A 72089-nucleotide genomic window follows, 5' to 3' on the forward strand; every position below is an offset into this window, starting at 1 on the left:
CCAAGACTAATCCTCAGCCATTTCCTCTTGGCATGGATAGCCTCTCCTCTCTGCTCTATAGTCAGGATAACCTGTTGTCTGGATAACACACTAACCATTACACTGGGACGGGGACTGCAATGGACACTTTGAGGGCCACATTTAAGCATTTTTGCACCAGGCACTAAAACGCACTGTTACTTTCCAATACTTTATTTATAGATTTCCAGTTTAAGGCAAACAGATAACAGTAAATTCAACTTTTTAATTTAATTTTTTACAACCACTGCCCTGCCATCCCAATCGTAAATCAGTGCACTATAAATGTGTTTACTCTATTCTAGAAACAGAAGGTGAACACGTTGCACATGTGCTAAGGAATAGCAGATATCTCCCAGATACGTACGGTCACTTTAATTCAACTCCAACTTATTATTTCAAGCTGATGGCCTTGTCATACCACATTCGGGGCATTTTTACGGACAACCTGAAGGTTATCATTACCTTTACAGACAGGAACAGATTCACGAGGTTACGTGGTTCTATATTTAACTAACAAATGTCAGAATGCTATTGTGTGGATGAATCATTTGAGACACGACATCTTTCCGTTCGAAAGACCAATCATCAGATCATAAAACTAGTGTCACTCCGTTGATATACAGAGGGGTTATTTTTAACAATAATAAAGCACAGTTCATCAGCAGGTGTTAGGTGCTCTTCCAGACAATGAAGTTGGCTGAGCTTATTGAGCGCCTGCATGCTTGTACTCACACACACACAGTAAATCAATAAATAACATGCCAGTCAAGGCCAGCTTATTTTGGACAACAGGGATTGGCCAGCCATCTAGAGCTTTACATACAGCACCCATCAACTCCACAGTTTTTAGCAACATGCATTACATTCCCAAGATGATCCCATTATGGAACTATCTATCAGAGGAGATGGGAGTCAATCTTAACATTGACCATATTTGCCATGAAGGTAAAACTGAAGCAACCCTAGAGACCTGGATTAGAAAACCATTACCCCTCACCTCACCCATCCCTCCCTCCTTCCCTAACCCCTTTTCGGTCCCTTCCTGTGCCCACCCTCTGACCTTTACATGCCAGTTCATGTGAAGTGTATTTGGGACACACTCCTATGCATAACATACATTTGGACTGAAGTAGCTAGCCTACAGTGTATTTCTTTAACAGACTTTCAATTCAGTTGAGGACCCAGTGTCCCAGTCCGACCCCCAAATGGATACAACAGAGAACTCTAGCTAAGAGAGATGTGAAGTAGAATATAGACCATCTGTTTAAAGAGCTGTCTCAAAACGTATTTACTGAAATCCACCGAGAATTCACAGGCGATGAGACTTGTTTCCCTGTGGAATTAAATGTGTTTTGCTTTAATGTGTGTGGTCAGTATTGGATCCTGGCTCGATCGCTGGAATAACATGGTCTGACAGTGGCAGGAATGTTGCGGGTGCCGCTTTCAGCATTAAGTCAAAGCCCAAAGCATGCTAACACCCAGTCCCCCCTACAGAGGACTAGCTTAGCGCCCACTGACTGTCTGTCTCTGTCCAGTCTGGGCCATGAGAAGCAAATCAAACAAATGGAACGAAACAGAATCCATAAACTTTTCTCTCTGGCAGTGCCTGAAATGTATTAGTTCAGCATTTGTGAATGCAAAAAAATATGATATGGTCCCTCTTGCCCAGAGAACACTTATTCCACATCCCCAGTGCCCGGATTTACAAGGGTTATGAAGCAGAGGTCCAGCCTCAGAGCAGGCATTCATGCATGCATGCATCCCCGTAAAGTGTTACCGTCACAGCCAATAGTCTTACCTCCAAACCCCACGGGAAAGAGAGATGGTAAAGTAGTGCTGGGCCGGTCTTATTCTTTGAGATCCAGTAACAAGACAAGTTCAATGAGACTCTTAAGGCTCACATAATACAGCCCTGCCACCACCTCTTATCTCTGATTGGCTAGGGCAGTGAAGTCTATTGTTGGAGCTAGAGGAAGCCTAGTATATATCTCAACCATTAAAGCAGGAACAATGACTTAACCGCGGCTGATCTAATAGAGCTATAGTCATGTAATGTCATACTCACACAGACCGTTAACATTAATTTGGTTCCGAGTTCCAAGATAGGTAGAGGTTAAACTGTCTAAGCAGCCAATGATATAGTGAGTTCAGTGTTAGAAAGAGAAAATAAACTAGACAAATTGGAACAATTTATATCTCTTTATTGCGGTTGTCGAGTCAGCGGTACAAATATTTCAGAACATTTATTCTGTAAGAAACTACCCACTACCATCACAAAGTTTGATCTGAAACTGTAGATAGTGTGCATTGCATAGTTAACTCTACACAATAAATGAGGGTGTTTGAAATAAAAGCAAAAATTACCAAAAATATGAAATAACGGCAATGTAAAATAATGTTATATATTTTGGTCAGACTCCATTGCTTGTAGTTCTAAGGAGTCATGGAATGTGATTGTCAAGGTTTACACAGAACAATCTTTCAATGCCCCTGCTAACCTTTATTTAATACCTATATTAACAAATGTCATGCAAAATGAATTAATGAAAAGTGAAACATATAACCTCAATAATGAAACGGTAAAAAAAAAAAAAAGAAACAGCTGAAGTCATAATGAGTTGGCAAAGTGTAAGGTACAGTTTATTCGGTGCCTGCATTAACAAGGCCTTGAGACCATTGGATGTAAAGGATTTGTGCTGGAAACACGATCTTACATACCACAATGCAACTTTAAGAAAACTCAAAACAAGCGTCAAGCGCAATTGTTGTCCGGAGTCAAAATCCGTCTTCTGTTGACCGACTCAATCCTCTATCATTGTCAACATCTAAAATGTGCACTTTCCCTTCTTTCAGAGTCCTATAGTTAGTACGTGAGATTTGGGCTTAAATGGCAAGGCGGCATACGGCTTAAAACCGATGCCGTCTCAGGGTACAGACACAGTGTATAAATGTGTATCTGGCCTGCTATATTCAGACAACCTCACTGACAAAGCTGAGATCCTTAACCTCCTAAATAGAAGCCATTGGAGCACGTACGTGAATAAGCCCGGCGGCGTGCTTAGTGGCGTGGAATGTTGCGGGTCAGAGAGTCTCTAGGATGAGGATGTAACTCTTAAGTACACCTGCTGCATTATGGGTTGTTTGAAAGTTTAACAAAGTGAATTAGAGATTCAAACAGCAGGTACAAAAGCCACAAAAAACAGCCAATGACAAAACACGTAAAAAAAAACATAAATAAATTGAAACTAGCATAATAAACGTTATAATAGCCGTCTTAATATACAACTTTCCTTTAGTTGCTTTGCACTGCCTTTCATTGCCTCTTGTCAGTTGGTAGTCATGTAATTTTAGAGTACAAAAGCCAAACAAATCTTGAGTATAAAGCTGTAATGGAAGATACAGTATAATATTCATAACGACATGTACTTCTGTGCTAACATATTAACTCAGACCATTGTTGCACTATTGGTAAGTCAAAAAAAGTGAAATAAGCCAAATCTACGGAGTGCTTATAATCTCTCTCCTGAACTGGTGAACATGAATAAAATAGCTATATGTGAAGCTTTGCTTTAAATATAAATACGAAAGAAGTGAGATGGACGACATGGACAGAGCATTGGTGGTAGATGTCTCTCTTTGGAACACGGATATGATTGTGGAACTGGAAACCTCATATAAAAACATTTCTCTACTATATCAAAAGTACACATGTACTGAAGAGCGCATGGGGAAATACAATCTAATCTCAATTATTATTTTTTTCTCCTGCAAGTTTTTGCTTATAACATATAAAACAAATCACCATATCATAAAACATCCAAATTTCACAGCATATTCTTTTGTTTGTTGCGAAAGTAAGTCATAGTAAATCGTTGTGCAAAGGCACTACACTGTCATGGTACGAGATGGTGTCTATTCGTTTAAGTACAGTGCTTATTAAATAGAATCTCCTGTTTCTCTCCATTCCTTGGGGTCCCGCAGGGTGGTGGTCATATTCTTTTGGTATAATACACATAGAAAAGGAAGAGTCTTGGATTGTCTTGGTCCCCACCAGCCTTCAGAAGAAGCTCTTCGTATCATTCGTGTCCCATACCTGCTGAGGGACAGAGACAAGTCTATCAGAGCTACAGTGAAAATCTAAAAGTGAATACTCTAACCTATTTCAGATGGGTTAGACCCACACATCCATCCACCTACCCACACATACTTTTTGTATAAAAAAAAGTATTTATTATTTAACCTTTATTTAACTACTGTATCTATTAGAAAGAGGTGTAGGATGTCTAGTCTAAGGACAAAACCATTATGCCTTTACCCACAGTCAGTCAAATGTAGCTAGCTAAAGAGACCTCTGTCTTGGTAGTAATCTTGATCTGGTGTTAAGTCTGCAGTGTGACTAGAGCCCTCAGGAAAAACAGTCAAGCAGGCCTTTCTGCATGAGACTGGGGTTGTTGCATGCTGTTCGATGTGGTGTCAGATGCCTCTGAGGTCCCTGCCTGCCTACCTGTCTTCACTCCCATTTATATAACTGACGCCTGCCATGTTGTCATTTGCCCTTCTCTCAGCGACAACAAAGAGGGGGAGTGAATACAAGGTGTGTGTCGAGAAACGTCGGATGTGTGCAGTCATTTCAAGCGTCTCGCTCTACTTTAACACATTCAGCATTAAAGTAGAGAGAGACACAGATTATCTGGGGCCGAGATTTTCAGAATGCACTAAATATGGAGCCACACCTCGCCTGAACTGTGAAGTGAGCTTGTTACATTAAGTTTGCCTCTCCGCTGCTAGCCCCTGACAAAATGAGGTGTATGGCGTGATAATCTTCCACCACACGAGCTAGTAGTGTGTCAACCCAACAGCTGTTAATTTGTTCACAGCCTGGAAGGCCCGACCCCAACAATAGAATCCAGGTCGGGTTAAGGAGGGGTGATGCAGGGGGTTGAGGATGGGGGGTGGGGTTGGACAAACGACACATTTCACAGACACGTCCGACATCCCTGGAGGCCAGTTCTCTCTACTGGGACAAAAGAGTCGTGGTGGGCAGGCCACTTTGGAAATAGAACACAATGCGAAAGTGGCATCTGAAAACACCATTGCCAGAGAGCCAAACAGCAAACAGAGATGATTTACAGCTGGCACCAGGTCCCAGGGGCGATGGTGTTATAGGGAAGGAGTTATGGGAGCTGGGGAAGGAAGGGAGGAAGTGCTGCTGGGCCACATGGTCGTCCGTAAATTACAACAGGCTCCTTTCCCTGTCCTTTTTCAGATGGAGCAGTCCCCTTTAACCTCACTGACTCTGGGTGTGTGTTGTCAGTAGAGCAGACTTATGACTATTGTAGATACAAAGACATGCATAGGCCCAAACAAGATGGGCACAGATACACTGTCAGTCAACTTTGACCTCCGCCTAAGGCTTAAAACTATGTTGGTTATGGTAACAGAATGGACTCACCATTGGCAACAGATTTATTCTCCCCTCTACCAGTCACCTGAGAGAAGATAGATGGAGAAAAAAGTCAGAGAGAAAGTCATCCGAGGTAGCAGTCACTTCAACAGTCCATTTAGTCAATGCTGCCATATCCTGAGATGCTGTGTGCACTGGAATCTTTCAATCTCAGGCTGTGGTTCGACCAAATTGATCTCTTCTACATTAATAAGGAAGGGTTGATGTTAATTTGAGTATGATTTCCATTCTTTTTAGGGACTTCAGTTAAGAGGTTTGAGAGAGTGCATATTTAATTTTTATTTTATTTATTTAACTAGGCAAGTCAGCTAAGAACAAATTCTTATTTACAATGACAGCCTAGGAACAGTGGGTTAACTGCCTTGTTCAGGGGCAGAACGACAGATTTTTACCTTGTCAGCTCGGTGATTCGATCTTGCAACCTTTCAGTTACTAGTCCAATGCCCTAACCACTAGGCTACCTGCCTGAACCAAGAAGATTATTCCAGCCAATCAGGGGATTTGGGAAACAACATGAACAGGGTTCACATCCTGCATCTACAAAAAACACACAACCACACTAAGCCTATCCAGTAAAGCCTGGTCGTGGCGGTTAGTGGATGACATCTCCCACAGTTCCCTGCGGTAACACTGTCCTGTCTGTGTCGCAAATGGCATCCTATTCCCTACATTGTGCACTACTTTTGACCAGAGCCATTCCGGATGCAAACACTAATACCCCGCCCGCTTCCATGAACTCATCTCAAGCCCATCAGGCCCCTACGTCCCCTATCCCCTCATACAGCTCTCCTGACATCACCACAATGTGTGGTTAGTTAATAACACAGCTCATAACCGCCAGCGCCCTACCTTCCCCAGCTCCACGCCTGGTTTACGTCAGCTATAACCAGCAGTCTAGTGCCCCTCCAGCTCTATGTGGCTCGCCACAGGATTGGACTGCACTGCTGGCAGGTTGCTATACTCTGTCTGTGTGTTCTTCTATCGGGAGACTGCAGAGCAAGGCCTATTTCACAAGCCTCTCCGCTCCAGGGGCCAAATTTAGAGCCATTCCATAAATAAATATCATTATTGTGTCTTTTATCGGTGAAATATCATCCTCGTAAATAACAGAGGCCACATGGTGGGGTTGTGGCCAACACTGTGGTCATTGGAGCGCCATGGGGTCCTGTATTATGAGGGTCACAGTAGAGGTTGGAGATAGCTGTCCTTACAATTGCCTGTTCAGAATGTGGTTAAAAGGACCCACACATACAGTAGCAAGGATTGGTTCTGCTAGCAAGGCCAAGTGTATGTATTATGTGTAAAATGAAGTGTACTTCTACAACAACATGAATTTGAAATATAGAGCAAAGTAGAAAGGACTATACAGGAAGCATGGGTGCTGCTGTGTCAAGAGGGGCATAGAAATGAGAGTCAGGAAAAAAATATAGAACAGCCATTTTGTGAAAGGCACTTGAGGCTCTAATTACCCATAGAATAGCAATAGCACAATACATGGCCCTTAACAGTGACTTCTATTTACAGTGCAGCTGGTTCCAGATCTGTTTGTGCTGCCTTGCCAACTCCTATGGTCATTGCTACAAACAGATCTGGGACCAGGCCATTTTTACCAATAAAAGAGAAGAAGACCTGACATCGTAGTAGACAGGTCAGTCCAGTGATAATATCAGTGCAGTGAAGTTGACATCTTTAAAACATCTTTACCTCTCCAGGGTTTCCAGACTAGTTAACGGTGAAGTCAACTAGCTAAGAGAGCTCTTCTTCAGAGCTCTTCAAACAAAAACAAGACAAAGCAACAAGCCGTTGTTATCCCCCTAGCTGGCAAATGTACATCATATGATATTATTAACTAACAGATGAATACTACAGGGCCTCAAAACATTCCCCAGGTAAACTTGTACGTGTACTGTTGTTGTGTGACATCATGTGAATGTACTGTAGAGTATACCGTATTGTGTCCCAATTGGCACCTTACACCCTATGTAGTGCACTACTTTAGACCAAGGCCCATAGGGCTGTAGTAAAATAAAAAAATATGCTCTGTGTAGGGAGTAGGGTGCCATTTGGGACACAGTTGTGTGAGAAAGTATGATGGTACAAATTCCAGTAATGTTTGGGATCTTTGCTAAGTTTTTGCATATCTGTAACGATACTGAACAAAAATATAAACGCAACAAGCAAGAATTTCAAAGATTTTACTGAGTTACACTTCATATGAGGAAATCAGTCAATTTAAATAAATACTTTTAAATAATACTTTAAAAGGGCCTCAGGATCTCGTCACGGTATTTCCGTGCATTCAAATTGCCATCGATAAAATGCAATTGTGTTAGTCGTCCGTAGCTTAAGCCTGCCCTCACCATAACCCCACCGCCCCCATGGGGCACTCTGTTCACAACGTTGACATCAGCAAACCGCTCACCCACACAATGCCATACACGTGGTCTGCGGTTGTGAGGCCAGTTGGACATACTGCCAAATTCTCTAAAATGACATTGGAGGCGGCTTCTCTGGTAACAGCTCTGGTGGGCATTCCAAATGTATGCTCCCTCAAAACTTGAGACATCTGTGGCAATGTGTTGTGTGACAAAACATTTTAGAGTGGCCTTTTATTGTCCCCAGCACAAGGGTCACCTGTGTAAATGATAATGCTGTTTAATCAGCTTCTTGATATGCCACATCTGTCAGGTGGATGGATTATCTTGGCAAAGGAGAAACGCTCGCTAGCAGCGATGTAAACAAATTTGGGAGATAACATTTGAGAGAAATACGCTTTTTGTTGCTATGAAACATTTCTGGGATGTTTTATTTCAGCTCATGAAACATGGGACCAACACTTTACATGTTGCGTTAATATTTTTGTCCAGTGTACATTCTTCATGGCATTAGCCATGGTCTAAACTCAGGTATGTGTGTTTATGTATGTGTGTTTATGTATGCATGTGTGTGTGTTTGTGTGTGAGTGTACAAAAGGGTTCTTCGGCTGTCCCCATAGACAAACCCTTTCCAAAACCCCAAAAATTTCTATCTGGAACCAAATAGGTCCTACCTGGAATTAAAAAGGGTTCTTCAAAGGGTTCTCCTATGGGAACAGCTGAAGAACCCTTTTAGGTTCTAGATAGCACCTTTTTTTCTAAGAGTGTTTGTGTGTGTGTACTATGAAGAGTTCAGGTGGGCCAGGTTACCTTGGCTGGGGAGGATCCCTTGTTTTCCCACAGACTTCTCTTGTTAGTCACATCTCCTGGCTTCAGATCCTGCGGAGAGACGGGAGGGGTGGAAAAAGGGAGGGGAGGTACATCAGTGTCTGTAGTCCTCTTCAACTCATATTCAAGACACACAATTTCAACAATGGCTGCAGTATTTGAGTTGAGGAAACAGAAATACGTCAACAGTTGGGTTGTATTACTTTACAATACCTGAGGTGCTGAGAAAAGGGATGAGAGGAGGCAGAAAGAGAAGTCCAGCAGGAAGAAGAAGGGAAGACAGAGAGAAGGACTACCAGCAGGCAGAGAGGTGCTGAGCTTGGAGAGGAAATGAGAAACAGTCAGATTGAAGAATGGAAGAAGCTTCTAAAAGGAAAGAAGACAGAAGAAAAGAAGGACAGTCACAGTAAATATGATTTCAAAAATGCAATTCTGTTATGCTCCGTTTAACCACAAGAGGGAGACAAGTAGATGTTGCAGTCATTTCAAGACATCATTTGTCAGCAGGCAGAGGCACAGACCAGAGCAAACATTCCCAGAGAGCAAGTCAGTCACCCATATCAGAATTTATATCGGAGAGCGATCATGATTCATCAATCAAGTCTTTTACGTAAATTATTTAAGTGACAGTCACTTTTAATGTCCGTGCAAAACTACAGGGGTTCATAGTGGTTTAAAAAGCTACACATCAAAGGTCGGCAGCAGGTATCACGTTACCGACCGTATAACCAGCCACACCACACCACTCACAACGCCCTGACCTTCTGCACTACTTCTTCTCAACGCCACGTCACCACGGCAACGGCCCTCTAGCGGCCACATGGTGTATCACTACGCCGCCATGACCTATGACTCCTACAGTGGTTATGGCAGTGGCTACTGTATGTACATTTGCATTCATATCTAGTGCTGCCCTCGCACTGTGCACCTATTCGAAAACAGGTCTGGGTGCAGCCTGAGCGTCTTAAAATAAGCACTGTCTGAAGTTGAAATGTAGTCCAGGAGTGGACTACAGCGATTAAGGGACTGGAGTGCATTCAAAATGGCACCCTTATTCCATGCACTATTTTTGATCAGAGCCTTATGGAGTACTCTATACGAGCTTTTCCATTGAGACTTATACCCCCACACCAGCGGGACACTAGTGATTTATGTTAATGTCAGCTCTGGCGTTATCATCAGTGTGACACTACATTTAAGTCCTTTAGCAGACACTCTTATCCAGAGCGACTTACAGAAGCAATTAGGGTTAAGTTCCTTGTTCAAGGGAACATCAACAGATTTTTCACCTAGTCAGCTCAGGGATTCAGACCAGTGGCATTTTGGTTACTGGCCCGACACTCTTGACCACTAGGCTACCTGCCGCCTAAAGACTTGGCGAGCAGAATCAACGACCTTTGCATCATTCAAGACTGTTGCTTTGTGAGAAGGTGTTAAAGTTCACGGTTAAGAATTGGTATGTAACTGTCAGCTGAAAAGTACCCAGGGTATTGGCTCCTAATTAAAGCAGGTCCACCATATCCATGACTCAGTGAGACATGGGTACCGGGCCCGCGTAGATGGAAACAGAAAAGCCTGAGCCTTTAGGGTAAAATAATGGGATAAATGCGGAATATGGGCCCTGGTCAAAAGTAGTGCACTACGTAGGGAATAGGGTGCCATTTGAGATTAATCACTGGTATGTTGGAATGCCTCCATGCAGCCCAGCATGGGAAGCAGCCTGTCTGACTAAATCCCTAAGTCCTTCTGATAACCTGCATGTGATCCATGGTAGGAACCATGCCACAGTTCATATTAAAACTAATACATACTCCGACAATATGTGATATGTGCTTTTACAACACAAATAAATGACTGCTATTAAGTGCTATGTGTTTTTCCCTTCATGACTTCATGGTTATAACTCAACAGCTCATCCACTTTGCTATGATTTATATTTCAAATTCCCTAGGTGACGCTAGACTATTTTCTCCCAACACGGCACATCATCCTACTACCGCTTACTACCATTATTTGCAGGCAATTATTAATACATGTACAAAAAACACATGGTAGCTAACAGCGCTTGTCAAAACTATTAGTAAATACTGTATACACTGAGTGTACAAAACATTAAGGACACCTTCCTAATATTGAGTTGCACCGCCCCTTTTTTGCCCTCAGAACAGCCTCAATTCATCGGGGCATGGACTCTACAAGGTGTCGAAAGCGTTCCACATGGATGCTGGCCCATGTCGACTCCAACGCTTCCCACAGTTGTGTCAAATGAGCTTAAGTCTCTGGTCTGATGAATACTCACTTATACTACAGCTCAAGTGCAGGAGCAACACCGAGATGGGGCCGCACATATAGTATGTTCCCTAATGAGTGTCTGTTCGCTGTCTCCCTTGACAAAGACGTCGTTCATCTCAATAAAGGATTAGATAAAGAAGTGCAAAGAGGACAAAAGCACTGTACAGTAAGTGGTTGTCGTGGAGACGACCTACCGCGGGCCTTCCCCCCGGCGTTTTGCTCTCGGGGGTTTTATTCAGCCAGTCGTTGATGCGGCCCGCCACACCTATCTTCATCCCAGCTGCTTCCTGTGTGGAGAGGGGAAACAGAAAAAAAAGACACGGACAAAGTTCAACTCCAGCAGAACGCCCTGGGCAGCTCGTCATCGAGGATGAACAGGAAGTGGCAGTGAAACGAGCCCCTTCCTCTCTCTCAGCCCCCGGTCCTGACTTCCTCCCAAACCGCTCCCAAATGGAGTTCCAGATTCCCTGTTGTTTCCCAGTCCCCACCTTGTACGTGCCCCCGCCACCCCCGGGTGAGTTGAACACGTTGCCTTTCTCCCACATGGTCTTAATGTTACGTATCCCATCTGTCACCATTGGCAGGTCCACGGCACCGGAGCGTGGGGACCGCATATCCTTGTTCTGTATAGGGAGAGAGAGGGAGGGAGAGAGAGAGAGAAGGGAATGGGAGACTATGTTAGTGTTGGATTCAGAGTGGGGAATGATCCATGTCGGCAAAAGAGAGAAGAGAAATGTCTTATTTTGTGTTTTTATATCTGGTACTCTATTTGTGACTTGTTTAAAATGGCTTTGAGAAAGGAGCCATACAGAGTAGGCTTATAAATAAAACATATTGTAGTATAGTATCATTACCATTATCTAATGCATGTACTGTAGCTTTTAGATCCAGAGCAGTATTGAAATAGACTCTATGTGCTAGATATGGTAATCAGCGATGGTAACAGTTATACAGTCCCAGTCAACACAAGATGTCTTTCCAACATTTTTCTCATATTGTTCTCATAGGGCTCATTGGTAACAGTAGGTCTAGTCAGGTGATTTGTGTTGATGTGTAACCGCTGACCTGCGCAACAGAGGTGTACTGCTCCAGTCTGTTGTCAATCTTAGAGACGACAGGAGAGTGAGACGTCTTCACCGCACTGCTCAGAACATACAACAGAATTAGCCAAAGGGTCATTGTATTACTGAACCGTATGACTTCACACTGAAAGCACCGGTTGTGAATCAAACAATTAATGGAAATGACTGTTCACCTTTTCTGTGCCGACTTGTTCAGAAACTCTGCCCTTTCACCAATCTGTAGACAGATCAGTGAATTATGCATCCACCATTTATTAGGCAGTAGCCACACACAAACACACACAAACACACACACACACACCACACAACTCCCAAATACACACAGTACTCCCACATCCCACACACCATCCAAACCCAACAGCACCCTCTCCTCCTTTCTCCTGTTCTACCTTTCCCTTTTTTAGCAGACCCATTACATCCCTGTTTAGACTGGGTTTTTCCTAGCCCAGCGAGACACAATGTGACTGACTGTTCTGTTCTCCACAGCACTAGCTACAGCTACTGTCACCCAGCCAGGAAAAGCAGAGAGCAGAGCAGCACAGGCCTTTTTCAGGCCCTGCGCTGTGGGAACCTCGCTCAGACTGCTGTTTATGATATACGACAACAGGGCTAAGAGGGGGGGGGGGAAAGCGTTCCTGAAAAAAAAAAAAAAAGCCATCCATCCCTGCTCCCTCTAAAAAAAAAATATAAAAAAGGACCCTGCTTGGTCTCTAGCTCGGCTCTGCTACCGAAATGTGGGTGTTCCTAAAATACTCCTCTCGACAGGAAATACACCATTCTCAGGCTGCAGCAGCACATTTTAAAAGAGCTTTCCTTTCCATCCTCCGAGTCTGACGTTCTTGAAGGGAGCAGCTCTCTTTATCTATAGCGAACTGTGTCGACTCCCATCTGCAGCTTCTGGAACGTTAATGTCACTACTCTGGAATAGTGCAAGAGGACCGGAGAGTGTCCTGCTGTGTCTTCGTTACACTGGAACTACAGGAAATGTCGCCACAGCTACGGTATCGTGACTTGAACTACAGGGACAACACACTGGAGGAATCAACTCAAATAAATCAAACTACTATTAAAATGACTAGTGTGTAAGTCAATCAAACAAAAAAAAGGTGCACAACTCACTCCACTGCAGAAAAAAATTATGTTAACACACACACTGGAATGAGTATAACCTCACAACAATGCATCACACACGCATTAGCTATGAGTAGAACAACGTTGCCCATAGACACCGATCTAGGGTCTGGGTTTACGTTCCTCCCTCCTAATGGTTCAGGTTTAGATATGGGGAAGGGTAATCTGATCCTAGATCTGTAACCTATGGGCAACTTCTACCATCAGCTGTACCTACAGTGAACATGATGACAAAGTAAAGCTGCGGAGAGGAATGGAAGGATGTTAACATTTACCAACAGACCAGACAACAAACGACAACAAATGGAAATAGATTATTACCTCAAAAACGATTAAAAAACCACTAAAACACAAAGTAAGACTACTTCAGGGCAGGTTTCAGTGAGTCCAGCCTGTGAGATGGATATTTGCTAAACTTTGGAGTAATTAGATTTTCTCCATTGGCAGAATAGTGAAAACCCCCATGGACATTCACTGCATGGGAGTTTATTTCCGCAACACTGGAGCGTTTATTCACATAAGTTGATTAAACACACTACTCCATGACAAATATTATCTTTATGGTGATAAATTGTGGCGTTTCCAGTTTCCATGCCTTGTACGCAGTAGCAAGACAACAGACAAACCCACACAGACAGAAGACAACAGAACAGAGACACTTTATTGTCAACAACAATGACGCCATAACGTTCCCAGTAAAACTGTCCTGTTACCTAGAATGAGGTGAATTAAGATAAGGTAGAGATTATGCCACGAAAGAGACTAAGAAGTACAAGCTATTATATGGGAGCCAACTGTTACATCTTGAGTAGATTTAAGGATCCCTGCAGTGTACTTGCTAGATTGATGACATGGTTAAAGCTATGTGACAGTATTCGAACATGGTCATAGACAGACAACACAGAGGGAGGTGACTGAGAGGTCAAAGGTCAGAAGTTGTTGACTGACCTTGAGGGAGGATCCTCTGGGGCTGAAGCATTTGAAGGGTTTGGCCTCTCCGTCGACGGTCTCCGCCCCCATCTGCTGTCTCTTCTCGGCCGCCTCCGCCCTCCTCCTCTCTATCTCCTCCTTCATCCTCCTCTTCTCCTCCTGAGAGATGCGGAACACAGCAGAACGCTCAGTTATTAAACGGTCACACACGCACAACCAGGAATGTACGCACGCAAACGATAACTAAGAGCGGGTATCTTCCTCTAAAGTGAACTTTGGCCTAGTCTATAGATCAAAGCACCACTCCTCTAGTGAAAATACTTCTTTACAGTTTGTTACTGTATTACCGTCTGCTCTTATTGCTACTGTACAGTAGGGAAACACTATTTATATTTGATGTCCAGGCCTCTATTTGATGTCCACCTATATCCAGGCCTCTATTTGGATGTCCACCTATATCCAGGCCTCTATTTGGATGTCCACCTATATCCAGGCCTCTATTTGGATGTCCACCTATATCCAGGCCTCTATTTGGATGTCCACCTATATCCAGGCCTCTATTTGGATGTCCACCTATATCCAGGCTTCTATTTGATGTCCACCTATATCCAGGCTTCTCCCACCCTGACACAAAACAGTCTCTTACACACCACAACATGAGACGACCCCATGTTCAAAGCCAAGCACAGCACAGAGACCTGTCTGGAAATGACAGAAGCTGTGTCTGAAACGGCATTCCTATTCCCTATATAGTGCACTGCTTTTGACCAGAGCCGTATCCGCAGAGCCCTGATCGAAATGGGTCCACTTGATAGGGATACGGTGCCATTTGAGATGGAGCCAGAGAAACCTGTCTGGATAAGACAGTACAGTACAGTAGACTAGGTAATTGGACCGTGAATGGTGCAGTGTCAAGTGCAAGTATGAACAGGCAAATTATGGACTGACTATCATAGCTTAGATATGTTAGGGTGAAGTCATATAGCAGGGGAAGAAGAATGATGGCCTATAAATGAATTATTATTGGGGATTCAAATAGGAGTGCACTGATAAGGATGCAGTATAGTGAGATCATGTCATGGTGAAGCAGGCAGGAATATGACGTATAGCTGTTATCTTCAACAGGTGTTATGACTAAATCAACTGAACAGTCTTGAGATGAGGAGAGGGAGAGACAGAGACAGAGACAGACAGACAGAGACAGACAGAGAGAGAGAGAGAGAGAGCAGAACAGTGAAGGAGAGCGGCACAGAGAGAGAGAGAGAGAGAAAGAGTGACATCGCTGCTAAAGAGACACTCCCCTTGTCCACTTCAAACCCTACCTCCTCTCTGTCCTTCTTCTCGGCCTCCTCCTGTTTCTTCTGTCTCTCCTCCTCTTCTATGATCTTCCTCCTCTCCTCCCTCTTCTTCTTCAGCTCCTCCAGCTCCTGCTCAGCCCCCTGCTGCTTCTGTCTCATCCTCTCAAACTCCTCGCTCTCCGCGTCGTCACGGCGGCGCTTCAGCTCCTCCAGCTTACGCTCCGCCTCCAGGCGCGCCGCGTCGTCCTGCTCCTCCGCCCCCGCCGCCGGGGAGTGCCCGCTGCCGCGGCTACGGGTCGCGCACAGGACGACAGGTTAGTGTCGTCACACAGGTAGGAAGACAGCCACTCGCACAAGCATACAAATGCACACGTACACACACACACACACACAAAGACTCAGCCTAGCGCTGTCTAAGGTAACAGTGTGTCTAAGGTTTCACTCTAGTGCTTCCCTCTGGGGAGCTAGGATTACATGACCCGTGTCAAACACAGCAGTTCTGCTCTAGAAACAAACCATGCTAAACAACAGTATGTTTGTGTGCGCTGGGATAAATATGCCTTTCAATTACCTTACAGACACCTTGGGCAATACTCTCCCACCGCTCCCCCCCCCATATTTTGAATCATGACCAATGTAAAGCGAAGACCACAGAGTGCGTGTGTGTTTGTATGTGTGTGTACGCATAACGTTGCGTGTAGCATTAAACCATTAGAGCACGTATGTCTCTGGCTCCTACCTCAGGGTCCTTTCTGTTTTTTTGTGTTTTGGAGGAGCCTCCTCGTGCAGACCTCCATTCTGCTTTTCATTCACCTGCAGGCACAGAACACACCCTGAGCACACTGAACTCTGGGAATGAAGGAGTGCTTGTGTCTGTGCGTGGGTGCTTCTATGTGACATCACACCATTCCAACCAGGACCAGTGACTCCACTCTGTGACCCTGGCTTTGTCCAAAATGACACCCTGTCCCCCACTGGACTACTTCTGGCCCAAGTCTTCAAAGTAGTGCACTATGTAGGGAATAGGGTGTCATTTGGGACACACTTCTGAGAGAAAAACAGAGGGTTGCGGAAAGTGAGTAGACATGACAAACAGATGCAAAACACGGGTTTCACACACAACCTCTTCCCCACTGTGGCAAACATGCAGCTGAACACACAGTGACCATATTGTGACCACTCAGTGGATGGCATGGCATTAAACCATATTAAGAGATAATCACACGACTGTGACCACAACCACACCTTATAAGGTGCAGCTCTGTTACCGTGGATGCAAAACCACACTGTGACCACACTTAGCGTCTAGAGAACTTCAATGTCTGGGAAATATTCATTTAGGCTACGCCGCTACTCTGCTTCATTGACAAAGACACGAGGAGCTGTCTTTAGAGTTATTATACAGTATGATTTCTGATCATTATTTCGGAGACATTTGAGTTATCCAGAGATGTTCATGCTTCCATTTCACACCTCTATGTTAAAGTCTCACCACATCCAAGCCGTTCTGGATGGTTGACATCCCACAGTCTTCCTCAGTCTCATTGTTCAGTGTCACTGTCGTTCCCTCTACCTCTAACTGATCTGGTTCCTCTACCTTATCACTTAATTCAGCATCTTCTTCAACCTCTGCCTCTGAGTTGACTGATTCCTTAACCTCATTTAAAACCACCGCTTGTTCTCCTGCATCTTCCTATGAGAAGGAATGGGAGTGTCACGTTTTGAGCAAACTCAGATAAACGATCAGCAAACTCCAGCCACCAAGCCAATCAATATATCCATGGTCATACCTCGTTTCTAGCTTTTTCGTCAATGGATTCCTATGGATAAATGAGGTACATTTTATGAATGAAAACATGCTGACGGAAAATGAAATGAAAACGGACAGAAAAGTATAAAATAAGAATAGACTGACCTGTTCTCTCATATAGGATCGTCTCGGTTTCTCCTCCACCACCTCTTCCTCCTCTTCTTCCTCTCCCTGCTCAGCCTCTTCCTCCTCTGGAGCAGCCTCCCCCTCCTCCTCCTTCTTCTCATTCTTTCGGCAGTTCCGCTCTTCCACCTCTTCTTCGTTGTCTTGGTAACGGCCACTGCGGCCGACGGACCTCTCATCCACACTATTCTCCCCGCTGCCGTGGTTACCGGCATTGCCGGGGTTCTGATCATTCTCTCGCTCCAGAGCTTCCATCATTCTTTTCTGCCTGCGCTCCTCTCGTTTGGCCATGCGCTCCAGCAGGGCCTGCTCATCATCGTCTCCTCCACCCGAGGAGGTCACAGAGGAGGAGGACACCGACACAGTCTCGGTCACACTGAGAGAGCGAGAAAGAGAGAGAGAGACATGCCACAGTCAGTTACACAGTCAATAAATATCACACTGAGGGACAAAAACAGTAAACCACTGAATTCACTATGTGGTCACTGCTTCTGAAGTTAAACTACCCCTCTCTGCTGAACATTCCCCAAGATCAGGGCACCACGACACAGTCAATATGGATTTCTACTCGGCTCATATGGACATCAACAACAGGGGCAATAGCATTTCAGCTCCATTTCCAGTTGACACGTCTAATCAATTTACCTCACTGAGTCTTCTGGCTTCCTAGCTTGAGGTTGTTCTTTTATCCACATGTTAGGTCCAACAGCGTAACTTAGGCCTACACGAAAGTCCATGGCTGCTTTTCTCTCCCAGAAACGTATCCAGTCCACATTGCACTAGAGACTAGCTACCTCCTTTGCCCAGCCCCATAGCATGCTGACAGGGCATCCATACGACACAGTACGTGGGTCTGCATCCAACCCTCCAACCACCTCACACATACCGACAGAGTTGAATACAGGCTGACAACACCGTTTGGCAGATGTTAGCACAGAACCCAACACAATCAACAACGGGCCGGGTTACGTCTGATCACAGGTCGAGACAATCCCTGACTTGTTCAATACCCACAGGATATGGCTGTGACCTCACAGAGAGAAACCATTCTCCACTACAACAGTGCTTCTGTACTGGTGGATGTCAGAGCAGCCCACTACTTCCAGTGTCTACTGCTGTACTGACCTCAAATGGACATGGTATGGGGGCGGACAGTAGGGTGAGCTATTTATGACTGATTGGTAGACAAAATAAGAGGGCCTCTGTCTAAATGATGTAAGTCTATGATGTCTGGGTTTCTCTACTGTAAGACTTCTTCAACGCTTTAGAAAGGCTACTAGCCCACAGTGTGACAGCAACCCACCGTGCATCTATTCTATTGAGAGAGTATACTGTAAAAAAAACAGAAGAGGATAGGAAAGGACAGCTGACAGGAAACCTGGACTGGAAACTTCCTCCAGGGATGGCCTGAGCTGCATTCCAACAGTGCATGAGATCAGGGTTATACACCAAGGTTGTTATAGTTTTGTTATTTTCTATTTGTTTTTATTTCTACTAGATTTAAGATGTTTATTTAGTTCAAGTTTGATAAAAACATTTTTACGTAATTTATTTTCAGTTTTAGGGACAGAAAGAAGCCTATTTGTGGGAGGCTAGGAGTCATTTACGTGTTTAGTGTGTGTGTTTGGGGACGTCACTTATGCATAAGGTGAAGGGTCAGGTCATAGGTTAGGTTTAAAGGTAGACTCGGCGAGATGACGTACAGTTGAAGTTGGAAGTTTACATACTTAGGTTGGAGTCATTAAAACTAGTTTTTCAACCACTCCACAAATTTCTTGTTAACAAACTATAGATTTGGCAAGTCGGTGAGGACATCTACTTTGTGCATGACACAAGTCATTTTTCAACCATGGCTTACAGACATATTATTTCACTTATTAATTCACTGTATCACAATTCCAGTGGGTCAGAAGTTTACATGCACTAAGTTGACTGTGCCTTTAAACAGCTTGGAAAATTCCAGAAAATTATGTCATGGCTTTAGAAGCTAGACTAATTGACATATTTTGAGTCAATTGGAGGATGTATTTCAAGGCCTACCTTCAAACTCAGTGCCTCTTTGCTTGACATCATGGGAAAATCTAAAGAAATCAGCCAGACCTCAGAAAAAAAATTGTAGACCTCCACAAGTCTGGTTCATCATTTGGAGCAATTTCCAAACGCCTGAAGGTACCACGTTCATCTGTACAAACAATAGTACACAAGTATAAACACCATGGGACCATGCAGCCGTCATACCGCTCAGGAAGGAGACGCATTCTGTCTCCTAGAGATGAACGTACTTTGCTGCGAAAAGTGCAAATCAATCCCAGAACAACATCAAAGGACCCTGTGAAGATGCTGAAGGAAACAGGTACAAAAGTATCTACATCCACAGTAAAACGAGTCCTATATCGACATAACCTGAAAGGCCGCTCAGCAAGGAAGAAGCCACTGCTCCAAAACCATAAAAAAGCCAGACTACAGTTTGCAACTGCACAATGGGGACAAATATCGTAATTTTGGGAGAAATGACCTCTGGTCTGATGAAACAAAAATATAACTTTTTGGCCATAATGACCATCGTTATGTTTGGAGGAAAAAGGGAACGCTTGCAAGCCGAAGAACACCATCCCAACCGTGAAGCACGGGGGTGGCAGCATCATGTTGTGGGGATGCTTTGCTGCAGGAGGGACTGGTGCACTTCACAAAATAGATGGCATCATCAGGAGGAAAATTATGTGGATATATTGAAGCAACATCTCAAGACATCAGTCAGGAAGTTAAAGCTTGGTCGCAAATGGGTCTTCCAAAAATGGACAATGACCCCAAGCATACTTCCAAAGTTGTGGCAAAATGGCTTAAGGACAACAAAGTTAAGGTAGTGGCCATCACAAAGCCCTGACTTCAATCTGATAGAAAATGTGTGGGCAGAACTGAAAAAGCATCTACACAGCTGACTCAGTTACACCAGCTCTATCAGGAAGAATGGGACAAAATTCACCCAACTTATTAAAATAAAGTGGTGAACCTAACTGACCTAAGACAGGGAATTTTTACTAGGATTAAATGTCAGGAAACTGAGGTTAAATGTATTTGACTAAGGTGTTTGTAAACTTCCGACTTCAACTGTAGATGCACAAAGTAAACAGTAGCAGTGGGTCAATTTCCACAACATCCAGGAACCAGTTGTGGTCCTGTAGCTACCACGTTGTAGCAGCGTGAAGCGTACCCGTGCACATTCGCAGATACTCTGTGTGACAGCAAAGTATTGCATCATGCTCGTCTCATCTCTCAAAGTTTGAGCAGACCACTTTTGTCAAATCTTTCAAAGTGTGTTGCATTCTGGGGATAAAAATGGTCCAACTTAGGGCCTCCCAATTGGTGCAACGGTGTAAGGCACTGCATCGCATGCAGTACTAGAGACGTTACTACAGACCCGGGTTCATTTCCCAGGCTGTGCCACAATTGGCCCAGCATCGTGAGGGTTTTGCCCGTGGGACTTCACTTAGCTCATCGCGCTCTAGTGACTCATTGTGGCCGCCTGGGTGCCTAAACGGCGTTTCCTCCGACACATTGGTGCGGCTGGCTTCTGGGTTAAGCTGGTGGGTGTTAAGGAGCGCGGTTAGGCGGGTCATGTTTCGGGGGACGCATGACTCCACCTTCGCCTCTCCCGAGCCCGTTGGGGAGTTGCAGCGATGCGACACGATCAAAAACTGGGGGATAAAATACCAAAAAATATTAAAATACATCAATAAAATGGTCCAACAGTCATGATGTTTCTGTAGTTGCTCCTCACCGACTTCATCCTGCAGCATTGTGGGAGGCTGTATTGTCAACCAATCATTAGGGTGTTTCAGTTTGACCCACGCGAACATGACTGAAACAGGAACCAATTTTCCGTGATTTATGTGTACAGTGGATACATACAAATAAATGTGATATTTTAGGTTCTCTCTCCATTATTGACTGTACAACGTGTAACATAATATTACATTGGGATATTTTGTGTGTGATATGGGGGTTAGATACATGTTGATTTCGACATTCTAAAGAAAACCTTTTAGCCTTGCTGTTGGAAAACCACATTGGTGTCCGACTTTCGGCTGTCGCAGATGCATTTCCCCCGACTACACGCCTCGTCTTTCGTATACAGTAAGGTTGATTTAGCCTTACCACTCAAACCTTACAAATATCTGCTGTGCTGCTCTTGGCAAAGCCATCTTGCCAAAAAACAAAAACGGAACATAATTCGTGATGGTTATTATTCTATTTTATTCGTTTTGGAGTCGAAGATGATAGTTTCAGTTATAGTTATAGTTTTTTGATAATTAGTTTTCGTTTCACTTTCAGTTTACTATAAGAAACATATTACACACAAAATAAAGGGGAAACTGGGTTCAAACCACAATCTCCTGCCCACCACAATACTGTTAGCCCCTGAGCTAAAGCCTAGGCATTATGTTTGGGAGCTAACACACGTCTTCAGGTCTTACCTGTGGCTGTTAGTCATCACCACGCTGTCACTGGGCTCCTCGCCTCCCATCCCTCTCATCCTCTCCTGACGTGCCCTGCGTCTACGCTCCCTTGCAGCCTCCTCCTCATCCTCATTACTACCCTGGAAGGCCATCCTGAGGGAGAGAGAAAGAGAGGAGAGAGAGTCAAGTAAGTCATTTTTTCCCCCTGAAAAACAAAGAAGAAAAACATAACCATAAGTTCCAGTGATGCTGAGAGTAAGTCCTCCTTTCCTTAGACAGAGATCAGGGTAGTTGCAGTACAAGATAAAGACTCATGGTGTCTTGTATCTACTTGACTCACTGTACTCTCACCCTGTTCCGCTTTACTCTACTGAGCGCAGGCCACTGCTGCTGAGGTTTCACTTTTGACAGCCTGATGAAAACAGTGTCTGGAGATGTGGCTTGGCCAGCGATGAGAGGAGAGGACCCCGACCGTAACATGGCTGCTGGCCCAAGCCTGCCTCAGTCCAGGCTCGGCCCAGTGGAGGGTTGAAGTGGTCGGGAGCTGTAGTGTGTGAAGGGCCGTAGTGTATATATATATATATATATATATATATATATATATATATATATATATATATGTGTGTGTGTGTGTGTGTGTGTGTGTGTGTGTGTGTGTTTTGCCTGTACTTTACAAAGGCCAGATCACTGATCTCAATGCCCTGCAGTTTGACAGTCTGACAGGAAAGTCTCCAGCCCACAGATGTGCTTTAAAAAAAGGTACCAGTCCATTCTATTCAGATTAATCTTATATTTCATGAATCATTCATGAAACATTGGGAAAGCCTCTCCCCTAAAGGTCTGAACCAACTTCTTCTCTTCCCCGCCTCTGTTTTGTTTGTGAGAAGAGCTCCATTCGGTCTGCCTCTGTGTGATCTTCAACATCAGTGTCAGGCATCGGCTACGCTAACATCATATGGTCGTTTGGCAGTGCGTACTGCGTGTTATTGAAGCATGTGCAGTTAACATGTTAAGCAGAGTGGTTTTATGGGAGACTTTACAGCAGGCTCTCCTGCTGGGTAAACTGACTGAGGAATGTTGTTATAATTGAACACAAGACTCTGCTCACGCCCAAACTAAACCTGGAGGGACGGTGACACACCTCTTTCTCGTCATCTTACATCAACAATCCTGGGAATATTTCCGTTGAAGCTTGCATTGACGCCTGCTTCGAAACGTGTACGAACAAAGTACGCGTCTGAGAACCGCCCTCTGTGCTCATACTCCCGACTGTTCCGCGCTCCAATTTGCATATTCGGAACACAGTCGTATGCACATTGTGAAACAGCCACGCTCTCTTTCTCTCCCTCTCACTTACAGCGCATGGGAGTGTACGTACGTTTGAGTGCCAGGGCGAGAGTGTGTATGCTAAAGGTCTACACCTCTCTACAATTTGATACACATTTACAATTCCATCAGACTAGAAGCTCTAGTCTAACAGTCTATATTGCTCTTCATGCTTAACATTTGCACATAGATGACTGGCTATATCCCCAAGTGCAGTTTGTAAAAAAAAAAAAAAAAGTAGCAAGGACCGACTCAACCTCTGGAGAATAGTATTGTCCCAGAAACAGCCTAAATCTCATGGGAAACTGAGACAACAGCCAGTCCTTAGTGGCACAGTGGAGTTAGTATGACAGTATCTCAGGGTTGACGATGCTTTATGACAGTCCAACCAACTCTTAACAGCTTAGTTAGCATTCTTGTCAAGCAAAGGCTTGGCGCTCTTGACTCCAGACTGATGCACCAACGAAGGCCCCAATGCAATATCCTCATTCCTTATAGACCACATACCACTTCAGAACGGCCTCTCCTCCCATCAGAGAGAGAGAGAAAATAGGGAGAGATCTTATCCCATATTCAAGATAATAAATCTTCCTATACAGTAGGAGCCTGACTTTGGCTAGCCAGCTTCCCTTGCAATGACATGCATAACTTATGTTGGCCATCACACGAAGATGTTTTCCTTGTGGAGTAAACTCTGTCGCTGGAGGATGAAGGTAATCATTTTATTGCAAAGTGTGTGACATTTTCAACAGTAAACACTTCTGCATTTGTTTTATATCGTAACAGAACTTGTTGCTGTTGTCCGTTTTTACAATGTGTACAATAAAGTTGATTTACGCCTAATGTTGTGTTCAGTTCCTGACTACTTGAGTAAGTAGAAATGTCCAGTCACACTAGGTCCAGTCACCAAACACATTAGGGGAAAAGATTTCCATATATTTTCTTTACGAACAAAATATCTCAGCAATGTCTGTGAAAACAACTTCAGAAAGCCCATGGGAAAATACTTCTTCACCTCTACTGGACTAAAATGGAGAGAGAGAGAGAGAGATAGATAGATAGAGATTGAAAGAGAGAGAGTGCACAGGGAGGGGTTTACTGCCAAAACGTCTGGCCCATTCCCACGCTCGCCCCTGTCCTTCACTTTCTCCTCCAGGCCCAGAGAGAGCAGCGTCATTTCCCCTATCATGAAGTCTACTGACATTCTGTCGACCCTTATCGTGTTATCAGTGCTCCATAGGCCTACATACCTTTTAACCTGCTCATCACACACCTCTATAGCTCCTGCGCTTATTTCTGAGCAACTGAGCAAGGGCCAGTACAGTCCTTCCCATGGTGAGATTCCCACTGTGGTACGAGTTCCTTTTGAGTTATAGCTTGACAATATGGGTCTTGTCTAGACACATTAGTTTGCATTATATACATTGTGGGGCAAAATTAACTTCCCCGAAATTGAGTGGGTGGGTCACAGGAGCACCAAAACGTGAGGCAACCAGACCACTGCTCCTACTATAGTCCACCCCAAACGTTCAGAGCTGGGCTGAGGCCCTAACAGACACAAGCAGGCCCAGTGAGAGTTTATGGTGCAGGCTGCCGGTTTGGGAGGGCATGTTTGGAACGGTCCATTTACTGAGAATGGGTGTTATTTGGGTCTGTTTGGAACGGTCCATTCACTGAGGATGGGTGTTGTTTGGGTCTGTTTGGAACGGTCCATTCACTGAGGATGGGTGTTGTTTGGGTCTGTTTGGAACGGTCCATTCACTGAGGATGGGTGTTGTTTGGGTCTGTTTGGAACAGTCCATTCACTGAGGATGGGTGTTATTTCCTGGCCTCTTCCTGGCCTCTCTGGAGACCTGACCTGCACACAGATGTGGAGGAGATGGGGGAAAAAATGGTAGCTTCGCTTCTCAAAGGGCAGGAGACTGACAAACACTGGCCTGCACAGAACTGTTTTGCATGTTGCCTCAGCTATGAAATGTGACATAAATCGAGTCAACTGCATTGGGCTCCGTCACCAGACAAAAAGGGGTGTGACATGACAGAACACAGGACAGGGTTACATGGTTTGGGAACATTCCAACAGAATATCATTTTTTAAAGGGGACAAATAAAAACCACAGTCAAAACATTCCTGTGTGTGTGTGTGTGTGTGTGTGTGTGTGTGTGTGTGTGTGTGTGTGTGTGTTACATTGTCATAGCAAAGCCCTGGTCAGTCACAGAGGGCAGAGGAGAGTATGTGCAGGACACCAACCAGACAGCCTGAGATCCCAGCTGTATCGTTGTATGTCATTTGTCACAGAGTGCAGTACAAAAAGCCCAGTCAGCTAACCCCTGGGTCCACAGTGACCAGAAACACAAACACTGCTTTCTAAACCACATTCCTTAGGGGATGCCTTTACATTCATTAGACTGTGCTTGATTCATTCAATCAAACTTGAATTCCAGCATGTGCAGAGTATTAAACCCAGCAGAAATACACAGTAGACGGTGAAGCGGAGTCCACCTTGGCCTGGTAGTCTCTGGCCTGCTGGTGATTAGGACTGGAGCTTCACCTCTCTGTCAACAAGACAGATTGTTCTGTTCTAGACGGGGTCTGACACAATGCAGAGCCACGAGTGCTGGGGAACTCCTAGGCCTCTCTCTCTCTCTACGCACACACACACACAGAGCAGACAAGAATCTTGGCTCACTGGGCTAAAGGAGGCGAATGGAGCTTGTCAAGCCTTCACCACCTGATGACGGTTCAATCTGGCTGAAACCCTCCAGGACTTTCAGACCTCCATATTGCATGTACACGGGCAATACAGTAAACCAAGCATGCATGCATACCAGTGGAGGCTGCTGAGGGGAGGACGGCTCATAATAATGGCTGAAATGGAATGGCATCAAACACCTGGAGACCATGTGTTGGATACCATTCTACTCCAGTCATTACCACGAGCCTGTCCTCACCAATTAAGGTGCCACCAACCTCCTGTGATGCCTACACACACACACACACACACCCCTCCTCCAGGGCCTAGTGACTAGGAAACAGCTCCTTGTGATCTCTACTAGTAAACACTTATAATGTAAAAGTGTTTGGCAGCCCTGACTGCAGATCTTATTGTATAGACTGGAGTGCTCTCTCTCTCTCTGTCTTTGTGTCTCTCTCTGTGTGTCTCTCTCTCGCTGTGTCTCTCTCTCTCGCTGTGTCTCTCTCTCTCGCTGTGTCTCTCTCTCTCGCTGTGTCTCTCTCTCTCGCTGTGTCTGTGTGTCTCTCTCTCTCTCTCTCTCTCTCTCGCTGTGTCTCTCTCTCTCTCGCTGTGTCTCTCTCTCTCTCGCTGTGTCTCTCTCTCTCTCGCTGTGTCTCTCTCTCTCTCGCTGTGTCTCTCTCTCTCTCGCTGTGTCTCTCTCTCTCTCGCTGTGTCTCTCTCTCTCTCGCTGTGTCTCTCTCTCTCTCGCTGTGTCTCTCTCTCTCTCGCTGTGTCTCTCTCTCTCTCGCTGTGTCTCTCTCTCTCGCTGTGTCTCTCTCTCTCGCTGTCTTTCTCTCTCTCGCTGTCTTTCTCTCTCTCGCTGTCTTTCTCTCTCTCTGTGTCTCCTCTCTGTGTCTCCTCTCTGTGTCTCCTCTCTGTGTCTCCTCTCTGTGTCTCCTCTCTGTGTCTCCTCTCTGTGTCTCCTCTCTGTGTCTCCTCTCTGTGTCTCCTCTCTGTGTCTCCTCTCTGTGTCTCCTCTCTGTGTGTGTGTGTGTGTGTTTTCTTTTTACATCGTATTTGGTGATGGTTGACTCGATTGGTCCAACAAGACATGTGTTTTTTTAAGAACAAATTCTTATTTACAATGACGGCCTACTCTCATTTACAATGAGAGACATTGAAATATTGATTGTTACAGCATATTTGCAAAATATAGCGATGTAATCTTTTATCAATAACATGAGTCGGTTGAAAATCGCACATGGTCCCGCCAACTGAAATGACTCCTTTAACTAAATAAACAGAACAAACTCCCATCAAGCCTATAGCTTACTACTCTTACTCTCTCTCTCGCTCTCTCTCATACAGTCTGTATTTTCTACCAAATTCCATATAATATAAACACTGTGGGATAATATAAATAATATAAAACACGGGTTTTATGATCTGTTGTGAAATATAACGACTGCATTAAGTTATCTTTCAATCAACTGGTTTGAGCTGGAGCAATGAGGCATAGGCACACGCCCAAAGGTACAACAATAGACGCCAACATTGCTGCAGTAGTTAACACTTGTTGTACAACATAATCACACGTCACAATTAAAATGTACAAGATTATTATATTCACTGATTAAGTTGACTGGGAAGTATTTTCTGTTTCCAGCCACATTACAGTATTTACAAATCAGGAGGACAATGTCATAGATATCAAGTTTAATTTTTTATTTTTTTAAAACACACAACAAAATGCTGGGTTAAATATTGGACAGAACACATGTTGGGTTATGTTTTACCCAACCAGTTGGGTTTATGAGCTATGATCCATCAGGTCAGATCAGAAGACTGGAGGTGTGGCTTAGTAGGGGCGTGGCTTTTTGATAGTTCTATTTGGCCACCCGTGAGTGTAAACGTCATTCCGGTTAATCTGTTCTGTTGTATTGTCAACACATGTTAAGAGTGAGCACGGACACTTTTGTAGCTTGCCAATCAAAACAGCAACATAGTGTCATCCAAGGCTTTACAGACAAGTTCAGGCTTGTTCAGTAGCTCCTGTTTGCAGAGAGCACTTATCATATCTTCAGTTAATGTCACTGCCATATCGCTCAGTAAAGGATTGGACCGCCAGAGATACACATTTGCATATCCTATTGCCCGTGATGCATATTCATGTTTTATGATGCGTGTTGCCAGGTTAAATGACTGTTGTTCGTAAGTATAATCGGGATAAGGGATGAAGCTACCCAGACAGGCTGAGCAAGCTAAGCTCCTGGTGTTAAGTAGTCTACTGTGTCCTTGCTCCGTAAAAGGAGACATGGTTGAGGTGATCCATTTTAGATGAGCTCAACTGAAATGTCTGGGCTTGTCATGTATTACAGTAACTCATTTGACTTGAGGACGCACAGAGGCTTTCTATATGAGGTCAACAGTACATTCTACCAGTGACACGATGAGAGACAAAGCAGAACGTATTGAGTCAGGGGAGAGAGAGAGAGAGAGAGAGAGAGAGAGAGAGAGAGAGAGAGAGAGAGAGAGAGAGAGAGAGAGAGAGAGAGAGAGAGAGAGAGAGAGAGAGAGAGAGAGAGAGAGAGAGAGAGAGAGAGAGAGAGAGAGAGAGAGAGAGAGAGAGAGAGAGAGAGAGAGAGAGAGAGAGAGAGAGAGAGAGAGAGAGAGAGAGAGAGAGAGAGAGAGAGAGAGAGAGAGAGAGAGAGAGAGAGAGAGAGAGAGAGAGAGAGAGAGAGAGAGAGAGAGAGAGAGAGAGAGAGAGAGAGAGAGAGAGAGAGAGAGAGAGAGAGAGAGAGAGAGAGAGAGAGAGAGAGAGAGAGAGAGAGCGAGAACACAACACATGTCATCAGATCAGTGGTAGATTATTGCCTGCATGAGGAGAGGAAGCCAATATTTGCTGAGTGATGTTTTTAAAGCCCTGAGGAGAGTCCAAACTATTTAAGGGTCGGCTCTCTGGTTCCAACTTGGCATGGAGATCACAGGGACCTGTAACAACCTGAGCCCAGCTCAAAGTCCTTTAACTGACTTCAACTGGGCTCTGAAGAACACTGAGGTCATATGGTCACAGCACTCGCTGTGCCATCAACACCCCCTCTGGACAACACGTGTACCTGCAACTTCCTCTGGCTGCACATTTACCGTTATGACGTCATGTTCAGAGTGGCTAAGCAATAAGGCCCGAGGAGGTGTTGTATATGGCTAATATACCACAGCTAAGGGCTGTTCTTACGCACGACGCATCGCAGAGTGCCTGGACACAGCCCTTAGCCGTGGTATATTGGCCACATATCACAAACCCCTGAGGTGCCTTATTGCTATTATAAACTGGTTACCTACGTAATTAGAGCAGTAAAAATAAATGTTTTGTCATACACATAGTATACGGTCTGATATACCATGGCTGTCAGCCAATCAGCATTAAGGGCTCGAACCACCCAGTTTATAATGATAAACTCCAATGAGACAAGACAATAATATTGCAGATATGTAAGTGTGTGTGTAGTTGTTGATGGATATGGAAGAGGTTTGAGGTTCAGAGGAGGATGAGTAGGAAGAGGAGGAGGAAGAAGGGATGTAGGAGGAGAGGGAAGAAGAGCGGGAGTAGAGGTTGGAGAAGAGATGGAGGAGCAGGATGAAGATGAAGAGGAGGAAGAGCAATAAGCGGAGACAGGAAGAAGAGGCGGAAGAGGAGGCCAGCCTTACCGTTCAGCCTCCAGGCGCATCTCCTCCCTCTTCTGCCTCCTGAGCTCTCTGCGCCGCTCAAAGTCGTCGTCCATGGTTACGCCCTGCAGGATGACATCATCATTAATGACGTTTTAGTTTATATACTGGAAGGACTTACGAGTTTATCACCATCCGGTACCTCTGTATCCTGCTGGGTCATATTCATTAGGACATGCAACGGAAAACATTTGAAAAGGTTCTACAACAGAAAAACTAAAATAGGCGTTTCTTAAATGGTAGGTAGTTCCTCCCTCTTTCCTTCAGTTTTCTTCTGCTTGATGCGTAGTGAAAAACGACCCTGAGGTCTCTCTGCTCTAGACCTCGATACAGGGATGCATGTTCGTGTGCCTACTACGACATTCCCCCCCAATACTTGCAGTACAGTTACGGTACATTGATCTCTCTCCAAGCCAGACACACAGTCACATTTCCCTATAAAACAAAAAACAAAGGGAGAAAGTGAAGGAATGACAGAGGAGAAAGGAGGAGAAATCGTGTGGGGAGGAAGAGATGTTAGCACAGGATGTTAACGCTCTTCACTAAAAATACCCTGGGTACGTGACCGAGGAGAGGAGCGGGACCACCCAGAAGATCCTTAGCCTGTCATCATCAACCTACGCTCTTCTCTTACGATAACACAACTGTACACAACCCCAATCTAGCCTACTACTACAGCTAATAGTAAAGTACATTGAGTGAAAGGCTACAGTACTATACCTTAGCAGTTGATTAGACCTTGAAATATACTGTATATTCTTCCCTCTTACACCATTCCAGCCTCTCTCCCACTGCTTTATCCCGGCACGGCCACAACACAAAGAGTTCCTGCTGCTGTACAATCTTTCACCGGCTTCAGCAGTCAACAGAAAAGGCAAACACCTCTTCCTTTCGCCCTTCTACTCCTCCCCTCCCTCCCACTCTCCCTCCCTTCCTTTCCTTTCTTGTAACTCTCTCTCTCTCTCCCCTTGCTCTCTCCTTCCCAAACCTCTATTACTTTTCCTGTTTTGTTTACAGAGCTGTCAGTGGTTGGCTAGGATCAGATCTGGGATCAGTTTTAGAGAGGCAGGGTGGCTTCCTGAGTTGTGCTGTAGCCTCCTGCTCTGTGCCCCTCTGTAGCCTCACACAGAGAGAGGACCAGAAAGGGTCTCCAACACGCACACGAGGACAGGGGAGGTATGCTTTAAACAAAACCCATCACTCCCAGGGCTAGTCTCTCTCTCTCTCTCTCTCTCTCTTCTCACAAACCCCACCTCCTTCTCATTTTAACTAGAGGGCTATCATAGTCAAACTACGATGCCCGTGTGATTTGGGCTAGATTATTTCCAACACCGCAATAATTTGCTCTCTATGTTTAGATACACTTACGCCATTTGCAGGAGGAAGAAAATTGGCACTTGGATTTCAGCAATTCGTACAACTGTAATTAGACAAAATGAGAGCAATAATGAAAACCCTAAAGCCTACAACAGCGTTAGTTTAATCACATACTTCCTAGAAGCAGCACTGGGACTGAGAACGCGCTATTAGTATGAGTATGATTTGGGGAATATTTAAGAATAATGATTTATGCATAGATCATAATTTGATATTAGACTCAACAGGATTTTGAGTTTGCCTGTGAGAGTGGAGAGCAGTAGGTCTACATTCGTGATTTTTTTTTGCATTCCAGAGTATAGCCCTCAATAAAATGGAGATATGTCCGTGTTGCACTGGTTGCTTGAGAGGACCACCCATATTCTGTCAAAGCTAACATACATGGAGCAGAAGAATGGAGAGAGAGAGAGCTTCCTGGAATTACATCTTTCTGACTTTCCCTCTGAGGGATTCATAATAGAACTGCCTCTCCCTGTTCACTGTAAACTGTCGTCTCTCTCTCTCCACCTCTCTCCTCTCCCTCTCTGCCCACTGTAAATTAAGGTCTCTTTCTCTCTCTCTCTCTCTCTCTCTCTTCCCTCTGAACTAAGCTCTCTTTCTTCCACTCTCACTCTACTCTCTTGCCACTGTAAACTCTCTCTCTCTCTCTCTACTGTAAACCGATGACTTTTTCCTCTCCCCACTCTCTCTGCCAGCTCCTGAGAGCTACAACGGCAATAATGAAACATTTACTAGTCAAATGAATGCTCTGCCGCAACTCTGTCTGGCACTACCCAGCGCTTAAGGAACATTATATTAAAAGCCATGTCGATGTTATCCAGACAACGCTAGCTTCATTCTCCCCTATCATTTCAGGAGAGGTCTGTGTTAACAACATCCAAAACGATGTGTCCTCTACTCACAAGGAGAGAGCTGGAAGAGAATGTGGTACCATTTCATTCTTAGAGGCATTGCAATGTTGATATGCAGTGAAATGTCCGACGTGCTGTTTTGCTCTGTGAGTAAAACAGCATAGGAAGCCTCTTTTTCCACGAGTCATCACTGACACACAACCCGAATAACTTTGTCGTCTTCACCACGTTAGCACAAACACATTCATCTCAAGACTATGCCTCGGAAACTATTTGAGGAATGCAGCATTTTAACCTCCGAATGTCAGCACAGCATCTTGAAAGAAGCTCCAAGTTACTAATTCACATGCCATTTTAAAAACAACTCCAGAAGATTCTTCCAGAGGACGAAGCACTTTAAAGTTGTTGGGGGGAAAAAAGCTGTCAAATGTAACGTTAACATTGGCAGGCCTGTCAGCAGATAACTTACACCCCCTGACACTTCTTCACCGGATAAACAGAAAAAAATAGAGCGGGAGGGGAGAGGGAGTTCTACTGGGATACAACAGCAGCTTTTAGTCCATCTTATCCAAAGATTGCCCGAGTCCAAAACGGATTAAAAATGACACAATATTTGGACTGCCACCCACCAACTTCTTGACTGCAGCCGTTCTGGACGACTTGAGCGTGGGACTAAAATTAACTCCCGAGAAAGAGAGAGGGAGAATGGAAGAAAGACAGACAGAAAGAAAAGAGAAAACATTGAGGCCAACACAAACTTGGCCTACTTAGAATATATTCCAATATATCCTTAGATAGCACCAACATGCACAGTTTACTGTAGTGGGGACATGAAAGCAAACATGGTTATGCTATGGGACTCTGCCTAAGGTGTCTACTTTTGGCATCACAAGGAATGCTCTGTTCTTTTCCCTTTAAGAGAAGAAAAGAAAAGGGGATTGTGGGCCGGCTCCCACCCTCCCAGCTCCCTGGCTCTGCCTGTACCTGCAGGTAAGCGCAAGCTGTGTGCACATTGCCATGGTGACACAGGTGTGAGGGTTGGCCAGGTGTGGTTGGAGGGAGGGAGCTGGGAGATATAGAGGTATCCCAGGTATCTGCCATGTCAGTGGTGGGCTGGCACAAGACCCAGGGATTGTGTGGCAGGAGCAGAGAGGGAAAGGGAGAGTGAGGCCAAGGCATCCTTCACCTCCTCTCCCTCGCTGGGGCTTACTCATTAGGAGATGCTGGTGGAATGTGAGCTATGTGCTCTTTGCTCTGGCCCCTGTCTGGGCCTCTCAGGTGGGGTGGAGAGGTAGGCTGCTGTCACTCTTACTCACTGTTAGTCTATCCATAGGCTACTGTGAGAGCCTGGTATGGCCATGTACAATAAACGTCTTCATCAGGATCGTTACCACTATAATCATCCTCATCATCTTTTTTATTTAAAAAAAAAACTTATTTAACCTTTATTTAACATTTACAACCGCGACCTGGCGAAGATAAAGCAAAGCAGTGCGACACAAACAACACAGAGTTACACATGGAATAAACAAACGTACAGTCAATAACACAATAGAAAAAATATATATACAGTGTGTGCAAATGAGGTAAGATTAGGGAGATAAGGCAATAAATAGGCCGTAGTGGCGAAGTAATTACAATTTAGCAATTAAACACTGGAGTGATAGACGTGCAGCAGATTAATGTGCAAGTAGAGATACTGGGGTGCAAAGGAGCAAGAATAACAATATGGGGATGAGGTAGTTTGGGTGGGCTATTTACAGATGGGCTATGTACAGGTGCAATGATCTGTGAGCTGCTCTGACAGCTGATGCTTAAAGTTAGTGAGGGAGATATCTCCCAGCTTCAGTGATTTTTGCAATTCGTTCCAGTCATTGGCAGCAGAGAACTGGAAGGAAAGGCGGCCAAAGGAGGAGTTGGCTTTGGGGGTGACCAGTGAAATATACCTGCTGGAGCACGTGCTACGGGTGGGTGCTGCTATGGTGACCAGTGAGCTGAGATAAGGCGGGGCTTTACCTAGCAAAGACTTATAGATGACCTGGAACCAGTGGGTTTGGCGACGAATACGAAGCGAGGGTCAGCCAACGAGAGCATACAGGTCGCAGTGGTGGGTGGTATATGGGGCTTTGGTGACAAAACGGATGGCACTGTGATAGACTGCATCCAATTTGCTGAGTAGAGTGTTGGGGCTATTTTTAAAATGACATCGCCGAAGTCAAGGATCGGTAGGATAGTCAGTTTTACGAGGGTATGTTTGGCAGCATGAGTGAAGGATGCTTTGTTGCAAAATAGGAAGCTGATTCTAGATTTAATTTTGGATTGGAGATGATTAATGTGAGTCTGGAAGGAGAGTTTACAGCCTAACCAGACACCTAGGTATTTGTAGTTGTCCACATATTCTAAGTCAGAACCGTCCAGAGTAGTGATGCTGGACGGGCGGGCAGATGCGGGCAGCAATCGGTTGAAGAGCATGCATTTAGTTTTACTTGCATTTAAGAGCAGTTGGAGGCCACGGAAGGAGTGTTGTATCTTGATCATCACAATCTTGAGTTCACCATCCTCCTCCTCTTCATCATCCACCTGATCATCATATTGTAATATAATCTAACCATTCCATTCAATTCCTGACAATGGCATGATTATCCGAGCAACAGATTCCGGCCGCAACAACAGTATCCCCAATTCCCCGTCCTCCGGTTGGAGACATGAATCATGTCTGGCTCTGACACTGACAGACAGGGATGGGGAGGGAGGGAGGGAGGAAGGGGGGAAAGGGTGAGGGAGAAGCTGCCCAAGGGAGGAAACGGGAGGCATACTCTCACCTGGAGAGAGAATCTGAGCACCAGTCAGTCAGTCACTCCAGCCTCAGCCTGTTCCACGTTGAGGAGGAGGGGGGTCTCAAATCTGTGTGGAAAAGGAGAAAACTACTAAAATGCCATTCTCCATGCCATTCCCCCCCCCAGGCTGCTATTCACTTAAAGTGTTCCAATGAAACCTAGTGATCAAAAGGCTCTTTCTATTTCGAGACCCAGTTCCGTCAATGAGTGTGGTGCGAGAGCCAAGACAGTGAAATCTGTCTCGACTATGACATTCACCTGGGCCAGGTCATCCCAACTGAGCTCCTCAACTCTGTCTGACTGGCTGACTCTGAGTCAGGGCTCTGTCTGTCTGTTAACGCTGTAGGTGTGTCACCTCCTGATCCCGGTGCGGTGTCATTTAGGTGGTGAGCCAAAATCCTATTACACTGATCTCAGACCTGCTGGAGTAAAACCTATTGGTGTGATGTTTTATGGTGGACTCAGGTCTTAGGTCAGGTCTGTGTGTACTGTATCTGTGTTGACGGTGTCTGTATTACGGTGCAGTAGACCAGCTAATGGCCTGTACAGTAATGAGACTGAGCAGCGTCCCCTCTGGAGCTAAACTAAGCCCTGCACAGTGCAAGTCACTCCTTGTCAGTCAGGTGACAGGCCAGGATTCCCCACCCAGCAGTGTTTATACAGGAGCCATCAGGACTGTCTCACAGTCACACAGCCTGCGCTCTGTCTACTCATACACAGAGGAGAGGAACAGAGCAGAGGTTTAGCTGTAGTAGATACCATGGTCTTCTATAGGCAGACTGACTGACTGCAGACTGACTGACTGACTAATGCTATGCAGGTGCTCAGGGGGCAGTTTGAGTTGGGCAAACGCCAAGAGGATACCTGTATGGGTATGTATCCAAATGTGGATAGCAATACAGAGGGCAGAGGAATGTTCCATCTCTGAGAACATCTGGGAGTATATGTGTCTGTCTTGGTCTGTGTGTCTCTGTGCGCCCAGCCAACGTGCATGTGTCCTGTCCATCGCCACCTGTAATGATGTGTTTGGAAGAGGTTCTCCTCCCTTGGTCCCGTTCAGCGTGATCTGCCTCTCCTCTCACAAGTCGGCCCCGTGCCCCGCCTCCATTAACACATTTACTGCCTCTGGCCCAGCCCAGGCAGTGAAACACGCCGGGATGTGGCCACATCAATTCACTGGAGTTTTAGGCATGGGGGAGGCCATGATTTCTGACTCTCTTTCGCTTTGCCTGTCTCCCCTTCACCCGTCTCTTAGTGTGTCACGGTACAGACACTGCTGTTGGACCGCAAAGGCATGATCCGACCAGCTGCTGACTACGTGCTCATTGTCAACACTGGGATAATGTGAGGAGGAGGTGTGTATGGATGTGCGTGTGTGTGTGACTGCACATACTTTCTCCCCTACATACTGACGCCAAGGGGATGTCAGACAACTCAGTTGACCTGAGGACAGATCCTGTGGTGTCGGAGTAGAAGACTTTAGCGGGGACACATCTTTCCTTGGGCAGGATATGAGGTGGCCAAAAGCATCTGAGCTCAGCTCTGTTCAGCTCGATCTCAATACCATCTGCTTCATATGTTAGGGCTCTATCCGCTCCAAAACAAATTCATTCCGCGAGAAGTTTCGGTTAGCTCTAATACGGAAGAATTCGGCAAATTAAAGCACTATTCATAGAATATTGGAGAGCTGAGAGCCCATTGGAAATGACAATATAAGGACTGACTAAACTGGGTGAGGGACTCTGGATAGGAATCTGCCTGTCATGCGTCCTTGAATTCTTAAGACGCACCATCATTAGTGACTTAGTCTGATGATCACACACAATCCCTCCCAAATCACCACAGATTGCTATTGTGTTGACTTTGGCTGTAAGATTGAGGAGTGAGGGGAAAATATTGGGGCTGAAAAAAAAAGGGGAAAAAAAGAGGTCCAAGCCTCGGAGTTTCCACTTGGGGATGAAAAAGGAGACTCCTGCATGCATTCCCAGACAATGGTTCACAATCCCTGACACATCTCCTTTCCCAGATTAATATTCAGACTGACTGCTAGCTATAGCCTAAGGTTACCTGTAACAGCTCACAGCTGAGAATCCATCACCAACACACACTGTAATCATCACAGGCACAAACTGATCCAACGTATTACTGAATGTTGCTGTCCAATCAGTGTTGTGCTAGACAAGGTTCTTTCACTGATATGCTTGACATCTCAGTTACTAAACTTAGTGTGTGATGTAACATGTTGATCAAATTACTCACATAACCCTTTTGGGAAAGGAAAAAAGTCCCCCAGAATGCCTTACATTTCATCATTCTGATAAGAGATTACAAATTTAGCCCCATGCTGGAACATTGATACATTTCCCAATGCCAGTGTGATTAACTTGGGTTTTTATGGCGTGGCATGTTCAATTGGTGTTTTAAATAGAACATTAGTCATTGGAATAATCTATTTTTACTCTTCTGGTTTGGTCCCAAACACGGTTCTGTTCTGTTCCTCCTCTCCTCTCCTCTCCTCTCCTCTCCTCTCCTCTCCCCCAGTAATGCTTATTAAACCTGTTAAACGTGTTATGACCTCCTCTCTCCCCCCAGAGGGACCTTCCTATTCGGCCTGACACACACAGCCACTCGCACCTGTACGTCGGCTTTCCTCAGTTGATCAGCTTCAACCTTTGCTACATGTCTGTCTTTGAAGCACCATGTCGGAGACTCGTCGTGCTCGTCAGCAAAGACAATACTCCCACCACGCCGTAGTTAATTCACATCCTCATGGGTTAAACCATCAACCCTAGTTCAATAGTCCAAATGAGATAGCTGTTGGCAGTTGAGAAGAGTGGACAAAGGAGGATGTCAGTAAAACATTATCTCTATATAAAACTCTGCTTTTAAGAGAGTCATTTGCATTAGGATTAGTTTATACAGTGAACCCTTAATGACATTGTAAAGATGCAGCTAGTTTCAGAACGACGAGCAACTGCAGTACATGAGATGAGGCATTTTCCCCTGTCCTCGTTGTGTTTTAAAAGGCTTGTGCTGTGCCTTAATGGTGCCCTTTCAACGTCAGATCCACAATCAGCCCGTATCAGAGCAGCACGGCCCAAGGAGAACAAATCCCACACAAAATAGGGATGTTTTTTTTGTACACCATCAAAAGGCTACTGCTCACTGGCTGTACTCCATATGACCAAATATGGAAGAAAAAAAAGCTCCCTTTCCCGTAACCTAACTGGGAGAGAGAAAAAAAGTTTCTAGCTAACATGCTGTGCAGTGAGATACAGGCAGCTCTCCCACTCATAACATATTGACCGCAAAAGAGGGGGGTTAAAAGGGCCAGGGTTCAAATAGTATTGGGAATTGTTGAAGTTCTTGGAGTGTTTGCTTGGAGTCTGCCTGGCGTGCCAGATGGGGTGGGCTTTACACTTTTGGGCCTAGTCCAGTGGTTCCACTAACCCTGGTAAGCTCAATCAAGCACAGTTAAACTATTTGAAAGATTTCAATTACTATTTGAAACCAGGTTTGGTTAGGGCTGGCTGTATCCCTAGGCAACATGCCTGATGATGGTGGCATCCCTGGGACAGTGCAAAGTAAACCCAGAATATTATTAGACTGGCTTTCCCTAGACAAGAAGGACCACATTGCAACTCTATATCTTAGTCTGGCTGGATCGCTACGGTACAAGGGTGTGTGGACCTGTGGTAAAGGCTGACTCCATTTTAAGCCAGTAGGGAGTTGAAAAGAACTAACCTTTCTTTGTTCATTTTTAGAAAAAATATACATATTTCTCTTCCACGAAAGGGTCTACATTCTGCACTCTAAAGCCTGAAGGACTGTACTGTAGGTTACATTTCTCTTGGCTGAACGCAGTCTCAATCCGAGGGGTCTCAGCCCTGCGCTGCAGTTAGAAACCGTTTGTTTATCTGCCCCCAGACTATTTGGTCCCTGACAAATGCCTGCCACTATTGTCAATCAAAGAAGGAAACCAAACGACTGGCCAAGAGGAAAAACACTCAACCCAGCAGTAGAACAAAGCAATAAATAAGCTTTCTTGGCTTTTTCTCTTGTATTTAGTCAAGATGGAATGGTTTTAGCTGTCAGCATGTAACCTTTGAAATAATACATCAAGACTATAGTCCAAATATCCAGAACACCAACTAATCTCAATAAATATCTGCCTCCGCTCTTGACGCAGGTTAGCGTTTTTCTCTCGTTAATCTTTTTGGAGGCAGCTCTGTAGACTGGTCACTAGCTAGCACAGCGTCAAAGTCATAACATCTGATTTGAAACCTAACCATAACCTTAACCACACTGCTAACCTTGAATTAAGACCAAAAATATAAAATAATATAGCCAATTTTGACTTTGCAGCTGGCCTATCTAGCGGAAATCGCACGGTTCTGTCTCCGGGGCAAGATTAATGACAATAAACGTCAGCCTTGACACGGGATATCAACAGCCTTTGTCTTGTGTAATTCCACTAGGACATACAGTACACTAAATGTTGCCATCTTCTTTCTATACTGACGTGGCTATGAAGCCGCTCTACAGCAGTTTGACAGCAGGGGGTGGGGAGGGGGGGGTACTGAATGAATCCTGACTGAATCCTATTTAGCGGACAGGAAGCTCACTCAGTGGAAACACTCACTCACTCACGACCGGGGACTTTGACGAATGACTCGCTCACCCCACCTGTTCAGGAGAAAGGCTTCCTCTTCCTCCACCCTGTCTGCGTCCCAAATGGAACCCTATTCCCGATACAGCACACTTCTTCAAAAGTAGGGTACCACGTAGGGGAAAAGGGTGCCATTTGGGACACGTGCCGTCAGCGTCAACCCACCATCTTGGCACCTGCCGTCTTTTAGTATAAATGACCCCCCCCCCCCCCGAATGGGCCCTGAACCACTCCTCAACAGATCATTAATCTGACGTTCACTGACCAGAGAGAGTAGCAGGGTGTAGCAAGGCTGGGGTGTTGACACCTACATGATGTGTTTTACTCAAAGCAAAGCACTACTGATGCCAGCACAACCAAAAGGTCTGGATCTGCTACTCTGGTTTTGCTCTCTGTCTCCAGTTTGGGGGCACTCGGGACGGGAGCACATCCTGTACCAAAAAAAGACCTGTGTGTCACTAGAGGCCCCAATTCATGTATGGAGCATGGTAACATAGTGAAGCAGTAACCTTGTCCTCACCAAACCGTCGATCGCAATCGATCTCCAAGACATTCCTAGTCGATCGTCAAACATTTCTTTAAAAAAACTACGATAGAAACATTTAGGAATGAATGGCTTTGTCTCGCGCTGTTGGCAGTAGGTGAACTTGTTTCATCTGCCCTGCGTTCCGGGTAGGCGAAGTGTTCCCATTTTGAACCATTTCATGTGTCTGAAGATACAAACTCCACCTACTCAGCGTGCCCGGAGAGCAAATCAAGTGCACCTATAGGCCTACCGCTAGCCAATCGTTTTGCCTGTCTGCAGCTTCCTCGAGCGTACAACAAAGTTGATACTGTGATTTCAAAACATCTAAAACCATGACTAGAGAGAGACTGTCAACGAATACAGCAAAGAGCTTTTGTTTTTATGAGTGAGTTCATGTTTAAGTTCATACTCAGCACTGTCAACGCTTTTTACTCAACACTTATATGCCATAAAATGCACTTCTCCACTCACGATACAACCAGCACTGCAGCTTCAATGAACGAGTAGCAAAGTGTTCCGATAAGCTTGCATTGTTATTATTATTAGCGTCCTGTCTTTTTTAAATTTTTTATCGAGGAATATTTCACTTTCTCTGGTCATAGGAGTAACAACATGGATTTGTGCGTGATGCAGAAATAATGCAGCGTGAGTTTCGCTCATCAGCTCGGAACACGGTCGCTCCTTTTTGGTCAGTCTTAGCCGAGGGACGGTCCGACTGTGAGGAACGGACCCTCTGATGCTCTCCCTCCGCTGAGACTGACCATCAACTCCAGACACAATCAGTCCAGTAAAATAAAGAATGCACATTGTTTATGCTCACTGAGCAAGATCATATACCTCGAGTTTTGAAATATAATTTGAAAATGTTCTGAGTTGAACAACATTGGCAGTGAAAATGAAGCATAGCCAACATGCACTGATAATGTATTGGGCATATAGCCTACTAAAAAGCTCATTGCTACAGAACTATTTTTAATGTTGCACAGGCATACGTTTTTTAAGTCATGTTTTTAAAAGAATTTTGAGCGGTAGATCTCTGTCTTCATTATGACTCAAAAAAGTGTTATTGACTCAGAAAAGTTTGGGGAACACAGGCCTATACAGTACACATACAGCATGACAACGTATACAAGAGTTGTCTGCAGAATACAGTATTGGACCATAAAGGCTACCATGTCCCCTGGTAAGAAGCCTATTATAGTTTGGGCCCCTATTCATATTCAGTCTCCCATATGGTAAATACATAGTGAATCATATAGCTAGACAGGACAGGCACGCAGCCACCAGGCATACAGACCAGTGTTCCTGCTGTAATCCCCTCTTGATTTGACAAGAACAAGGCATTTAAAACACAGCCTCTTTAAGGGTCCCGGGGGATCTGGGCTGAGCTGCCCATTTTTTTTCTCCACATAATTATTATGACACAGAGCAGTGGTGGATGGACTCAGACAGACACTGTATCTATCACGGCAACTGGAACACGTGTTCTGGAACATACAAATGTATTTCTCATAAAGGAAAAAACAAGTATCGTAAACATTCCTGACAAGTTTCCCCTAAAAAAAAATCTTTACGTTTTGCAGAGATTGAGAGACCCTTCAATCGCCAGAGAAAAAAAATGAGGCTATACTTTCGAGAAAAAAGATGAATGAAAACAGAGTGATTTATGTGCCTGGTCCGTATCACAGTGGGAGAAATTACTTCCTGTCATGCCTTACATGGAAACGTGCAAGCAGCACGAGCTGCAACGAAGCCATGACGTAACCGCTTACACACCAGGAGAAGCTTGTGAGGCCTGCTCAGATCATGATGGGCTGAATCAGACACTGATAGATGTTTGTGTATCGACTTTTGTTCTGTCTGTGTATACCCAGGGGGCCGTGTTGCCTCACAGTAAATTGGTACCATGACCACTGCCTCAAAATTACACGTTTTACCTCAGAGCATACATTTTCATCAATCCGATCGTTTAGCCATGCGCAAATCTGTAAATCAGGCTGCGGAATGTGCTTTCTGAAGCGTCGCGCAAGGATATTCAAGGGTATTACGTGACAAGAGATCTTTCAAAATAAGGGGCCTGTTGCATTCCTGGGGAGAGATAGGAGAAAGATAGAGGAGAGAGTACCAACGAGAGAGAGAGAGAGGATTAAGATTCTAGCTCTAGCACAATGACCTCACCGAGGGCTATTACTCTGAGTGGACGGGAAAGGTGGAGAGGTCCAGCATTTAGGCTGCTCCGAGACTCCCTTGTAAAAACATTTTGGTTTGTTTAGTGAACAAATACATTTAAAAAAAAAAAATCACTGTCAGTATAACTGATTATAATGGAGCTCGCTGTGATTGGCTGCCGGCGCTGTTTTTGTTTCGGACGAAATACGAGGAAGAGATAGAGGACGAGGTCTGTTGCTCTTTGCATCCAAGCATCACTCAGCAGGCCTGAGCACATCTGTATGGGGAGGGGGGGGTCACTGCATTGGGGCTAAAGGCCAAGTGTGACACAAAGAGATGTGTTCAGTAGCAGTACAGATTGATGAACGGGAGTGGAAACCGTGACCAGAGACGAGGGCTAATTTATCAGTCAAGCTCCGCTCTTCCATAAACTCCTCTCTGTTGAGGTTCTCATTGCACTGCTAAAACCATGGTCTTAACTGTGATGCGATGGATGTAACTAAGCTGTACCCTGGTCGAGTCTACTTCCCACCACCAAATCCCTCTGTGGGATATCCGTGAGTGAACTGGGTCATTCTAAACCATCCCTTTGATTTTGAAGAGCCATATCAACAACACCACCGTCTTAGACAGAAACCAGGAGTCTCCTATTCCAACCCTCTCGGTGTTCTAGAGATGCCTTGCTTACGACGCAATGTCTAGGTCTGTCCGTGTGTAATAAATATGAATGTCTGTATGCGTGTTTGCCTCTAGTGTAAACATAGCTCACCTTCAGACTCTGAGCCTGCAGCTAGCTCAGTGTAAAGACCGTGTGACATAATAGGAATCGATAGTTGTGAGGTTGAGCTCCTCAAGACCATACATTCCTGTCTGAGTGGAGAGAGGAGACAACCCTTCTCGTGCCTCAGTGTTCTCCTATCCAGGAGGCTAGGCTACGCTATAGGAGATCTCGTTTCTGTGCATATTTCTGCTGGCTGTTATTATTAGTGTCGTTGGGGGACAGAGGTCCGTCCGGGACGGGTTGCAACTCTGTGTGCCCCCTCCCCCCAGGCTGATAGTGGGGGCCAGAAGCCATTGATCTCCATAAAGCATAGGTATATCTCGCTTCTCCTAGTCCCGTATGTCAATGGGCCCCATCCAGACGCAACATCCACACGCAGTAGCATAGCCATTTTTGTCAGTGAAACATCTTGACCGTTGACGGTTTGTTAAATTATGTCAACTCAGCAGTGCTTGTCTGTCAGGACAGAAGGCCATTCCTTCTCTTCTTCTCTCCTCCTCCCTGTGGCTCTGACTTCGGACTCTGCTGCCAGGCATTCCAGGAAACACTAGAGCTCTAGGAGACATAACAAAGCACTCACTCTGTCTCTTTCTCTTCCTCTCTCTCTCTCTCTCTTTCGCTTACTATCCCAGTCGCTCTCCCTTCCATCTTTCTTTTCCCATCTGCCCGTTCTCTCGCTCACCGTCTCCTCTCGCTCTCTCTCCCACCACTCTTTTTTCTCTCCCTCTTGTCTCACTCACTCTGTCTTGTCCTGTCTTGGAAGCCTCGTGGTTAGTTTTCTCGTGAGTGTCTTTTAAGTATTTTTGTATAATGGCGCATTGCCTCAGTTATACTATAAAGTATTTTTACGTGACTACTAATGCTACATCACTGACACAACTCTAGGTAAGAACACTACTCCTCTCTTCAACATGAGGCGACTTTTACTGCCAAACGGAGGATAAAATTCAGCTTTATAGGTTAATGTACGCTATTTAAACCGTCTAATTCCTAAATCTATTAGAATAACACATCTCGGACAACCGTGGAATTGTAAATAATTAAGTCGTCGGTTTAGGAGAGTGCTCAGGTTCCCTTTATAGGGGTTCATTCAGTTTTAGCTAATGGCAAAACTGGAAATGAGATTACTCTGTAAACTTAAGTACAATGGGAACAAATCCAAAACCCCCCCAGGTTTCTTTTCTGCTAGTAATCTGCTCAGAAGGAAAACCATCTCCTTTTCACATGATACCCATCCACCTGTGCCACCTCTGAACAAGCACACACAAGCACACACGCACGCACACACTATTCACTTCCAGCCTGTTCCCTCTGTTTATGTATTGAGCCTGAGTGACTGGTATTTCATTTCAGACCGGCTCAAACTCCGGGCCAGGCAGGGCTGGTGTACCATTACTGGTCATTAACTTTAACCTGAGCTAATGGCTGCTCATTATCCAAGGTGGTCCCCCAGATGTCTGTCATAGTAAACGGGTGGCACAGAGCTTTAGGGACAAGAGCATTCAGACATCCTCTCCTCAGGGAACATGCCAACCTGGGGCAGACATAGACACAGGCCTCTCCCTAACAAGCCTTCATTGTTCTACTTTTTCCCTCAGCTGCTGGGTTCATTAAAGCAGGGCTTAATGAGGCCAGCCAGCTTGTCACCCCCTACCCTTTCTTCTACCCTCACCCCTAGTACCCAACCCATCTCAAAATCTCCAACCCCATCAACCACACCCCTTCTACCCTCATCATCCCCCTCACCCCTATTCATCCAAACCCTCTACCCTACTCAACTACCTCACACCCACCCACCTAACCAACCCTTGAATCTACTCCCATCTCACCCAACGTCATACGCCCACACGCCTTCCCTCTCCCATCCCATCCACTCCTCTCCCCAAACCTCCACCCCACCCAATCGCACGTGTTCAATCTATTCAACCCAACTCACTCAGAGTTAGCCTTGTCTTAGCTAGCTAGCAGAACGCTCCCCCTCATGAAGACGTGTCTGCATTCATCTGATGAGAGGAGAGCCATAAGCGCTAACGGGCCTGTAATTAAGAAGCGCTCACGCTCCATTAATAAACTTTGTTTAGTCTAACCGTGCATTGCGTAAATAAGCAGCAAGAGGCCAAGCAGATTTTCTCCATTGTCTTTGGGTAGCCTAGCATCACACTTGTTAGCGAGTTTCTTGTTTAGAGTTGTTGTTTTGTTGACATAGTGTCCTCATATTGGCATGTGTGGAATTGGCTGGCTGCCACCTCTTTTTGCATTTCAATTTGTTAGTTTTCTCGGTCTGTCAGACTGTTGATGCTACAGATCGGGTCTTGTTCCATTAAATAATTAGGCCTACTCATCAATTTATCTTTAACTCAAGATGGCTGCCTGTTAGGTAGAAGGGGTTATTTTCAAATAGTAATACTTGTCAAACTACTTCACGAAGAAAATACTTGTACCAAGCAATAAATCAGCTAGCTTCCTACAAGTGTACGCAGGAGAGTTGAAACCCAGCATGAATCCGAATCTGTCCCTTCTTAGCAGAGTTTTGGCTAGCACCTCAACAGCCATTAGCACCAGACCCATTGCCCTAGACCTGGGCTGTTTAACAATAACATGACTGATGGTTTCTCCCAATCACCTTGAGCAGGTCTCTTATGAGGTAAGACACTCAGCCTCTCTCCCTGCAGAGGGGCTCCGATTAAAACCCCTGTCAAAAGGCAGTGGCTACGTCCCAACTGGCACCCTATTTCCTATATGGTGCACTACTTTTGATCAGAGCCCTAAGGGCTCTGGTCAAAAGTAGTGCACTATTAAGGGAATAGGGTACCATTTAGGACGGAGGCAGTCCACCTGCCAGCTCCATGTTACCCAACAGTGAAATTAATTTATGAATTACCCGATGGTATTGAAATGATTCCAACCTAACAAATTCAAGCTGAGCTCGGGTCTCGCACAGTACTGTATATGGATGGGGGGGATACTTACATTCCCCTTTCTCTGAAGTGGGGGAGAAGTCTTTGGCATTATTAGAATGCCAGGAGAAAGAGAGAGAAACACAACACACAGTAATGAGCGGGCGCGCACACACACACACAAAATAACTGCTATATTGGGGATGGATCCTCCATGTCAGCCATTTTAGATGCTTTGATATTCAGCTTTAATCAGATTCCATTGCCTTCCTCTGTATGGAGCAATGACATGTGAAGAGGAAAAGAAATGGAAGGGGAGATCTGCTCGCTGCTCGGCTCCTCTCGTTGCTTGTAATACATTCCTGAGCAACCCTGAGAGGCTTGTATGTCAATGCCTGAATATGCTTCTGATTACGAGGGAGAGAGAGTACACTCAATAAACTCTTAGACCATTACTACTGCTCCTAATACCAGCCAGAACGCAGACCTCCAGACTGGGCTGGCTAATTCAGGTGGGTAACATTACTGGAGACAACTTAAAAAAGGTCTGCACCTTTAAAAACACAACACTTGGCTCCAACAGGAGAAATGGCAGCTGTCCTCGCTTCGGATTGCTGCTGTGCTGTGCAAGGGAACGTTGTCCGAAGCTGTAGCCCTGATCCAGACAGGTCAGAATGATCCAACTCAGTCTAAATGTACTGATACCGTAGTTCCAAAAGTCACATCTTTTGAACTGAAGCAGCACAATCAACATAATGAACCCGACAAAGTTTGTTACATCATTTAAAAACGTTTTTTTTTTAAAAAAGGGGGTAACTACATACTGACTCCCACTAAAGTGTTAATCAAAGTAGAGTAGTGTTGCAACTAGCGCAGCACATCAGCATCCTGTGTCATACCAGTCAGAGCCTAGACTTGTGTGACACACAGATGAGTAATATCCTCATCTCTCGTGTGCTCCCACAGTACGGAGAGTCAGCAATGAAGTGCAGAATCCTGTCTCCAGAACCCTAAGCCTGCATAACTCGAGGTCTCACAGACACACAAATCATCCATTGATGTCAATCGGAGAACTCAATGACGCAAATCCTCCAGTTTCTCGAATTAAAAAGATACCACTCTGCGTGTCTGAGCATGAGGTAAATCCAATGGCTGTATATGAATGGTAAATCCCCTTGTTACCTAAGAGCCCGATTCCTCCAGCTGCTCTGTCCCATGAGAGCCAGCATTCATCATGAAATCCCCACACTCCCCATCGCTCTCACCACCTCCACCATCCATACAGTACCACACACACAAAATATTATAAAGTAACTGGTTCCAACACGAGAAAACATAGGCAAAAGTTCAGTAAACTTAAAATGATGCGTTTGCTACATTAACCTCATATGTTCATTCAACTAGCATATATTATTTTTGGCTGTGGAACTAGTTACACACACACAGTGATTTTGACATACAACATTTTCATACATGATTACATTTATACAGTAATTAGCATTCAACATGTCCTCGCCTGGGATTTGAACTCGCAACTACTCAGTTCACAGCGGTCTAATCTTCCAGCTACGTCACCATGTCTGTGTCAATAACTGATTTCACCTGTATTCCTACACATTGGACTTAAAAGTAAACCTCAGATCTGTTAAAAAGTACACTTTATCATAGTGATTAAGGAATAACATTAAAAACAAAGTCATATGCCCCACCAACAACTAGACAGAAAAAGCTAAAATTGCTTTTTGATTTAAGTCAATCAAATCAATAGAGAATAGTCAGATTAATTGATACGAACATGGTGGAGTAGCAGGAAGCGTGTAATGCCATGAACCAAGAGATTGTGAGTTCAAATCCCAGGTGAGGACATGTTGAATAACAATTACCGCGTAAATGAACATGCACAATGTAATCATGTGTGTCAAATATGTAAGTTGAAAACATTGGAAGTTAAGATGCCAAAAATAATAATTTCCAGCTGAATGAGCATATGAGACAAATTGAGCAAAGACATAATTTGTTAAAAATGTTAAGTTCAGGTAACACTTTGACCGAAAAGTTGAGTAAACCCCCCAAAAATATGTGGAACCAGTTATTTCATAATAATTAGTTGAAGCAACTAGATTTGTGGGTGTTTTATTTTTTTTACGTGCACACACACACACACACACACACACACACACACACACACACACACACACACACACACACACACACACACACACACACACACACACGTCTATTCCCTCATACCCGTGTCCCTACTCATAGACTCTCTCTCCATCTCCAAAAAACATAACCTCACTGGTCCTCCACTCAATAGCATCTTTCACACACACTGTTGGGATTTACCTCCCTATATTACCTATAGGACCTTTAATTCCCCCAGTAACCTAAAATATGGGACTTTTAAAAAGGTGATTTTAAGGCCTTGATCAGCTATGTTTGTTTAGTTTTGCGGGCTGAGGAGAGGCGGAGAGAGAGAGGAGGGAGGAGAGGGAGAGAAGGAGGAATGTTAGCTGTCTGTAAAAGGGGGGGGGGGGGGGGGTGAAGAGACTTAGTGCCGGGGGACTGGTTGAAGCACTAGGCATGTCTGTGGTCCCTATGGGTAGACGCCAAAGGAAAACACAGAGCAAATCAGCTCGCAGAGACATTTCCTGTGCTTGTTTTATCAGATGAGGAAAGAAGCCCAGGGGCAAAAGTCCTGCTCAACAATGTTACACACTTTCAGCCCCACTGTCGTTTTGGGAACTGAACATAAAACATCTTTGGAGGATGACATAAGTAGTAGTGTATGAGTCTCGGGATAGTGAACTGAACTCACGCGCCCACGATCACCCCCACCCTTGAAATCTATACCTTGGGGCAAAAACATTTACTTTTACCTTATAAGACTTGGGTTGAGTAAGCCAAGGGTTCCTGTACCATCTCCCATCCACTAAAAATAGAGTTGGTTGTGTTGTGAGTGAGTTGGATGGGAAAATATCCTTATACAGCTGGTGGACTTCTGGAGGCCTCGCTGCCTGCCAACTGGCATTCGATGGGTAAATGTGCCAATTATCAACACAGTCTGCCATGCTACCAATTAGGGGATCTGTCCTTGAACGATAGCACTTCAAAGTCTGAGAAATGTGGGAGAGGTTTGATCTAACAGGCCTTCTAATCTGAGCCACAGCAAAAAGTCAGCGTTCTTCTTCGTCATCCAAACTCTTCGTTCCCCAGAAGAGTTCTACTACTTCCAGAGTCTCTCCATATCAAGGACTGAGGAGACATACGAGCCTGGTTTGGCACGGGTTCTAAAGCAATGCAGAACCTTTCCATTGCAACCTGGCTAGGTAACGAAGAACTACAAACAGAATATAAAGTTGAATTACAGAGATGATTTCATGCCATAAGAGGAAAGATTATATATTACTAACAAAACATCTGTAAGCCAGTTATTGCATATTTGCTGGGTCCTAAATAAACAAAAACTAGTTTCAGTTTCAGCTGGCCGCTCTTACTTCACAAATTAGGAATGCCCCATTTGCCCCCATTTTGTGATCGTCACCAGTTAAGAGTTAAGCAGATTCCTGTTTTTTCTCTCTCAAATTTTCCAAATGTGCTCCAACTTTACCATATTATACAACTTACTGTGTGGTTCTGGGTACAGTGCATTCAAATTACATGCTATCATATTCAGAGCAGAAAATAAATAACAGTGAGTATGCTGTGGCCAGAGTCCAGGGCAGAATCACTTGAGGTTTAGTTCCATGTCAATCATCCTCCACTTCAAATTAACTGAAAGCTCCACGAGAACAGTTGTCGAGAGGACACAAATTTGAGGTTTGGGCTCCAATTAGACTTCTCCCTTGGAGACATTGATGATGTTACCTCTTTTGATCGAAGATGAAGAAGAGACATCTTTGTTGTGTAATTGATTGCATATAAAGATGGCTCCTCGATCCCACAAATATATCTTGAGGCGGCAAATCTGCATAAAATCAACCCAAGTGGCAATAAACTGAACTAGGCAAAACATGCTTGACAGACAAGTTGTCCATTATAAGACAAACCAGAAAATAGGCTCTGGCGAACTCCGAGAACACTGTGTATGTTTGGATTTAGATGTCAACATGTAATAATTTAGAACTCATTGCAGAACATTTGACAAACATAAATTGAATATATTATCGGTAAACTATGGTAATAACAAAAACGAACAGTTTGTGTTACACAATTTCCGATCCAAGTTCTCTTTTTTCGTACTTAAGTTTAGTTGGCAGCCTCTCTCAGTGGTGGTAATAGTAACTGTAGGCTTGCAGGCTGCAGCAGAGATATTAAGAACTTCTGGAACTGAATACTGCAGTGGATTAAAGCTCTGCCTCGCATCACAGAGGCACTGCAGAACTCTAGGTCTGCATTTACACAGGCAGCCCAATTCTGATCTTTTTTCACTAATTGGTCTTTTGACCAATCAGATCAGCTCTGAAAAAATATCTGGCATGAAAAGATCTGATTGGTCAAAATTGGGCTGCCTTTGTAAGCGCAGCCAGAGAGACTCAAAGTGACACACAGAAAAATAAAACGAGATATTTCTCATGAATCCTAAGAGGACGCCACCTTTAAAAAGACGTTATGCTTCAACTAGCCTTCTCTCAAATACTAACTGTGTCTAACAAATAGCCTTTTCTCATAACCACAGTGTCTCCAGGCACTCCTTTAAAGAGAGGGCCTGGATTAACATTGTCCTTAATATCTGTATCAGCTTCTCAACCCTGAAGACTGATGGTACTGATTCCAGAGTAGAATGTGTGTTTTCACACCTGCAGGGACCTTGAACACAAGTAGCTCAGGTCAGTCAGAGAACAATGAAAAGTTATCTAGTACAGTTAAGGGGATCTACTATATTGTTTGTGAATCCAAAGGCTGCATCAAAGCCCTGCCCTTGGCCACAATCTATCGCATGCTCCAGGGTCAAGCCTCAAGTCTTTGTCCAAGTCTCATCCCAATGTTCCAACCTCCGGCCAACTAGGCCTAAACTCCCTTCTCTAGTCCTTGAGGGCGTATTCTCCTCCCTTCACTGGTCTGAAGCCATCTTTACGTCGTTTTGAGTCATGATTAAGGTTATGGAAGAACTGATCCTGAAACATTCTGTAAATGAAGGGCAGAGAGAGCAGAGGAACTACAGCCTGTACTGCACAGGGCAAACCAGACTCCGGAAACCCAGGGCAGTGTTCCCTACATCCTGCCCGGGCCCTAGCCCATGCCAAACCCTTGTTATCACTGTGCAGAATTACCTCCAGATCCCCCCCCCTCTCTCGCTCTCTCTCTCCATACAGCACATTACCTAGGCTCTTTATACGCTAAAGAAAAGTAGCCGAAAGAGGCAAAAAAGAGGCAGAAAGAGACTAAAAAATAAGCCTGGCTGTTATGCATTCCAAAGGCTATATCAATCATCTGTCAGCAGGTTCAATCGGTTCCTTATAAGGCATTCCCCTCATATTTTCCAAACACCGCAGTGTTATCAGATACAGCTTCATGGACAATTACTGTGCTGTCTAGCTCGGAGCATTCTGCAGGTCCATAGCCCCCGAACCCCATGTTCTACCGTTCACTCACTTCATACTAACTGCTTTGTAATCAACCCGAGATCAAACGGAAGGCTGAGATAAACTACGTTGAAAGAAAAAAAAGGTGGTTGGCTGGTTGGCCCAAACTATTTGGGTGGATTCATTTGGAGTTATTGCACATCGCACTGCAATGCTTTACTGTACCACAATGCGGTGAGATGAGAGAGAGAGAGGCAAAGTTCTTGGAATACCACACACTGTTTGGACAGTGTTGAATCAGTGAGTGGCCTCCTAAAGCCAGTTATAACATCAGCGTTTCACTGTTGCTTTGATAAATTTCGATATCAAGTTGATTACTCAGATTAATCATGGTTTAACTGGGCTCAGCTGGTGCTGTGTAGCATCAGCTAGACCTACATAGGGATAAAGATTCTAGCCAACCCAGTACAGATGGTTAAGCCTATCCCTGATGAGGGCCAAGGCTGTAATTTGGACCCCCAGTGGAGAGGATCTGACCTGATGGATCCTTTGCTTTCATGAGATCCCTTGGCGCAGGCAATTGAAGACAGCTAGTATTCGTCTACAAGAGCCAGTAAAATCCCACGCCACAGCACAAGGCCACAGTTTACTGTTGGAGAATGTCCAATTATATTCATCCCAAATATTTAGGGATGACAGCAAATCAAAGGAAAGTGCTTTTAAGGGGGAAATTATTCATTTTGTGTAAAGGAGGATGTTGTTCTGTTTGTTCTTCATAACTTAAGGTATTATCCAGTTTAAACTAATGCATTTGTAATGTAATTATTTATATACAGTTGAAGTCGGAAGTTTACATACACTTAGGTTGGAGTCATTAAAATGGGTTTTTCAACCACTCCACAAAATGTCTTGTTAACAAACTATAGTTTTGGCAAGTCGGTTAGGACATCTACTTTGTGCATGACGCAAGTAATTTTCCATCAATTGTTTACAGACAGATTATTTCACTTATAATTCACTGTATCCCAATTCCAGTGGGTCAGAAGTTTACATATACTAAGTTGACTGTGCCTTTAAGCAGCTTGGAAAATTCCAGAAAATGATGTCATGGCTTTAGAAGCTTCTGATAGGCTAATTGACATAATTTGAGTCAATTGGAGGTGTACCTGTGGATGTATTTCAAGGCCTACCTTCAAACTCAGTGCCTCATTGCTTGACATCATGGGAAAATCAAAAGAAATCAGCCAAGACCTCAGAAAAAAATTGTAGACCTCCGCAAGTCTGGTTCATCCTTGGGAGCAATTTCCAAATGCCTGAAGGTACCACGTTCATCTGTACAAACAATAGTACGCAAGTATAAACACCATGGGACCATGCAGCCGTCATACCACTTAGGTATCTCCTAGGTATCTCCTAGAGGAGAATGTAATTTGGTGCGAAATGTGCAAATCAATCCCAGAACAACAGCAAAGTACCGTGTAAAGATGCTGGAGGAAACAGGTACTAAAGTATGTATATCCACAGTAAAACAAGTCCTATATCGACATAACCTGAAAGGCCGCTCAGCAAGGAAGAAGCCACTGCTCCAAAACCGCCATTAAAAAGCCAGACTACGGTTTGCAACTGCACATGGGGACAAAGATCGCACTTTTTGGAGAAATGTCCTCTGGTCTGATAGAACTATTTGGCCATAATGACCATCGTTATGTTTGGAGGAAAAGGGGGGAGGCTTGCAAACTGAAGAACACCATCCCAACCGTGAAGAACGGGGGTGGCAGCATCATGTTGTGGGGGTGCTTTGCTGCAGGAGGGTCTGGTGCACTTCACAAAATAGATGGCATCACGAGAAAGGAAAATGATGTGGATGTATTGAAGCAACATCAAGACATCAGTTAAAGCTTGGTCGAAAATGGGTCTTCCAAATGGAAAATTACCCTAAGCATACTTTCAAAGTTGTGGCAAAATGGCTTAAGGACAACAAAGTCAAGGTATTGTAGTGGCCATCACAAAGCCCTGACCTCAATCCTATAGAATATTTGTGGGCAGAACTGAAAAGTGTGTGTGAGCAAGGAGGCCTACAAACCTCACTCAGTTACACCAGTTCTGTCAGGAGGAATGGGCCAAAATTCACCCATCTTATTGTGGGAAGCTTGTGGAAGGCTACCAGAAACGTTTGACCCAAGTTTAAATGGTTTAAGGCAATGTTACCAAATACTAATTGAGTATGTAAACTTCTGACCCACTGAGAATGTGATGAAAGAAATAAAAGCTGAAATAAATCACTCTACTATTATTCTGATATTTCACATTCTTAAAATAAAGTGGTGATCCTAACTGACCTAAGACAGAATCTTTACTAGGATTAAATGTCAAGAATTGCAAAAAACTGAGTTTAAATGTATTTGGCTAAGGTGTATGTAAACTTCCCGACTTCAGCTGTAGGTATAATTGATCCTAGAGTTAGCCCACTGGCAAATACCAATCAAAAGCATAATTAAATCAACGACACATTTCCTGAAATTGTCAATTGATATGCAGCCTATGTATTGTCTATTATAATGGAGAGAGATCTGGCTCACATCCCTCTCCATGAGTTTGGAGACTGCCTCCTCATATTTGTCTGATAAGAATCTATGGCATGGGGCAGCGGGGACATTCCAGAATTCACATTCAGACCGGTAATAGGTTTTCTAAAGTGATTTGCCATATAATACAAAATATTATACTCGATAACAACAACCACATTTGAGAACAATGCGCAAATCATCTACATCGACTCTAAATCTTCATAGTTTAAGTGTAGTTATTGAAAAAGTGCTAACCGCAGGATAGTCACATTATTAGGAAGCTGCTGGGTGTGTGCTCCGTGTGCAGTTTGCTGTAGAAATCTATCATTTTAAAATTACATATCTAATAAATTGCAGCATCGCACAGCACAAAAAGATCATTGCACAAGTTGGTTGTAATCATAAGCACTACGTTCATGCGCACTACGCAAATTTCACCAAGTTGGATAAACAACACAAACAACTTCGGAAGCGCAAAACGTACCTATTGAGTTCAGCAAGTAAACGATTGTTCTTTCACCGGGTTAGCAAACAACCACGAAGCAGGCCAGTCAATGTAGAGAAACAGAATCTGCCTTTGGATCCGTCTGCTCCACGGTATTCAATAATAGGCTACTACAAAGCGTAAGCCCCTCCCTTCAAAACATAATCGCACACATATCTCATATGTTTACAGCTGAAGAGCCCTATGCATTGTCCTTAGTCTGGTTCAAGTGCTACATAGCCTATGTATTTAAAAAAAAAAAACACGATGTCAAAAATCAAAAACTCAGTCCATCACTTCGTAAAAAAGTGAGGAAATAAATGCCGACATTGAAAGTTCTACAACCCCCAAAAATCTAAGCAGACAAAACTGATTTGCTGAATGCCCTTTTTTGGTTATCCTTCAAGGGGCCTCTGAAAGAAAACCCTCTGTCAGGAAAGATCATATGAAATGTTAATCTTGGCGAAAAAAGGGTACTTCTGCTCAAACAAACACTTATTAAGAGACTGGTGTAAAAGCTATTTAGAAAGGACTCAAAATATCCCCAATTTCTTTGGTACATGCCGGGATTAACCAAGTAATAAAGTGAGACTTTTTGTATTGCAGGGCACCTTTAAACGTTATTTAGACAACATTCTTACTCAATCAGTTATGTAATAGCCTACTTAAAAAAAAAAAAAACATTTGGTTGAGTTTATCATCATTCTGGTCCATTGTGACCTTTTTTTCCAACAAATTTTAAGCAAAATTTAGTTGAAAAGCGTATTTTCCAGATGTTGATGTCAGGTGCATTTTAGGTGCTGAATTAAAGGAGAAAATTTGTATTTTCCGTATGTTGAAATCAGGTGAATTTTAGGTGCTAAATGAAAGGTGAAAACGCGTATTTTCTGGACATTGAAAATACTTAAATTTACAAATGTTCTCATGGTAAGCACAATAATACTTGTTCAAGCCTCTTAATATAAGAAAGAGGAGCCAACTGAAGATTGCAATATAAAATTCATTATTGTTCCCATCGGTCATGTGTACAGTGCAATTTATAAAATAAAATAAAACTGAAATATCACATTTACATAAGTATTCAGACTCTTTACTCAATACTTTGTTGAAGCACCTTTGGCAGTGATTACAGCCTCGAGTCTTCTTGGGTATGACACTACAAGCTTGGCACTCCTGTATTTGGGGAGTTTCTCCCATTCTCCTCTGCAGAGCCTCTCAAGCTCTGTCAGGTTGGATGGGGAGTGTTGCTGCACAGCTATTTTCAGGTCTCTCCAGAGATGTTCGAGCGGGTTCAAGTCCAGGCTCTGGCTGGGCCACTCAAGGACATTCGGAGACTTGTCCTGAATCCACTCTCGTGTTGTCTTGGCTGTGTGCTTAGGGTCGTTGTCCTGTTGGAAGGTGAATCTTCACCCCAGTCTAGGTCCTGAGCGCTCTGGTGACAGTTTTAATCAAGGATCTCTCTGTACTTTGCTCCATTCCTCTTTCCCTCGATCCTGACAAGTCTCCCAGTCCCTGCCGCTCAAAAACATATCCACAGCATTATACTGCCACCACCATGCTTCACCGTAGGGATGGTGCCAGGTTTCCTCCAGACGTGATGCTTGGCATTAAAGCCAAAGAGTTCAATCTTGGTTTCTTCAGACCAGAGTATCTTGTTTCTCATGGTCTGAGAGTCCTTTAGGTGCCTTTTGGAAACTCCAAGCGGGCTGTCATGTGCCTTTTCCTGAGGAGTAGCTTCCATCTGGACACTACCATAAAGGCCTGATTAGTGGAGGCCCTTCTACCCCGATTGCTTAGTTTGGCAGGGCGGCCAGCTCTAGGAAGAATATTGGTGGTTCCAACATTCTTCCATTTAAGAATGATAAAGGCCACTGTGTTCTTGGGGACCTTCACTGCTGCAGAAAAGTTTTGGTACCCTTCCTCAGATCTGTACCTCGACACAATCCTGCCTCGGAGCTCTACGGACAATCCTTCAACGTCATGATTTGGTTTTTGCTCTGAGGTGAACTGTCAACTGTGGGACCTTATATAGACAGGTGTGTGCCTTTCCAAATCATGTCCAATCAATTGAATTTACCACAGGTGGACTCCAATCAAGTTGTAGAAACAGCTCAAGGATGATCAATAGAAACAGGATACACCTGAGCTGAATTTTGAGTCTCATAACAAAGGGTCTGAGTACTTATGTGAATAAGGTATTTCTGTTTTGTTTTTAATAAATGTGCAAATCTCTAAAATCCTGTTTTTGCTTTGTCATTATGGAATATTGTATGTAGATTGTTCAGGATTTCAGAATATGGATGTGACACAACAAAATGTGGAAAAGTCAATTAGTCTGAATACTTTCCAAATACACCATACTTAAGTTCACTTTTCAAAAGCATTAAACTAGCAGTGATGCTGTTCACATTATACCTTAATAACTAAATCAACACACCACTTCAATTACAATAACATTGTCAGTAACGGTTAGAGAATGTTATTTTTTACATTTAAGTCATTTAGCAGACGCTCTTATCCAGAGCGACTTACAAATTGGAAAGTTCATACATATTCATCCTGGTCCCCCCATGGGGAATGAACCCACAACCCTGGCATTGCAAGCGCCATGCTCTACCAACTGAGCCACACGGGACCAGACTTTTTTTCTTGCTATGACTGTGATATGCTGTTGTTTATCTACCTTAGTTAGATGCACTAAGGCGGTCTGGATAAGAGCGTCTGCTGACTGACCAAAATGTAAACGTAAAAACAAACAATTGCAAATCATGCTGGGAATTATTCTAACGAGCTCCGCCTCCAATATACACATTTATCCAATATCCAACATACACATTTGGTCTGTGCGGACCAGGGCTATGGGATCAATATCATGCCATGTAAATCAAGGGCCTTAAGTAAAATGACTGGCAGGGATTTTACGACAAGAAAAAGATAAGAAGTTCTCGTGCGTAGACAAGAAGTTCTCACACATAGAAACAAGTTATCACGGTAGAAAACGATTTGTAGTCGTGGAAAAAAAGGCCCTTAAAAGTTTATCCCTGCAGGCGGTCACTGAGTCCGAGGTGCTAAAGGAGCTCCTTAAACTTGACCCCAAAAAAACATCTGGGTCAGATGGTTTAGACCCTTTCTTCTTTCAGGTTGCTGCCCCTATAATTGCCAAGCTTATCTCTGATCTTTTTAACCTGGATCTCCTCCCTGTTGAGGTTCCCATTGCTTGGAAGGCAGCCACGGTTAGTCCTTTATTTAAAGGGGGAGATCAAGTTGATCCTAACTGTTATAGGCCTATTTCTATTTTGCCCTGTTTATCAAAAGTGTTGGAAAAACTTGGCAATAATAAACTGACTGGCTTTCTTGACGTCTATAGTACTCTCTCTGGTATGCAATCTGGTTTCCACTCAGGTTATGGATGTGTCACTGCAACCTTAAAGGTCCTCAATGATGTCACCATTGCCCTTGATTCTAAGTGATGTTGTGCTGCTATTTGTATTGACTTGGCCAAAGCTTTTGATACGGTAGACCATTCCATTCTTGTGGGCCGGCTAAGGAGTGTCTCTGAGGGGTCTTTGGCCTGGTTATAAAGTCAGAATATCTGCTGTTTAAGCCACTGCCTGTCACCAAGGGTGTACCCCAAGGCTCGATCTTAAGTCCCACGCTCTTCTCAATTTACATCAACAACATAGCTCAGGCAGTAGGAAGCTCTCTCATCCATTTATATGCAGATGACAGTCTTATACTCAACTGGCCCCTCCCCGGATTTTGTGATAAATGCTCTACAACAAAGCTTTCTTAGTGTCCAACAAGCTTTCTCCGCCCTTAAACTTGTTCTGAACACCTCCTTGAGGTAGTCACCTCATACTAGTACTTGGGAGTATGGCTAGACAGTACACTGTCCTTCTCTCAGCAGATATCAAAGCTGCAGGCTAAAGTTACATCTAGACTTGGTTTCCTCTATCGTAATCACTCCTCTTTCACCCCAGCTGCCAAACTAACCCTGATTCATATGACCATCCTACTCATGCTGGATTATGGAGACGTAATTTATAGATCAGCAGGTACTGGTGCTCTCGAGCAGCTAGATGTTCTTTACCATTCGGCCATCAGATTTGCCACCAATGCTACTTATAGGACACATCACTGCACACTATACTCCTCTGTAAACTGGTCATCTCTGTATACTCATCACAAGACCCACTGGTTGTTGTTTATTTATAAAACCCTCTTAGGCCTCACTCCCCCTGATCTGAGATATCTACTGCAGCCCTCATCTTACACATACAACACCCGTTCTGCCAGTCACATTCTGTTAAAGGTCCCCAAAGCACACTCATCCCTGATTCGCTCGTCTTTTCAGTTCGCTGCAGCTAGCGACTGGAACGAGCTACAACAAACTCTGGACAGTTTCATTCCTCATTCAAAAACTCAATCATGGACACTCTTGCTGACAGTTTTGGCTGCTTTGCGTGGTGTGTTGTTGTCTCTACCTTCTTGCCCTTTGTGCTGTTGTCTGTGCCCAACAATGTTTGTACCCTGTTTTGTGTTGCTACCAAGTTGTTGTCATGTTGTGTTGCTACCATGCTGTGTTGTCATGTGTTGCTGCCATGCTACGTTGTCGTCTTAGGTCTCTCTTTATGCAGTGTTGTGTTGTATCTCATGTCAGGATGTGTGTTTTGTCCTATTTTTTATTTTTAATCTTAAATCTCAGCCCCCATCCCTTTTGCCTTTTGGTAGGCCATCATTGTAAATAAGAATTTGTTCTTACTTGAGTTGCCTAGTTAAATAAAGGTTAAAATTATTTGTATTTTTTAAAATCCCATTGATGCTGTTGACCCGGATCGCTGGTTGCTGCGGAAAGAAGGGGGTGAATGTAACTGTTGTGAAATGGCTAGCTAGTTAGCGGTGCGCGCTAATAGCGTTTCAATCGGTGACGTCACTTGATCTGAGACCTTGAAGTAGTTTTTCCCTTTCTCTGCAAGGGCCGTGGCTTTTGTGGAGCGATGTGCAACGATGCTTCGAGGGTGACTTGTCAATGTGTGCAGAGGGTCCCTGGTTCAAGCCAGCTTGGTGCGAGGAGAGGGACGGAAGCAATACTGTTACAAAGTCTGATTCCTACACCTCCCCTCTACTTTTCGCATGCCTCTCCTGAGGAAACGGTTAGAGGCCTCAGGAAAACGTATGTCTCCTTAATGCTCATCGTCTGTGCAACATGAGACAGCGGATGGATTATAAGGATGGATTATAATAATTTACAATGTATGACATATCCTTCACATTTAGTGGTGCTATCACACTGGCCAGCTAATTCAACTATTTGGGTGATGAACGGGTGTACACTGCAATAGTGTTGCAAATATAGAGTAATCTAGGGTTAGGGTTTTGATTATTTACGTTGGACATACTATGGTTACACATATGGTTAACATGTTATGGTTACCATACTAGAATTTATGCAGGCATCAACATGGCCAAACGAGGGGCTGCCAGCGATTTATAGAAATCGCTTTCTAGGGGTACAAACATTTTTTACACGACTACAAATCGCTTTCTCCCGTGATAACTTTTTTTTCTGTGTGAGAACTTCTTGTCTTTTTCTTGTCGTCAAATCCCTGCCCAAAGTCAGGTGTCCTAAGCGCTTCCAAATATGGAGTTGCAGACTTGCCATATCTCTCCTATGTGCAAATCTTTAGTCATTTTACTTAAGGCCCTCGATTTACAAATACAAATCAAAAGGTGTTTGCTTGTTTATGGTGAATGCATTTGTGAATAGCGATTCACATTTGTGGAAAGCGATTCACATTTGTGGAAAGCGATTTACATTTGTGGATTGGTGATTTACATTTGTGGAAAGTGATTTACATTTGTGGAAAGTGATTTACATTTGTGGAAAGTGATTTATATTTGTGGATTGGTGATTTATATTTGTGGATTGGTGATTTACATTTGCGAATACATTTGGCATGATATTGATCCCATACAGGGCCCTTAGTAATCAAGCATTTCAGAATGACTCCTAGGAATTGAGATAAAAGTATGACAGTGACCTAATTTGTATGAGTATGACATAAAAGGTAGTATATAAAAAAAAAAGGTAAAAGGTAGGTATCAAGCGTCTCTCTCCTCCTTTCAGCTATGAGTAGTTAGTTAGTCTTGTGAGTTGATCTCAGTTGTTTGTTTTGTAGGCTATTCAATGTCTTGTTTTTATTGTTATATTCAAATGTAATCGTCATAAAATATAATTATAATGGTGTCGGACAATTGTAAAATTGGTTATTAGGAATATTTAGGTGAAATAATACTCGCCGGCGCACAGGCGTATGAAAGGTTGGTAATGTGGTGAGAGATAGGCTAATCGAACTCACCAAATTAGTTTGAGAGGACATTATGAACCTCTTTACATAGAACTACCAATCCCTTTTCCGTTTCTAGCCTTTTTAAACACAACATGTCATATTATGCGATCATGGAAATAAAAAGAAAACCGAACTGGCGGGAGGAGGAAAGTCAACTTGCGGTGCAAGTTGAGAAATACAAAAGTATTACCAAGGTTAAATGTTGTCCTACATTGACCAGCCAGCACAGGAAGGAATCCGAATCAATAAATAGCACATTTCATTTGTTCCGTAAGAACCGCTGAAGAATGTGAAAAACACTGGTACACCATCCTATCGAAATGTAGGTTGAAGATGACCAAAAAAAACAGGTAGGCCTGAGTTCAGTTGCTATGTTATTGTCACGCCCTGACCGTAGAGATCCTTTTTATGTCTCTATTTTGGTTGGTCAGGGCGTGAGTTTGGGAGGGCATTCTCTGTCTGGTGTTCTATGTTGTCTATTTCTTTGTGTTTGGCCGTGTGTGGTTCTCAATCAGAGGCAGCTGTCTATCGTTGTCTCTGATTGAGAACCATATTTAGGTAGCCTGTTTTCCCACTTTGAGTTGTGGGTGATTATTTTCTGTTTAGTGTTTTTCGTCACCTTACAGAACTGTTTGTTTGTCGTTTTGTTAGAGTGTTCATATTTATTAAAATAACGTATTATGAATACTTACCACGCTGCACCTTGGTCCTCTTCTCCTTCTCCCGACGACATTCGCTACAGTTATGCACACTGTTAAGTAGACTATTTTGTTGTCTAATGGGTATTCTCTGCATTCAGGAGGGTGCCCTCCACCTAAACCACTCAGTGCCATTGCTGAATGCGTGTTTATCTACCTGGGTCGCTCAAATGTGACCATCTTGTGCATTGGAGAGGGCCAAGCTGCTGCGCTTTTGAGGGTCAACGGGCAGGACAATAAGTAGGATTTAAGCTTACTGTTGAATTTCAAACACTTTTATTCACATTATATTCTGATTAACATAAGTAAGCTAAACTGAAAACAATGATTATGTTGTTGCAGCGCATCTCTAGCTCCAGCGTCTGGCCCAGCGTCTGAGGGGACCTCCACCTCGCTGTTGCTGCAGGACACCCATCCACCAGCAGCTCCCTGGAAGGTTTGGTTCCAACAAACCACGAGGAGGACATTGCTCAGCTGCAACGAGAGAAGACGCAATTAAAAATCTAAGTTTTGCGCTTGCAGGAAGAACAGTTACTCTCTTACAATAAAAAAGCTTAAGAAATAATATGGTGTGTGTATTTGTTCACAGTAATCTAGTCTATATTTAATTGTTAGCCCATTATGGCATGTCTGTATTGTGCTTTCCAACTCCTTAGGTTAAAGTTCATCTGTAGCCAGTGGCGATTTTACCATGTAAATCATGGTGTGGCAAAAATAGTGGGATGCATGCCAGCAAAGCCACAACACAACACTAAACAATACATTAATTGCACTATAATGGTGACACACGGTGCCCACAAACTGTTAGGGCCTACATAAAGCTGTCCCAACCGCAGAGTCCCAACAGCAGTCCCAGCACCTTACCACTGCTACACCTGGCTTTCAGCGGAGCCTTGTCTGGCAGCAAAACAATTCATTCAGCCTCATTTACTGCCTTTAAAAAAAACATAGCTGATATGGCTGACTTGCTTAAACAAATGTGGTTTCTAATGACAATTGAGATGTATAACTATGGCATAAGGGGACGACAAGCGCATCAGAGGCAATCCGTCATTTCGATTAAGACATTAATGAGTGAGCGACAACGGACATAGTCAATATAACTATTTGTTCAGCACTTTTGAAATGTACAGAATTCAGAACATGGGCCGTTCTTACAGTATACTATCACTGTCAAAGATATCCGCACACACTGGCCACAAACGATGTGTTTACAATACCGCGTTGGTGAAAATAGACCAAATTATTAGGGTGAGGCACATGGGCTACTAACAGCTTACTACACAACATACACTTAGTATTATTTTCTTCTCTACAGGATACATATCTCTCTGGCATCCTACATAATTTATGAAGCAGCGTAAGACATGTTTGGACTCACGTTGTTGTGATTTGCTTGAACAGGAAAGTGGCGCGGCTTTCCTTTGTGGGCAAATTTTGTCATCAAAGTGAAAGATGCCGAATTTACAATTTACGAGTTGAATGGCCATTCAAAATGCATTTTCCCAGTTTGAGCTGTTTATTCCAGACTTCCCAGTTGCAATGCTTGCAGTTAGCCACTGTCACCGATTCCTTACAAACCACTTGATTCATGATGATGACCGCTAGCTAAGATTGTGAAAGTAAGATGTTGACATGATCAGTCCAATCAAAGCTACTGTACACATAACATGATTTGACATAATTTCTGTGGCCAATGACCTTGAGCCTTCTTGGAAGGGCACTTCTAATGTAACTCTATGGCAACTCTATGGCAGCACCCTAAGGCGGGTGACAGTGTCCCCATGAGTGACAGAACACTGAGCCAATCACGGTGCAATGCTGTTATTTTCTGCTGGCCTGCCCCGCCACCACAGAAAGCACTGAGCTAGGCTGAAACACCTGCATTTTAAAAGGCTAATTGATCATTAGAAAACTATTTTGCAATTATGTTAGCACAGCTGAAAACTGTTGTCTTGATTAAAGAAGCAATACAACTGGCCTTCTTTAGACTAATTGAGTATCTGGAGCATCAGCATTTGTGGGTTCGATTACAGGCTCAAAATGGCCAGAAAGAAAGACTTTCTTCTGAAACTCGTCAGTCTATTCTTGTTCTGAGAAATGAAGGCTATTCCATGCTAGAAATTGCCAAGAAATTGAAGATCTCGTATAACGTTGTGTACTACTCCCGTCACAGAACAGCGCAAACTGTCTCTAACCAGAATGGAAAGAGAAGTGGGAGGCCCTGGTGCACAACTGAGCAAGAGGACAAGTACATTAGAGTGTCTAGTTTGAGAAGCAGACACCTCACAAGTCCTCAACTGGCAACTTCATTAAATAGTACTTGCAAAACACCAGTCTCAACGTCAACAGTGATGAGACGACTCCAGGATGCTTGCCTTATAGGCAGAGTTGCAAAGAAAAAGCTCAGACTGGCCAATAAAAATAAAAGATTAAGATGGGCAAAAGAACACAGACACTGGACAGAGGAACTCTGCCTAGAAGGCCAGCATCCTGGAGTCGCCTCTTCACTGTTGACGTTTCCAGCTACAATAGTCATTTACAACATTAACAATGTCTACACTGTATTTCGGATCAATTTGACATTATTTTAATGGACAAAAAATGTGCTTTTCTTTAAAAAACAAGGACATTTCTAAGTGACCCCAAACTTTTGAACGGTAGTGTATATTTGTTTTTACATTGTTTGCAAATGGATACGTGACATGTATTAATGCCAAAATAACATGCAAAACAGGCAAGCCCCCCCCCCCAAAAAAAATATATGTATACATTTTGGGTCTGTTCCATCTGCCCTGAATGACAGGTTGCCACTGTCTGTAGCTAGATATTGGGTTCTGCACGACCCTTCTCATGTACTGACACAGCACCAAAACACTGTGTGGAGCACAGGAGGTCGGTGGCACCTTCATTTGGGAGGACGGGCTCGTGGTAATGGCTGGAGGGGAATGAGTGGAATGGTATCAAATTCACCAAACACATGGTTTCCATGTGTTTGATGCCATTCCATTAGCACCGTTCCAGCCATTATTATGAGCCGTCCTCCCCCTTAGCAGCCTCCACTGGTGTGGAGAGCCTACCTAAAGTGAAGGTTGGCAAAGTGCTGGCGGATAAGCGTTCCCTCTCCACCTATGGCACTGGGGCGCGCATCGTCATCGTCTCCTTCACTGTCATTGTCAGTTTCTGGGTTTCCATCGTCGGGAAGGTAGAGGGATCAGCCGTAGTTTGAAGATGTCGTATAATGTAGATGGGTTAGCAGACGTCACAAACGATGCGTACGCTTCAATGGGGAAGAAGTCCGTGTGTTGTTGTGATTCTGGATGGACAGAAAGCTAGCAACAATGACAAGAAGCTGCCATGTGAGGAATCGTAAGTGACTTGTTTCAGCTAGTTTCATCTTGTTCTTGATACCATGTCTTGTTTTGAGGTGTTTTGACAGATTTTATGTCAATGCTAATACGCCTAAAATTCGCTAGCTAGCTAACCAACAACTGTAACGATGAATTTGAGAGACAACAAGTGCTCATTGCGCAAATGTATTTATGTTTTCAATAAACATTGAAGAGGAAATATAGTTTATATGTCAACAATCTGTCAAACCCGTCTGTTTTGCCCCATAGTTACGCATGCGTTGGTTTTGTTGCTAAACAATCATCCCGTCTATTGCACAAGCCATTATTATGCGGCAGACCATCCTTGAGCTGTGATACACCTCTCCATGGAGCACATGAATTCTCCTCTTCCTCTTCCACTTTCCTATTCCCCTTTCTACCTCGCTCCTTAGGATCTTGTGAGCCCTCCTGATAAAAACATATTTACATGTCATTTAATACAGATTCATATTTTAAATATGCTGAGATAAAATCCAATAAAACAAATGTTTGGTCAATTGCCTCACCTGTTTATAATTGAGCTGATCCCCGGGAAGAGGTCGTAGGAAAGGGGTCAGCAGCCATCTCCTCTGGGGGTACCCCTTGTCATCAAGTAGGTGACATCCAGGGGGAACAACATTGCCCTTAAACAGCATGTTGAGGCCACTCTCATTGAGCACTCTGGAGTCATGTGTAGACCCAGGCCAGTTGGCTACAGTGTCAAGCAACATATAGACTGCATTAAAAAACACCTGGGTGTTAATACTGTGGTACCGCCTTCGATTGATGAATGTGTCTTCATCCATGTGTTGGGCAATGATTTTGATGTGGGTACAATCAATGACGCCAACAACCCCCGGAAAACCAGCGATTGGCATGAAAAAAGCTTGTTTTTGAATAATCCTGCGTCAAGTGGTGGGAAAATCAATGAACCTTCGGATGATTTGAGGTGCCGTAAATGCCATCAGGGTTTGACGGATTGCTCTGCTCATAGTAGTCTGTGATGGACCCAAATCATCGCTGTTACACTGTTGCATTTTTCCTGTTGCCAAGAAGTGTAAAGTGCCAATTACTTTGATGTCTGCCGTGAGAGCACACGATCGTCCAGTAGGTGGAGAAATAGCATCACGGCAAGGTCAGTCACATAAAGTATACCATCCCTATCTAACCAGCATCTTTTGATTAAATTGCCATTATTAAACATGTTTAAAACATCCCTCCTCTCCCTAAATGTGCGTGCTTGCTTTCGTCTCAATGCATCCATCATCTGGCAACTCCTAACCGGTTAGGACACCTCTCAAGCTCTCATCAATACACCCTGAGATATGAGTACTTTTATGTCATAGGAATGTTGATAACATGCTCTTACTCCTATGCGTAAAAGTACTGTAGAACCACATTTTTGGACGATTTCCTACTCTGAGACGCTTGATAACTACAGTCCTAGATCCCAATCTCAACTACTATTAGACGTCTAGGCGAGGGCTCTCCAACCCTGTTCCTGGAGAGCTACCATCCTGTAGCTTTTCACTCCAATCCTAATCTAGCACACCTGATTCTATTAAGTAGCTGGTTGATAAACTGAATCAGGTTAGCTACAATTGAGGTTGGAGTAAAAATCTACAGGAGGGCAGCTCTCCCGGAATAGGGTTGGACAGCCCTGGTTTAGGCTAAGTTTCATAAGTTTGAACATCACAGTATAGTACGGCACAGTAGAGCACAGTAGAGTACAGTGCTTTATGGTACAGTACAGGACAGTATCATTTTATTCAGTAAAGTACAGTACGGTACAGTACAGTAGGGTACAATACAGTACACTATACTTTTATTTTCTTTACTGTACTCTAGTGTGTTCTACTGTATTGTACTGTGATGTGCTCTACTGTACTGTACTGTATGGTATATTTCTTTACTGTACTGTTTACTGTAATGTACTGTACTCTGCTGTGCTCTACTGTACTGTAATCAATCGATCAGTCACATGTATTTATTAAGCCCTTTTACATCAGCCGATGTCACAAAGTGCTTATACAGAAACCCAGCCTAAAACCATAAACAGCAAGCAATGCAGATGTAGAAGCACGGTGGCTAGGAAAAACTCCCTAGAAAAGGCAGGAACCTAGGAAGAAACCTAGAGAGGAACCTGGCTCTGAGGGGTGGCCAGTCCTCTTCTGGCTGTGCTGGTTGGAGATTATAAGAGTACGTGGCCATTAAGGCCAGATCGTTCTTCAAGATGTTGAAACATTCATAACTGACCAGCCGGGTCAAATAACAATCAAAGTGGTTGTAGAGGGTGCAACAGGTCAGCACTTCAGGAGTAAATGTCAGTTGGCTTTTCATAGCTGAGCATTCAGAGGTCGAGGCAGCAGTTGCAGTAGAGAGGGAGAGAGAGAGGGAGGGAGGGAGGGAGAGAGAGAGAGCCAGAGGGAGAGCGAGAGAGAGGGAGAAATAAGGTCGAAAACAGCAGGTCCGGGACCAGGTAGCACGTCCGGTGAACAGGTCAGGGTTCCATAGCCGCAGGCAGAACAGCTGAAACTGGATCAGCAGCATGACGAGATGGACTTGGGATGGGGACAGCCAGGAGTCATCAGGCCAGGTAGTTCTGAGGCATGGTCCTAGGGCTCAGGTCCTCCGGGATGGGAGAGAAAAGGAGAGAGATGGGAGAATTAGACGGAGCTGTACTGTGCTGTCCAAACTTGTGAAACATGGATGCCTATGATTGGTTCAGATATGTTCAGGTTCGGACCAGACCAAATCTGAACCAATTATAGGCTTCTTTGTTTGGGCCAAATCAAGGCCGGTCCGGACTGGACCAAACCTGAACCAATTATAGACGTCTTTGTTTGGGTCAAATATACGCTGGTCTGTGGACATTGAAATCATGGCCGATCCAGACTGGACCAAATCTGAACCAAACATAGACGTCTATGATTGATTTACATTTGAATCAAGGCGGGTCCGGACAGGACCAAAAAAAGACGTCCAAAAGACATTGCTGTCTTTAAATGCTTAGTGGGTTGGTAAGGAGCCGCCTCCCCATAATAAAATAATAGAGCCAGTGTTCTGCAGATTACTAGGAAATAGCAGAAGGGCATCTCTGCACTTTTGTTCTCCTCTTAAAACAATGATATTATAGACAAAGGCTGCATTTAAGCAAATGAGGCCACTGAACCAGAAAAATACAGTACATGCATATGAATTCTCTATTGCACATGTTAAATCATAATCCATGCACTTACGGTATAAGAAATATGTTGTGTGTGTGTGTGTGTGAGTGAGTGAGTGCCACTTTATGTGTGTGACAAAGTGTTTGTTCGTTAGATTTTGTAATTCTCTGTGTGAACAGAATTCCAATCAACCTTGCTCACATCAGACAAATCCAACAAACACAAACTACGATTGTTTGCTCTCTGCGTAAATCGAGAAAAAGTCCCAGGTGTTTAACCTCAAGTTAGAGAATTCAGACAGGCACATTTCCCCTTCTCCTTTACTCACAAATTCCTAGCCCCACAAATCCCCAACCTCCACTATTCTCATGCAAAACCACTCTCATGCATCATTTGATTGCTTAGAATAGGATTTGGCCGAGGCATGTTAATACAGTAGTTGTTTTAATAACACGGAGCTCTGCAGGCCGTTGTGGTTCACGCCATAATTACATCATGATCTCAGGTGTTTACCTCAGCAATACACTGTGGTTTATGCTATGCCAAATCAATCAATCAATCAAGTTTATTTTATATAGCCCTTCGTACATCAGCTAATATCTCGAAGTGCTGTACAGAAACCCAGCCTAAAACCCCAAACAGCAAGCAATGCAGGTGTAGAAGCACGGTGGCTAGGAAAAACTCCCTAGAAAGGCCAAAACCTAGGAAGAAACCTAGAGAGGAACCAGGCTATGAGGGGTGGCCAGTCCTCTTCTGGCTGTGCCGGGTGGAGATTATAACAGAACTATGCCAAGATTTTCAAAATGTTCATAAATGACAAGCATGGTCAAATAATAATCAGGAATAAATGTCAGTTGGCTTTTCATAGCCGATCATTAAGAGTTGAAAACAACAGGTCTGGGACAGGTAGGGGTTCCGTAACCGCAGGCAGAACAGTTGAAACTGGAATAGCAGCAAGGCCAGGCGGACTGGGGACAGCAAGGAGTCATCATGCCCGGTAGTCCTGACGTATGGTCCTAGGGCTCAGGTTCTCAGAAAGAGAGAAAGAAAGAGAGAACGAGAGAATTAGAGAGAGCATACTTAAATTCACACAGGACACTGGATAAGACAGGAGAAGTACTCCAGGTATAACCAACTGACCCTAGCCCCCCGACACATAAACTACTGCAGCATAAATACTGGAGGCTGAGACAGGAGCGGTCAGGAGACACTGTGGCCCCATCCAAAAAATCAAATCAAATGACATTTTATTTGTCACATGCTTCCGAGACAACAGGTGTAGACTAAAAGTGAAATGCCTACGGGCCCTTCCCAACAATGCAGAGAGAAAAAAAATTGAGAAATATTAGAAAAGTCAAACACGTAATGATAAAAGTCATGAGTAACAATAACTTGGCTATATACAAGAGGTACCGGTACCGAGTCGATGTGCAGGGGTACGAGGTGATTGAGGAAGATATGTACATATAAATAGGAATAAAGTGACAGATAGTAAATAGTAGCAGCAGCGTATGTGATGATTCAAAAAAGTTGGTGCAAAAAGGGTCTATAGTCCGGGTAGCTATTTGGTTAACTATTTAAAACCTCTACAGGATGGGTGGGTCTCCCGCGGGGACGGTTGAGCTAACGTAGGCTAATGCGAATAGCATGAGGTTGTGAGTAACAAGAACATTTCCCAGGACATAGACATATCTGATATTGTCAGAAAGCTTCAATTCTTGTTAATCTAACTGCACTGTCCAATTTACATGAGATATTACAGAGAAAGAACACCAGGAGAGCGCACAGTTATGAACTTGAAAAGTTATTAATAAACCAATTAGGCACATTTGAGCAGTCTTGGTTTCAAAATGTTGAACAGAAATGCAATGGTTCATTGGATCAGTCTACAACTTTCACATACACTGCCTCCATCTAGTGATCAAAGTCGAAATTGTGCCTGGGCTGGAATAATACATTATGTCCTTTCTCTTGCATTTCAAAGATGATGGTACCAAAAAAATACACGTGTTATGTGTTATGTTCTCATACATTAATTTCACATTTCCACAAACTTCAAAGTTATTGCTTTCAAATGGTGTCAATAATATGAATATCATTGCTTCAGGTCCTGAGCTACAGGCAGATAGATTTGGATATGTCATTTTAGGCGAAAATTGAAAAAAAGGGGTGGATCCTTTTAACTAACTATTTAGCAGTCTTACAGCTTGGGTGTAAAAGCTGTTCAGGGTCCTGTTGGTTCCAGACTTGGTGCATCGGTACCTCTTGCCATGCGGTAGCAGAGAGAACAGTCTATGACTTGGGTGGCTGGAGTTTTTGACCATTTTTAGGGCCTTCCTCTAACACCGCCTGGTATAGAGGTCCTGGATGGCAGGAGCTCGGTCCCAATGAAATATACCCCTTCCTTTCTAGGAAATACAGTTGAAGTCGGAAGTTTACATACACTTAGGTTGGAGTATTTAAAACTCGTTTTTCAACCACTACACAAATATCTTGTTAACAAACTATAGTTTTGGCAAGTCGGTTAGGACATCTACTTTGTGCATGACACAAGTAATTTTTCCAACAATTGTTCACAGACAGATTATTTCACTTATAATTCTCACAATTCCAGTGGGTCAGAAGTTTACATACACTAAGTTGACTGTGCCGTTAAACAGCTTGGAAAATTCCAGAAAATGATGTCATGGCTTTAGAAGCTTCTGATAGGCTAATTGACATCATTTGAGTCAATTGGAGGTTGACCTGTGGATGTATTTCAAGGCCTACCTTCAAACTCAGTGCCTCTTTGCTTGACATCATGGGAAAATCAAAAGAAATCAGCCAAGAAAAATTGTAGATCTCCACAAGTCTGGTTCATCCTTGGGAACAATTTCCAAACGCCTGAAGGTACCATGTTCATCTGTACAAACAATAGTACGCAAGTATAAACACCATGGGACCACGCAGCCGTCATACCGCTCAATAAAGAGACGTGTTCTGTCTCCTAGAGATTAATGTACTTTAGTGCGAAAAGTGCAAATCAATCCCAGAACAACAGCAAAGGACCTTGTGAAGATGCTGGAGGAAACAGGTACATCCACAGTAAAACGAGTCCTATATCAACATAACCTGAAAGGCCGCTCAGCAAGGAAGAAGCCACTGCTCCAAAACCGCCATTAAAAAGCCAGACTACGGTTTGCAACTGCACATGGGGACAAAGATCGTACTTTTTTGAGAAATGTCCTCTGGTCTGATGATAAAAAAAAAAAGAAATGTTTGGCCGTAATGACCATCGTCATGTTTGGAGGAAAAAGGGGGAGGCTTGCAAGCCGAAGGATACCATCCCCAACCGTGAAGCACGGGGGTGGCAGCATCATGCTGTGAGGGTGCTTTGCTGCAGGACGTGCACTTCACAAAATGGATGGCATCATGAGGAAGAAAATTATATGGATATATTGAAGCAACATCTCAAGACATCAGTCAGGAAGTTAAAGCTTGGTCGCAAATGGGTCTTCCAAATGGACAATGACCCCAAGCATACTTCCAAAGTTGTGGCAAAATGGCTTAAGGACAACAAAGTCAAGGTGGTCATCACAAAGCCCTGACCTCAATCCTATAGAAAATGTGTGGGCAGAACTGAAAAAGCGTGTGCGAGCAAGGAGGCCTACAAACCTGACTCCGTTACACCAGCTCTGTCAGGAGTAATGGGCCAAAATTCACCCAACTTATTGTGGGAAGCTTTTGGAAGGCTACCTGAAACGTTTGACCCAAGGTAAACAATTTAAAGGCAATGCTACCAAATACTAATTGAGTGTATGTAAACTTCTGACCCACTGGGAATGTGATGAAAGAATTGCAAGCTGAAATAAATCATTCTCTATACTATTATTCTGACTTTTCACATTCTTAAAATAAAGTAGTCAACCACAATCTGATGGAGAGGGTAAAAAGCTTCAAGTTACTAGGTGTGCACATCACTGACAACCTGAAATGGTCCATCCAGACAGTGTGGTGAAGAAGGTGCAACAGCCCTCTTCAACCTCAGGAGGCTGACGATATTCGGCTCGGCCCCTAACATGGTGACTACACCGGGCACACACGCATGTTGATTTCGTCCATCCACACCAGACGCGATCAGGACATGCAGGTTGAAATATGAAAACGAACTCTGAACCAACTATATTCATTTGGGGACAGGTCGAAACACATGAAACATGGACAATTAGCTAGCTTGCTGTTGCTTGTCCTGGGATATAAACATTGCGTTGTTATTTTTCTGAAATGTAAAAGGTATTTT

The 72089-nt window shown here is 44.0% G+C and overlaps 1 protein-coding gene across 6 annotated transcripts; it reads right to left on the bottom strand.

Moving 5' to 3' along the window:
- Positions 1-2205: 2205 nt before the first annotated feature.
- LOC120031893 (non-muscle caldesmon-like) lies at positions 2206-54428 on the bottom strand. Of its 6 annotated transcripts, none has more exons than XR_005473767.1 (15): positions 30259-30436; positions 29521-29603; positions 21830-21964; positions 17337-17730; positions 16161-16234; positions 15446-15710; positions 14142-14282; positions 12236-12279; positions 12046-12121; positions 11469-11603; positions 11175-11267; positions 8671-8739; positions 7190-7255; positions 5474-5510; positions 2206-4114 (listed from the first exon to the last, which is right to left on the bottom strand). XR_005473767.1 is itself a non-coding variant. In XM_038977715.1 (15 exons), exons 3-15 carry the CDS (start codon positions 29592-29594, stop codon positions 4098-4100), a joined length of 1557 nt encoding a protein of 518 aa, XP_038833643.1. In that variant the 5' UTR covers positions 29595-29603; positions 34589-34670; positions 54225-54428; the 3' UTR covers positions 2206-4097. The 6 variants fall into 6 exon arrangements, 4 of the variants coding, with proteins under 4 accessions (XP_038833643.1, XP_038833644.1, XP_038833645.1 ...); XR_005473768.1 differs by having other exon boundaries at positions 2206-4117; XM_038977715.1 differs by lacking the exons at positions 7190-7255; positions 30259-30436 and adding exons at positions 34589-34670; positions 54225-54428 and having other exon boundaries at positions 2206-4117.
- Positions 54429-72089: the final 17661 nt, after the last annotated feature.

Source organism: Salvelinus namaycush, chromosome 38, assembly GCF_016432855.1.
Source record: "Salvelinus namaycush isolate Seneca chromosome 38, SaNama_1.0, whole genome shotgun sequence".
In the NCBI taxonomy this organism is placed as follows: Eukaryota; Metazoa; Chordata; class Actinopteri; order Salmoniformes; family Salmonidae; genus Salvelinus; species Salvelinus namaycush.

Bases quoted from the DNA above. Each gene is read 5' to 3' on its own strand.
- LOC120031893 (XM_038977716.1), bottom strand. From the start codon at position 29,594: ATGGACGACGACTTTGAGCGGCGCAGAGAGCTCAGGAGGCAGAAGAGG. The intron at 15,711-16,160 runs GTAGGAGCCAGA...CGCGACCCGTAG, and splicing joins AAAACAGAAAGGACCCTGAG to CCGCGGCAGCGGGCACTCCC. The intron at 5,511-8,670 runs GTAACCTGGCCC...ATCTTCTCTCAG, and splicing joins AGGGATCCTCCCCAGCCAAG to GTGACTGGTAGAGGGGAGAA.